The sequence below is a fragment of the Protopterus annectens genome, chromosome 6.part0 (assembly GCF_019279795.1).
Source record: "Protopterus annectens isolate FY-2018-M chromosome 6.part0, PAN1.0, whole genome shotgun sequence".
NCBI classification, from domain to species: Eukaryota; Metazoa; Chordata; order Ceratodontiformes; family Protopteridae; genus Protopterus; species Protopterus annectens.
The window spans coordinates 1,265,560,162-1,265,632,250 of NC_056737.1; positions in this window are offsets into that span (position 1 = coordinate 1,265,560,162).

Genomic DNA, 72,089 nt, shown 5'->3' on the forward strand with positions numbered 1-72,089 from the left:
CGGGCTGGGTGTGGCACTGTACAGGGTAGCAGTAAGCCATCATGCCGTCCTATCCTCCTCTTGGCGTGCCCTACCCTTGTATTTCATTTTCCTCCCAAGTTTCTAGTCAAATTTTCCTCATCACCAACTATCCTCCATCTCTCTGTCTGTGTCTCTTTTTTGTATTTCTCTCCTTGTTTGTGTCAGAACCTCTCCTTTCATTTTTTTGTCTATCTTTTGTGGTTTCTGTTCCCCTGTTGCCACCCTTATATCATGTTGTCTACCCACACCTTCTCCCATGCTACCATCGCCATCTACCATTTTTGAAAGTATAATAAAGTGGATATCTGTTCCTCAAAAATATACCTTTGCTTTCACACCCATACACCACCCCTCCATTCAGATTGCCCTTCTGCTTTGCTTTCCTACCCAAACACCACCCCTCGTTTCAGATTGCCCTTCTGCTTTGCTTTCCCACCCATACACCACCCCTCCTTTCAGATTGCCCTTCTGCTTTGCTTTCACACCCATACACCACCCCTCCTTTCAGATTGCCCTTCTGCTTTGCTTTCCCACCCATACACCACCCCTCCTTTCAGATTGCCCTTCTGCTTTGCTTTCCCACCCATACACCACCCCTCCTTTCAGATTGCCCTTCTGCTTTGCTTTCCCACCCATACACCACCCCTCCTTTCAGATTGCCCTTCTGCTTTGCTTTCCCACCCATACACCACCCCTCCTTTCAGATTGCCCTTCTGCTTTGCTTTCCCACCCATACACCACCCCTCCTTTCAGATTGCCCTTCTGCTTTGCTTTCACACCCATACACCACCCCTCCATTCAGATTGCCCTTCTGCTTTGCTTTCCCACCCATACACCACCCCTCCTTTCAGATTGCCCTTCTGCTTTGCTTTTCCACCCATACACCACCCCTCCTTTCAGATTGCCCTTCTGCTTTGCTTTCCCACCCATACACCACCCCTCCATTCAGATTGCCCTTCTGCTTTGCTTTCCCACCCATACACCACCCCTCCTTTCAGATTGCCCTTCTGCTTTGCTTTCACACCCATACACCACCCCTCCTTTCAGATTGCCCTTCTGCTTTGCTTTCCCACCCATACACCACCCCTCCTTTCAGATTGCCCTTCTGCTTTGCTTTCCCACCCATACACCACCCCTCCTTTCAGATTGCTCTTCTGCTTTGCTTTCCCACCCATACACCACCCCTCCTTTCAGATTGCCCTTCTGCTTTGCTTTCCCACCCATACACCACCCCTCCTTTCTGCTTTGCTTTCCCACCCATACACCACCCCTCATTTCAGATTGCCCTTCTGCTTTGCTTTCCCACCCATACACCACCCCTCATTTCAGATTGCCCTTCTGCTTTGCTTTCCCACCCATACACAACCCCTCCTTTCAGATTACCCATCTGTGCATTCCTCTGCTTGCTCTTTTCCTTTTCTGCCTGCCCTCTTTACCAGTTTTCTTCCTATTTATAATATAAACATAGTAGAGACTTTGCTGTGCAGGCCTTATATGGGCTCTGAGCTGTGCTCATAGCAGCACATCATTATACTTGCAAATGTGCATCATTGCAAGTACGCTGCATGCACACTACTGTGCATATGAGGTCACATGACTCACCATAGCATTGTCCCCATCATTGCATGACTTGTTCTGTTTTTTTTCGCCAGTGAAGAGCCTACTTAGTCAGATGCTTTTGTGCAGTACTGTTCCTACAACATAGTTAATCAGTACTGGGCAACTGAGATACTTCAGCTGTGCTGTTTGGCCCTTTTGTACCTGAATAAACATTTTTTTAATCCAAGCTGTAGTTTGTAGGGGAGATGTGAGGTGTCACTTACATCAGTACAGTTACTGTATGGAACAGGGATTAACATTATGTACTTAAACATTACAACAAAATAAATGGAAAGCAATCTGAATGATTACATGTATGTTTACCTGTGTAGATTTATATATCTTAGTTACAATTGTTGTTACAGGCATGGGAGAGTAGCCTAATGGTTAAGGTATTTTCCTTACAAGCACAAGGTACAGGGTTTGAGTCTCCCATGGGGTACTTGGCTAGGCTTAATATGGTTCACAAGGGCAGTTAGCTTAGTACTAACCTATAAACAACCAGACTGCAACCATTTATGCAAGTCTGCAGTAATGCTGTGAGTAGGAAATAGAAAGGCAAGAGAGAGAAATGGTATTGCAATTTGTACACTTTTTTGAATTAAAAAGAAACATTTTGCACTATTATTTCAAGTAGGAACTATCCTGAATTACTTTCTTGTGATTTGGTGATGTAGTCCATTGTTTAATTAGATATAAACTTGGGGCTTTATCATCATAATTGGTGTTGGTTTTATTTAAGGTTTGCAGAAGATTGAAGAATGTAATTGTTTTGATAGGTTATCCCAGTTTACATTGATGTGATGTTAGAGCAGTTTGATATGCAGTAGCTTATGAATGAATGCCATCTGTATGTATTTTACTTTATTTTTGTGTGACATCCAGTATACATTTTGCAGTCTAAGTCAGTGGTGTGAGTAGGATGACCTGTTTGTCTCTAATTTTGCTAACTTTTTTGCTGTAGTTTGTAGTGACTGGTTAAGTTTTTTTTGTTTGAGTTTCCATCATTTACATTCTGCACCATAACTTTGGTAATAATTATGCTTCAGTGATCTTTTTGATGTTGGCATCAGGATGCACTTTAGCCTGTACTGGGCTCCAATGCTCTTGAGGAGTTCTGTTATTACATTTCTAGTATGCCGTTTGAAGGTGAGGTTACTATAAATAATTATTCCAAGATATTTTCAGTGTTGTACAATTTCAGTCTCAGACATAGATCCGACAAGGGAGAAATTTATTGATTTGTTTGTATTTGTTAAGTGGGGTACAGCTGACCCACACAGACCCTTTTCAGACCGAGCCCAGGAGAACTGCCTGGTTAAGTGACTTGCTTAGAGTTACACTGTAGGTAAAAGGAGGTTGAGGCACTCAAACCATGGTTTACAGAAGCAGCTTTTTAACAATTTGTAGTCTTAATTCTCTGTAGCATTGTCGCCTCACAGCAAAAGGTTCTCCTGTTTGATTCTCTGCTGGAGCGCCTTCTGTGTGGAGTCTGCATGTCCTCCCCGCGGTCAAGTGGCGTTCAAAAGACATTTTGTGAATGGGTGTGCCTTCGTTGAAGGTTGGGCGTTGAGCTGGCACCTCGGCACCATAAAAATATACTGCCAATCATTAGCGGACTGGAGTTCCGCTGTGGCGACCCCTAACCAGGAAAAGCTGAAAGAAGAACAATTCTTTGTAATAACTTCCAGACAAATTGTTGCTTTAAGCTAATTTTTGTTGATTTTGTTGAAGTTGAAGAGTATTAACTTAATTTTCTTGGTGATTTTTATTGAATCTTGCTATAATGCATTAAGAGCTGACTGCATGCCTTCTCTGAGTGGACTGATACTGTCAGGAGAGTGGACGATTGTGGGGTCATCACCATACTATAGTATGTGTATGTATGGATATATATATCTGTAGATACATGATGGTGCATATGATTGATAAATATGTTAAAAAGAAAGGAAGCCAAGATTGAGCCTTGTGGTTCTCCAGTACTGGTGATAAAGCTATTGGAACACTGTGTCAACCAAATGATTGCTTTATATTGTTGAGTTATGACTTGAATCGGCCTAAAACAGTATTGTGGCATCCTAATTCTTTTTTTCAGATAAAATAACTTTATTAACAGGTAAATAATAAAAACAAAATAGTGCAAAAGAAAAAAAAACAAGCTTGTAAATACCATTCCTTACTTTTACAGCATTATTATTATTATTGCTGCTTTACCAGTGTAGTCTCCTTTACCCAAAGGTACTATTGCTCACTATTGTTCACATTTGTCTTGCTGACTGTAGTGATCTTAGGTGTAATATTGCACAATTACCCAAGTTGATATTGCTGTGCTGTCTGTTACTGTTAACTAGGTATATACATAAATATAATGTTGCATTTCTGCTTGTTATTGATTACTGCAGTGTTACGGCATTTAAAACTGTTACTCTTCAATACATGAATGCATTAGATGTGATATACTTTTATTACTTGTCTGGCTGATATAAAACACTGAAACTATTTTCTTTATACTTAATGCATTTGAAATTATTCCTTTAGATTATATGTAACTATAACTGCTACTGCACATAGATCCATTGGATTGGACTAGCTGTTGCCCATTGCTTTTTATGAGTTAGATAGAGACCACATTTGCATACTGTGCAAAGCTACTTAATTTAAATTTGCCAGTTGTGACTGATTCTCTTGTTGATCCAACATATTTTTGCCACTTCTGCATCTCTCTTCTTTTTTTCCACTTGTTAATGCCACAGAAGTCATAGCTTTTATTTTGTATTCTTTAGCCATTTCTCATATTATCACTTTTTTCCAGTTCAGTCAATTGTCCCCCCTTTGTTTTATAGCAAGAGTACGGTATTGACCTATCTTGCATTGTTATACTTCACTATATGTGCTGGTCAGTATGGAATCTCACTCAGCTTTTGCCCCTTCAGTAGCCAGCCTTATAGCAGTAGGTATTTTGCAGCAGTGTAGTAACTGCCTCCTGCTACTAAAACTCTTTATTGCTTTTTCACAATGAATCTATATGTGAGAGATATAATATTTACTTAACTTGGAGGCCACCTTTTCACCTCAGAACACACCTATATACACAGCACTGAGCACTTAAACTAAACCATCTAATACTGACGTTGTAACAAGAGCACTGTCAAAATCTCTCAGGCAAAGATCAAGATCAGACTTAAGTTCACAATGCAATGCACAAACCTTCACCCTACAGACCCACAGACAAAACGCATACATCTAAGAGTCACAAGGGTGCAGACTCCAAGTCCTTATGCCCAGTGAGACTGCATCTAAACATAGTAATGTTTTAATAATAGGTGAGTATATTGTCAGACCTACAGACACTACCCTCTCCAGTCTCCATAAGTATAGGGTGACAGACTGTATTCCTGGAGCCAGGATCCAGGACATAACAAGGACCCTTAGTTACCTTCATCCTGACAAATAGGATTATGATCTGACAGCGGTCCATGTGGGAGTGAATAATCTTACGTGCTCTACCCAGAGGACATGCAGAAGGATATTATTGGATTATCTGATTTCCAAACACAGGTCCAATAGATCCAAAGACGTCTTAATTTTCTTTTACTTGTATATCATCAGATCTATTATTAAATATAATGTACCTTTTGGTATGTGTTTATCAACACATAACTAAACTTGAGAGAACTCAGAGATTCTTAACTAAAAAAATCAGTAGTTTCAAAAATCTAAGTTACCAGAACAGGGTGGCAGGTCAGACTCTTATGAACTTCTCCATGGAGATCTGTATCTAGCCTTTCAAGCCATGAAAGATGCAATCATCCTTGATCAATTCTCACACAGAATAAACTGCCCAAGTACCTGATTAAAGAAACTAAACCTTTTTTTAACAGATAAATAAGACATATTGGCATGACATATTCATATCCCAATTTATCTCTCACCTCTAGAACAAACTTCTACTGGATGTCAAGCAGAGTACCACCCTTACCACTTTCACTATAATCCTAGATAACTGGATGGACAGCCTCAAGTTTTACCTTGGCCTCTCTTGTCGTATTCTGCATGATGCTGGAGAGGACTTAAGAACTTTTGAAAAGGGTTTTTTGGCTAGGATTACAATGGTCTGCAGACCCAACCTAAGAAAGGATTCTCCAGGATACATTTCATATGCAGAGCTGGTAGAGGCCCTTGTGTCTCTGGAGGTGGTGGGACTCCAGTGTAGCTCTACAGCAGGAATACAGGCTAAAGGCATTGTCAAATCTTCCTCTAATACCATTAATTACAATGGGAACTAAACCTAAATGTGATGCCCCACCACTGGACCAGTAATCAAGGAGCCTCAGTCCTCACCACTGGCACCAGTGGGGGACGTACATTGGGAGGATGACAAGGTACACACACAGTATTACCAGATGCAGCTCTCTGCATCAAGTGCAATTTCCCTTAAGAGCACACAGAGATCACAGTCAGTCTGGGGATGATTTTCCCTTTCTTCAGATCCTCAGTAAGACTCCACACTGGCACAGCTGTAGAGTTGAGATCTCAGCTGAGTGGCCAAGCCAAGACCTCCAGCACCCTTTCTGTCCAACCAGTGCTTTGTGTCTCTGCCCAAGTAGCTGACACACACACTCTTTATGGTTTGATTTACACACACACACACACACACACACACACACACACACACACACACACACACACACACACACACACACACACACACACACACACACACACACACACACACACACACACACACACACACACACACACACACACACACTCCTGGGAAAGGCTGGCACAGATTTACTAGCTATGCCCCCTTCTGCCCACACTATAAGGTAGTTATCACTGTCACCAGCCAGCTCCTTATCAGCTACTTTAAGGCCCTTAACAAAAGGGTGTCCAATCTTACTGTGTAATTTTACTATTAATACAAATGGTAGTTTGACCAAGAGTAAGGTTATTAGGAGTGGCCCGAAGTATCACCAAATAAATATGCAAGTACTCTCAGAACTTAAATATCTCTAGACAGATCAGCCACAATGAAAGGTTTAAATATATTTAATAATAAATATTTAAAGAACAAGAAAATACTCAATATATATTTACAGTGACAGCAGAGTTCAAAATCACAGGAAATATTTAAAACAACATTGGAGGACAGTCTTAAATAAATAAAGAAAAACATCTAAATTAAGCTTTGCTATATTCCTGACTATATCTCAGCAAATTATACTGTTCCCTAGACTGACTTACTCAGAGCAAGGCAAATGTGTGGTGAATGGGTCTTCTGGTCAGGTCCAAGACAGACTACAGAATGCTCTCTCTCTATCTCTCTCTCTCAGAGAGCTCTAAATTAATATCTCAAATATTACTGCTGGGATAGGTTGCAGAATAATCCAAGCAAGCAACAAAAGCAATTCCAAATAACGGACATGTAGAGTCAGTAGGCAAGTTTGTAAAAATCCTCAAGTAAAGCAGGTTTATTATAAATCCACAAAGCTTTTGGGAAGAATCCCTGCCTCAGTGTGTAAGACAATGTTAAAATCAATGACTCTCTTATATGTTCCAAAACATCACAGCCCAATCAAAGAGAAGATCCAATTTAAGCTAATTAAAATTAATTAAAATGTAAAGTGACTCTGCATATGAAATCCTATATACAACCACATTGAAAAGCATACATGCATGTTAAGACATTATAAAATGTTTTGCTTTTTCTTCAGTATAGACTTAATATTTACAGCTATATTTAGACCTGGTCTTGAGTCAGCATTTAAACGTGTAATCCACTCATATTCACAAATGTCTATTGCATTATTCAAATAACTGCCGCTTTTCTTCCTAAATATAACACCCATAACCCTAAAAAGGAAAGTGTGCTCTCCACTTACCTCCTTAATATGTCTAAATAGGGCATTTGTTTCCACTTTCCTTTGTATTTCAGACTTATGCTCAATAATCCTGTCTTTAAGCTTCCTATTGCTCTTACCTATATAAAAGGCAGGACATTTTGTACATCTTGCCAAAAATATAATATTCTTAGTGTTACAAGTAGCATGTCCACTGAGCACAAATTCCTTCCCAGTGACAGGATGTTTGAAAATGTAATCCCTCTCCAACTCTCTACAACATGTGCGATTGTAACAATGTAACAAGGGAAAGTACCTCTCTTACTACCTCTTTGCTGTACTGGATGACTTTTTAAATCTTTATAGCATAGGCGTTGTTTCAAATTCGGACAATTCCGGTATGCAAAAAATCATTTATCATCAATTATCTTTTTAATATCAGGCATAGTTATTACAATACCCCAGTTTTTTTCTATAATCTATCGTAACCCATAAGACCTTCTGTTGTATGTAGTAACGTTCCTCAAACCTTCATTATTCTTTTTATTATTACAGTTTTGACCAACTCTGTCTTTATGCTGAGCTGAGAAGTACAGTATAGCTTTATTTTCCCTTGTATCCATAACTTCATTTTTTATTTGCTGCAATAGCTCCATATCATATCCTTGTTCTAAAAACTCACCAGTCATATAATTTATCTGGTTATTATATTGTACACTGTCTGTGTTAAGATGACAGGCTCTTAACATTTGACTCTTCACTATGCCTTTAAATACATGAGGTACATGCATGCTATTACTATGTATATATCTATTTGCCTGTGCATCTTTTTTATATATCATAGTAATAATGCCATTACGTATTTTCTCTAACCTTATGTCTAAATAATTTATGTTCTTATATGAATAATCAGCTGTAAATGTCAAATAATCAGTGGTTTGATTTAAACAGTCAACAAACATCTCCAGTTTCACACTCATTCCATCTTATAATAAAAATATGTCATCAACAAAACACTGAAAAAACAGCACTTTGCCTTTGAAGACTTCAGGACATTGATAAACATAACTATCTTCCCATTCTGCCACAGTAATATTAGCATATGTGTGTGGTGAATGGCTCTTCTGGTTACGTACAAGACAGACTACAGAATGCTGTGTCTCTCAGAGAGGTCTTAAATTAATATCTCAAATATTACTGCTGGGATAGTTTGCATAATGGCATCATTTCCTGTCATCTGACTATATCCCTGGTAAACCCCCCACTGCTGAAAGCTAGCAGTATTAAGCATCCATCTATGAAAATACATAGACAAGGGCTTTTCCTCATATTTTTGGCAAATGGTGGAAGGCATAAAACAATAAAACACTTCCAAGACAATACAGAAATATCCTTAGTTTTAGACATTGTGTCTTCTTGCTCCACTGAAACTGAAAGGCAACATCTTTTTTATGGCCTAGTCATAAAGTAATTTAATTTCAGCTATTTTTCTGAAGTTTGGCCAGTTAACCTCCTGTATTCCAGTTTCCCCTATTAAAATATATACATTTAAACAGTTACAATAGTGTATGTACATTTCTGTTCTATTAAAGTAGGGTACACTGTGGATACATTTCAAACAGCACTTTGTAAACTACCTCTTCAGCACATGTCTGTACAAACTATCTTATATGACATACAGCTGTAATACATTTGTAAGACAAATATTTTATGTGAATCATGTTGATATCCACAAATGACATGATTATTTATAAAATTCCAAATAACTGTGCTGGCAGTACCTCCTTTTGTTACACTTCTATATAAATCATGTTAAAATTCACAAATGGCATATACTTATTTACACAATTCCAGCTAGCTGGTCTGGCAGTATCACCTTTCATCACACTGGCATACAACTTATGTGGAGAAAAAGGGCTAAAGTTAAATGTAGAAAACTTTAAGACTGTCACTTTTGGTAAATAACTCTCTCCATCAATGTACAATATAGCCAATAGCTCAGCCTCTCTCCAAAAAGATAATGCAGTCAGGGATCTTGGAACTTTGATTCATAATTCCTTCTCATTCTACTACCATGGAGCAACAATAATCAGAAAATTCTTTCATTTAGGACAACTAACATCTAACTGTATATATCATACAAGTCAATTGAAGTTATCATGCCTTTGTATGTAGCCCTAATTAGACTAATGCATTGAGTACAATGTCCTCAGTATCTACCATTCTACATGCATTAAGCAACTGAAGAGGTCCTAGAGGTTCTAACGAAGAACATGGTTGGCCTAAAGTGACTGAACTACCAGGAAAGATTTGAAGCACTATCTCTTTAACTGGTTTAATTTACTCTTGCGTGGTGATGCACCCCTTGTGTTCTGTGGCAGTAGACATCTCACTCTTCTGAATCTCCTATATTGTTGCAAGTCAAATAGTTTCAGTCATACCATATCTAGAGTCTTAAATCTCCACCAGTACATACAAATAATCCCATCTCTGGAACAGACTTCCCCTGCAAATTTAACAAAATTATATACTAGCATCATTAGCACTATAGTTAAATAATTGGATAAGTACCCATACATTTATTGCAGAATTACTTGCTTTGCCCATCTTGAGAAGGGGGCACAGCTTGAGGGTGGCTATTGACAAGGCATACATGGTCTTATGACTCAATTGTCTTGTATTTCCTATGATTCTATGATCATAATATACATAACGGGATGTTTCATATCACAGGCAGTCCTAGTAAAGCTTCAGAATAATGATGCAACATCAAACTACTGGCAGATTTTGCTCATGACCTGTTCTTCTTGCCTTTCAGTGCTAACTTTTTAGTTATATAGTAATATTCTGTATATGCTATGCCTTTTTCTACAAACTGATAAAAAAAAAAACAAAATGATGCATTCAGCATATCTTTCTCACCATCCCCACTTGGCTTATTTTCAGTCTTTCAGTATCACAACATTCATAGATTTCAATGCCAAATCCAGTATGGTGTCTCACAATATGGATTATTTGTGAAAATGAATATGCTGGATAGCTAGGTGCATTCCATATTAAGTACTGACATGAGGCTCTCAGTTTCATGTTATTACTATTCACAGCATTGTGAAACTCATCACTCAGTACTGGAACAACCTTTGTTGCAGCAGTTGTACAGTACAACATTTAATGCCTCTTCCAGCTATGTTTCATCAAATATCTAATGTGTTCCAGAGAAGAAAAACAAGTGTATTGCCCATAGACATGCAAGTTCAGCAACAGATAAGCACATAACGACTACAAGGCCTTCTTTGTTTGCTAATGACTTGATGAATAAGCTACAAGATCTGCTTATTTAGCAGCTTATGTGTTCTCCAATCAGTTGTTGCATGGATGAGTTTACTCTTGTCCAATGAATTCCTGAATTTAGTCCTTCGTTCCTGAAGTGAATACATCTTCAGTAGGCTTATCTCTGGTGAGTTACCAACCTAGGATGTTCAGAATGAATATTCCTATATTGGTTCTCTGTCTCTAGCTGCGTGTCTGTCTCTTTTTTGAAAGATAGTACTAATATTGATTCCTTTGAGAAAGAAAGCATACATTTCTTTAAGGTACTTAAACAAAACTATTATATCTCTGGCCCCCTTCCTTCCCTCAAGACTAAAATTGCCAAGTTCTTAGCCTGTCCTGATAGATGTTTGTATTATTTCACTAGTGAGGGCTTCAACATTGATCAGCAATCCATAAACATGTATAATGAGTTTCCAAACAATATTGCAGTGACTGTTTTGTTGAATGTTATCCCAAATAAAACACTATGTCTGACACAGTTTTTAAGTAAATAATAAAGAAAACAAGATTACTTTGTGGAGGTAAACTGTCTTTACTCCAGAATTACTATAATTAGTTTCAAGGTCACTGCAGCTCAGAGGAGAGGTAAAGCCCTGACTTCATTGACCTAAAGCCCTGACTTCAGTGACCTTATTTCAGAAAACTGTGATGATATTTGCACATTTTCAAACAGCTGACCACCACAGAACTGTTCATCTAGTGTTAGTAGTAGTTATACTCACAGAATAATCTATGACACAACTCTCCATACTCAACAGCGCATCAAGCGTACAAACCATCATACGAGTTAAGTGAGTGAAATGCACTGACTAACAGATGTACATGCAGAAAGTGGTAGGATTTTTTTCAATGTATTGTTTGCAGTCTAGCACTCAACCTCCTAATTAAACTATAAATTAACTTTACTTACTATTAGTTAACCATGAGAGCATGACAGTAGTGGAAGTTGTCTAATCTAATTTAAATATTTATTTGCATGATATCTGCTGTATCTTTCCAGATTTTTCAGTTTAACTTGTGAAAAATTATTTACTGTCATTTGCTTCTTCTGAGTAAGAAGATGGTACAGAACAAGTCTGTTAAATTTTTTGTTCAGTTTCACTTCTACTTGTCCTAAAGTCACTGGGGTAATCTGCTTAAGGATTACTATAATCTTGAAGTGCCATATTAGAACAATAATCCGTGAGGCTCCTGTGAGATGATTCTAAAGGCTCAGATCCTTTGCTACTAAAATGGCTTCAAAATCCATTGCCTTTAGCACAGTATAATCTGCAGAGAGGTTATAACAATGCCTGATGCTATCATTATACATGATTTTACTGTAAAACAATCAAACCTTATGTGTAGATGGAAAACGTTGCAGTAGAACATTATGTTAAAAATATCTGTATTCTTTTCTACAAACTCAATACATGAACATCATACTTTATTGTGCATATATTTAGTGAAAACAGGTCATCATGCACTTCTAGGAAGCTTTCTTTCAAAAATATTAAATTATGATTCTTGTACTTGTTTATTCTATGTAAAGACCATACCAATCCCCACTACACCTGGTCATCCATAACATTGACCATGAACTAAATGGAACTACCTGGCTAGCAAATTTCAAATAAATAAAATAACGAAAAACATCAGTATTCAGCACAAAACTGCACACATTTGTTTGACTAGTTCATTTATTTTGTGCGGTATATAACTGGTGGCCTCAAGCAGTACAGTGCTTTGACAATTAAAAAGTAAATAAGTCACAACTAAGGAACGTATTTCCAGATTGATTAATGAATCCCTACATTGAGTGTCTGTGCTTCTGAATGCTTAAAACGTGTTCAGTTCAGTAGACAAAGCACATATGGACAAATTAGTACTTTCATAGGAAATAATACTGCAGTCTCTAAAGTTATAGGAACAATATGAATCCAAAAGTACAGCTACACCAAGAAACTGTAAAATATTGTATTTTATTATATCCTGATATGTTCAACAGTGCTAATGCCCTGTTTCACTGAGTGCCTAATATGTTATACCTCAAGATGGCCTGATAGGGAGTGGCCATGGTATTTGCTTTCTTGTTAGTTACAGTTTTACCTCCCTAATGTAACTAATGTAACATCATGGGGGCACAAAGAACATTTTGAAGAGAATAGTATACAGTACATGGTGATAATATTTCTCCAGTGACTTAATTTAGAGTGCCTTAGCTTCCTTCCTTTTAGGCTATCCCTGGCAAGTATCTCTGTCTTTTGCAATGACTTTTCCTGATTTCTGTTAATAACTATCTGTTAAGAAGCACTTGTTATATTCAGTGATAGGCTTGAAACAGTAGTTTATTTAATGATTTTTTTTCAGACCCAGAACTATAATGCCAAGTCACAGTTTTAGATAATGCTGTCTGTGGAAGAGCCTTGCATATGGGTATCGTGTTTCATAAGGTGATGTTTCTTTCAAACAGGATTCAGTAAGTTTGATTTCTGAGCTAGTGACCATGAATGTTTTTCAAATCCAAAGTTTCTGTTAATTGTGTTCCACTTTATGGTAATTGGGTTGTTGGAACCAACTGTCAAGTCGAATCATTCAAATGACTGAATGTACAGCTGCAGAAACAAACTCATTTGGTTACTGATGTATCATTGAATTGCGATGGCAGAGAAAGGAGCAAGTCTTCTTCAAATGTTCTTAATATGACAGGTCAGGAGCTAAACTATGTGTTGAATGATTAGTTTTGAAGAACTGTGTTCAATACCTATGATGAAGATTGGTTGGTATAAAAATTGTCCTGAGTTTACAACATAAATACTGAACATCTGTCTGATTTTAAATGCCTTTTATTTTGTCCTAGGTTTAGAGAAAGAAGAAACACTCATGAGTAAGTTGTTCTGATTGTCAGACTTAAATTCATGGGTGCATCTGTTGCCATGATACAACACATACATTACAGAATGTACTGATTTGAAAAATAATCAGAAGTTCCCAACTTGCTTGAAGCTGAAGCATTGCATTACTGCAAAATTCAACTATTTCCTGTTGGTAAACAGAATTAATACTCTTATTTCTAGAAGGAATCAGGCATACTGTTGAATATATCAGTGATGCACTTGAGTGATAACAACCACCAAGACATGGGGCAAAAGCAGTGATTATGTGTGCCCAAACTTTCTCAGTGGCTCAACATGTTAATGAAATATGTTCTGACTAACAGCTAGCATAGTGTAGGGTTTGAATCCATATTAAGGATAGTTTACCATTACTCATTCATGTGAACCAGAGTTCATGCCTAATCCAATTCAAATGTAATTTGAGCAACTGGATGGGGAACTGGAAATTCTCCCCTAGTTTGGCACCTATGAATCTAATAGACAGAGGCAGTGTATAAGTGGCTCATCTCCCGAACCCCTGCTTACACTACCATTTCCAGTATTTGTCAGAAACTTGGGATTCATGGCTAGACTTCAAAGGCCCCAGTGGTCATTAGTCTAATACACACCAAGGAACCTGTGAACCTAATATGGAAATTTTTAAGTCAGTATTAAAAAATGAATGTTGGTAAGAGTAATCTGTAAACTCTTAGATGCTAGTGAAGATTAGCAACTGAAATAAAAAGGAAGTGATATGAAAATTAAAATAAAATTGAAATACAAATAAAATTCCTCTCCAAAGCAACAAGATTAATCACACACTTAATTATTACGTTCAGAAAAATTTTATTAGTATTTTGGATATTTTATTTTGCTTCAAGTGTTATTGTACTCGGCCTTTTTTGTTCAGTGAAAAATACAAAGGGAGACAGGTAGATTATAATGCTAGGAAGGCTGCAAATTTACAAAAACCAGAAATGAGACCTGTCCTTATAGCAAAGAAGGATGAAGCTGTGTCTACAACCTACATGACCCATATTCAATTAGTGGTATGTGTGCTGAAGCAGACCTGGTGCAAAGGACAGTAGACAAAGCCTTTGCCAACTCACCCATCTTGGGGAAAAGGAGGTAGCTCTGACTTACGACTTGGGTGACACCAAGCAAGAGCACTGGGTGTTACAACTGTGGAGCACAAAGCTGCAGGGCAAATGTAATGCACATAGCAACCCAGGAAGAAGAGTTGTGAAGGTACGTACACCTTCCTGAGGTCAGGCAGCTTTGTGGTTCTGAAAGGAACCAATGAGAGGAAGGGTGACCAGGGGAAGACTGCTAGCTAGTGCACTTTGTACTATCTGACTCGTAATGCTGGAGAATAAATGGAACAGTTAGGCTTCCCAGGCAAAAATTATTGGGTCTTACGTCTCTCACCTAGCCTGAGCACATCAGAATCTTGTCTCCATGGAAAAAAGTGTCAATTAGGTACTGGTGGAAGAGCCATCAGGTAGGATCCCATTGGGAACATAGGAATAATACTAGGAAAATAGTCTTGGGGACCATAAGATGCCTAGTCATATGCACCTTTAAGCAGACAAACTTAAAAGTTCTTGCTACCCTTTTCAAGTATTTATTACTGCTCACCTCCTAAATTGAGCAGGGCTTTACATAATAAGCCTGTGTATATGTGTGTCTATGCATCCAGTCATCAACGATTAGCCTTAAAGTTAGTCAAAGTAGTACTTTGACCTGTAGTGTCAACTTATTCCATAGGCTGGGAAAATGCTGTGTTAGAAACCTATCCTTCCAGTAACTCTATGGTTTGATCTAGATCTAGGTTTCTAGTGTGGCTGTTTGTAGAGGCATGGGTTTTGTGAAAAAATAGGAGGTCAAATACTATTGGGTCTTTCATGACTTGAAACGCTAGAGACAGTTTACCTTGAAGCAGCCAGTAGGCTACTAAGTATAGAGAGATTTGTGCTGATCTTCAGGGATAGTTGACAGAATTAAGACCTTTAGTTTTTGTGGTAAGAATTTTTGGGTCCTTTCCAGTTGAGCAATATGTTTATATTTGCACATACCAAAGGGAGCATTGTATTCAGTGACTGGACTGATAAGGGAAAAAAAAAGCTCAGTCTGGGACTGCAGGCCTTAAACTCCAGGACCTGTACTTTGGAGTGTAGTGTTCAAACCATTATGCCACAAAGCAGAAGGGTAAGGGCAGAAAAAAAGACAAATAAAGAAAATAAATGCGAAAAAACAAAGACTTCTGTTATGAAAGCAAGTGGAGAGGCAGTTAAATGCTAATGAAAATGAAAGGTTCACAAGCATGTCCTTATTTCGACACCTCTCACCTCAAAATAAAAAAAAATGTTTCGCCAAAATCACTTTCGGTAATACTCGGAGTAAATGCTTTTTGCAGGGGGCCATACCCCCTGTACCCTCATGTGGAAGCACACCACTCACACACCCCACAAACTCAGATATATGTACCTACTCTGAGTTCACACAGCAGTGGAGAAAAGGGAATTCTCTACTGTCGGTGAAAGTGCTTTCTCAAACATTTTTGCTGAAATGGCAGTCACTGAAACTGCTTCTAATAAAATGGATCAACCTACTTGAGGCTTTGGGAGCCTGTTAGTAAATAAGCACCCAAAGCCTCATGTAGAGTGATCCATTTTAGGCTTAGAAACAGGAAAGCAATGAAGTAAAATATAATAATGAAAAGAATTATGGAAGCAAAGCAGTAAGGTAGCTACAATACACAGTAAGATGAAGAATGTTTTATTTAGGAATAAACGAAGGATTCAGGTAGAATGGAACTCTCCACCTACTATATAAATCAACAGACCTTTCAAAGTAAAGTCATGGTTATGGAAAGACAGACAAGATGAGGTACTTGGAAGAAGTGCCTCTACCAGTGACCTTGATCAGACTTTAGAAAGTGGTGAAGAAGAAGGTGATCTATGTTTTTGGTTGTTTTTCAGTTAGGGTAAGTCAAGCTGATATGTGATAAAGTAAGGCAAAACCTATGGAAACTATTATGAGAAATGAAATACAAACATTAAGCAAATGTGTAGCAAATTGCTGGAAATGTGTGCATTCCTGCAAGAAGTGCCAAGGGGAATGTGAAAGCAAATGCATAAGAGAATTGATAATAAAGACAGAAAATGTATATGCCTTGCCAAAGTCTTCCTGCATATTTTTATGACTGAATCTGTGAAAGACAAAAAAAGGAAGACAGAACTTCGGCACCACTGAAATATGACATTAGAGAGACTTTCCTTATCTGAAGTCAGAATTGCCAGGAGTAAATTGTGGTTTGGGCAGTAGAAACTGGGGTCTCCTGGAAAGCTAATGTGAACTCAAAAAATGAAGCAAGTGTCTCAGTGACTACTTCCTGCTTACATGATAAACGATATGACCGATGTCTTGCTATTTGCAGCAATTGATGTGCTGTACTGACCACATTCGGTGACGTCAGATGGGGGGGGGTATGGTATGGTGGCATTAGCCCACCAGTTATGACTAGTGAAGACATACCATCTGACAAAAAACACAAACTTTTTACCTGCTTTGAAAACCAGTGAAGCACTTAGAGAGCACTGCCATATAGACAACAGCAGACCTATCAGCTTATTTCCTTACGGATGGGAGTTGAGATGGAGATGAAGGAAGACAATCACAGTGTTTAAATATTTGTCTTATTTGCTTAAAAACGTAATGGAATGACAGATTTTGAACCGATATACATTTTCTGAACAATAAGAAAAGTGAAACAATATCTCTGACATTTTTTGGCTGACTGTAATCCTTAGTGACAGTGCAAAATACTTGGGGACAGATGTGAAGAAGGATAGTTAAAGGCACAATACTGAATCATAACATACCCCTGAGCAATGTTACAATCAGGTCTAATGCTAGAGAAGCGCTTTACAAGTTTATTTTTTCCTGATATTAGAGCATAACCACTCTATGCACTGCAATAGGCTCCCTCATGGCAAACTCCTCGGCTTTCAGAAGGGCATACTAAAGGCATGCTACTGTATTTATTCTACTTCTTTCCACTAATAACATACTTGTCTGCAAGCACCTAGACAGTGGTGCAACAGGATGAAATGAGAAACATAAATCCCCTAGGACAATATCCTTCTACTTTTAGCCATGTCTTGAGATTTAGTGACCTGGTATTCTTAAAGTTTTATGATAACTAACCTGTCATGCTATATTTATTTTTATGGAATGTCCCTCCAAACTATACAGAATATATATATATATATATATATATATATATATATATATATATATATAGATGTGTGTGTGTGTGTGTGTGTGTGTATGTGTGTGCAACTGCTATGATATAACATATGCAGCAGTTAAAGCTAAGCAATCTAAACATTGTGTGTGTGTGTGTGTGTGTGTGTGTGTGTGTGTGTGTGTGTGTGTGTGTGTGTGCATGCTGTAGTAATCTCTGGTGGTTCCAGAAATGTATGCTGTGACAAATACTGCCATGTGTATCAACCTATGGAAAAAGAAATAGATAAAACAGTAACAATAGAAACCAGTAAGCCAAAGCAGCTATCGAAGAATGTAGTTGCTGCCCCCAATCACATAGGAATGCTGTTGTGTTGGTGGCACTTTGCATAACTTCTTAAAGTTATTTTGTTGTTTTGCACAACATTTGTATAACTTTCTTCTTCAGCTTGTGATGTACTGCAAAACTTTTGACAGCTCTTTCTTTGGCATGTTTTGTAAGCCTACTAGTTGTACTAACAGGCAAAAGTGAAACAGCTTGATTTTTTTAAATTTTTACTAAAAACAGATATCTCATCAGTACAGATAGCAAACCTATGAAAAATTCTAATGCCCCTCAACCAGCATGATACTTGCAACAAAATACCAAAATGACGATATAGAAACAGCTAACCCAAGGCATACATGATGTTGAACCTTATTGGTCATGTAACTCTTTCAGCATGAGTGGACTAGATCTATTTTATTCATCTTGTCATGATATTTTTTCTAGACCTCTTTCTAAATACATGTTCTTTTAAAACAAATTCAGCATCTATTCTTTATGTACCAAAAAATATTTACAAGCTTTATTCTGTTGTGTCTTCATATCCTGTTTCAGAATATAAATGCTCACTTTATTTATTCTTCCTAAAATTTTCCATTTAAACATGGTACTTCCTAAATAGTTGCAAAAATGAATTATAACTGTGTCCGTCAGGCAATAGCATGACGTCTGCATGTATGTGGGCAATTTTTTTTTGGCTACTACAAACATTGTGGTGCTTTTAATTCTGTTTTGTATATTACTATTTCAAAACCCAAATTACTCTATCTTTGTACCTCAGCTGTTTTGCATAAGTTAATAAGCTGTATGTTTTTTTTTTTTATCTTCTGTGTGTTTTTTGTTGAATGTCTGTCTCTTTTTGCCTATAGGAGCCCACTGTATATATATTCTGCCCAGCTGGAATTATACAGTTATCAAAATGCTATTAGTAAATAAATAAATGAATAACCACAATGGTGTTCCTTACATTTAGTACAGCACAGTGACCAGTCACCGAGTTACAGTTATGAAAGTTGTTTTGAGATCCAATGGCGTCTGCATTCATGTTCCGTAACACAGAGCAAACCATGGAGACATATCTAACTTCCTGTGACAAGTTTTGTTTACTCTGCTTATTTAGTGAGGAAAGTGGGGGAGGGTCTTCAGACTGTGCTCATGCACGTTGTTTTAGATTAATGACCTCATTAATACACATTGATGACCTCATTAATATAGTTTGTTTCTGGTAGTAGTGCATCTAAATTTCACAAATCAGAAATAAGATAACACATAATTACTATGTTTTATTGACTGTATTTTAAAACCAGTAAACACGCTTTAAGAAAAAAAGAAATAAGATAACACATTTTCAATGCCTACCCTGTGCAGCAGCAAAAACTACTTTGATTAATTTGATATTACTGTATGTATCACAGTTCATAGTCATGAAGGGAAAAGCATTGCCACCTCACAAGAGACTTCCAGTTTGATTCTTAGCGATGGTATCCTCTGTGCAGAGTCTAAACATGTCCCTGTCCTAATGGGGTGTCTCTGGGTACTCCAGTTTCTTTCTGTCTCTTAAAGACATATGGTAGTTGGCTGGAAATCTTTCAAACTGCATTGCTTGTAGACATGCATGTACCATCTGAGTGATTGAGTGAGTGAGTGAGTGAGTGAGTGAGTGAGTGAGTGAGTGAGTGAGTGAGTGGGGGAGTGTGTATTCAGCAATAGGTTAGTGCCTCTCAGAATAATCTTCAAACGTTGTGCCCATAGTCCTAGTGGGTCTGAAAAAAATAAAGTGGGTTGCCGTAAAATTAATAGAAATATGTATATTGCAGTACATGCAAAAGCAGAAGCCTTCATAGCTCTTCTTTGAGCTGATTCTACGTTGGTTTCCTTTTGTCATTGTTCTTATTTCTACAACTTGCAGTGCTGGAATTGCCTGTTTTACAACAGCTAAATGGATAATTACTTCAAAGAAGCCTTGTGAACTGCTGCATCCCAGGTTTTGTAAAGAACATATAGACCAGACTACTGCTTGATGCACATGATTACACATCTCTTAGTACTTCCAGCACAATACTATGTATTTTACAGCTATGTTTAGGGAATTTTATATCGTATGTCCTTAGGTTCTTAATGCCCATGCAATGCTTTATGATGTATTACTATGGTACTTAATCCCATGCACTGCTTTGTGATGTATTACTATGGTACATCATGCCCATGCAATGCTTTGTGATGTATTACTATGGAACATGCAATGCTTTGTGATGTATTACTATGGTACTTAATGCCCATGATGCACTGCTTTGTGATGTATTACTATGGTAGTTAATGCCCATGCAATGCTTTGTGATGTATTACTATGGTATTTTATGCCTATGCAATGCTTTGTGATGTATTACTATGGTACATGGAATGTTATGTGATGTATTACTGTGGTTCTTAATGCCCATGATGCACTGCTTTGTGATGCATTACTATGGTATTTAATGCCCATGCAATGCTTTTGATGTATTACTATGGTACTTCATGCCCATGGAATGCTTTCTGGTGTATTACTATGGTACTTAATTCCCATGCAATGCTTTGTGATGTATTACTATGGTACTTAATACCCATGCAATGCTTTGTGATGTATTACTATGGTTACTATGGTAAACTGCAGCTTTACTCCATCGCATATCACCTACTCAGAGGCGATCTCTGCCTAACACAAAAAGCTATGTCAAACCCAGAGCTTTTGGACATGCTCCACTTAAGGAAATCCCAATCCCTTTGAGCTACACTCTCTAGGGACCTAAACTTTGTCACCACAATAAACAGAACATGCTGGAGGATAGATTCCTGTCCCAGAGACTTCCTATACTCTGGAACAAACTACCTATCTATATCAAACAAAGCTCCTCATTAGCACTCTTCAAGAAAAATCTAGATGACTGGATGGGAAAATTCACCCGGGGATCACTTTTGTGGTTCTGCTCGACAGTGGCACAGGAAAATAATTTTCTTGGGTGGCGAAAGCCAGGGTACCTTTTGGCAAGGCTTATATAGGCCCTAGGGCCAATAGCCTAGTACTTACCTATGAACCTATGAACTTAATATGCATGCAATGCTTTGTGATGTATTACTATGGTGCTTCATGCCCATGCACTGCTTTGTGATGTATTACTATGGTACTTAATGCCCATGCACTGCTTTGTGATGTATTACTATGGTATTTAAAGCCCATGCAATGCTTTATGATGTATTATTATGGTACTTAATACCCATGATGCACTGCTTTGTGATGTATTACTTTGGTACTTAATGCTCATGCACTGCTTTGTCTTGTGCTACTATGGTACTTAATGCCCATGATGCACTGCTTTGTGATGTATTACTATGGTACTTAATGCCCATAATGCACTGATTTGTGATTTATTACTATGGTAGTGTCTTTCAGCAGGTATGTTATTCTGATTCCCCCTCAGCATTTCCTTAATTTGTCTGATCTGAGTTAATCTGTGTACTTCTGGAGATTCTGCACCAGGAATGGTGCTGTTCTTCTGAAAAAATGTATAGAGCATAGAAATAAGATAATGAATGCCCATCAGAACCACCATATGGCCATAGATTCCACAATCTTCATGTCTATTCCCTTGAGAACTGGATGGATAAAAACTTCAAAGTGACTTATACACACATAATCGAAGTGGAGGATATTCTTCCATCTGCTGTAAAATGAGCTCATCACATTTTTCCGCCCATGGTAATCCACCAGAACTGGAGAAGAAACAGAACATAAAACAGTATAATGCATTCTCTTGTAGGATTGTGGTCACGAACAGTTTTTTGCAAACTAAGATCAAGTTATTTCTTTTATGTTTTTTAAATATAATTATGATGCTTAACTGAGCATATAGAGGATGGTTCTACACATATCACAATTGTAGCAGTACAATAATGCCTGTACAAACATTGAAGATGATTTACTAGCAATAGTTGTATGCCATTTTATTTGACAAATCATGTCACTAAATAAAAATTAGAAGCTGAAAGTCAATTATGCCTCAGGTTAAGGCAAAATCAGAAGTACTAGGAAACTAATAACTTGAAATGAAATCTCTTCCTATATAATGCCGTCAAGAAATCCAACTTCACTTTTGATAAAGTGCCGAGATAGCAACTGCTATTATCAACATAAACATTTTGCTACATTTTAACATTTAAAAAGTGACAGTAAAATCAGGACAGCCATCTGAAAGTGTTCAGCTGTTCCACCCTCTGGTTAAAATCAAAATGGCAATATATTATGAACAGACAAGATAGTACAACACCGACTGTAATAACAGATGAAATTTCCAAATGTTACTAGTAAGTGGATTACTGAGACAACATAATGGCAGAGCAATGAAGTTAGCCAGAACAGTACTCAGAGGCTAACACGGAACTTAATACTCCAACTCCAAAGCTCACAGCAATCATGAACAATATTGTAGACATCACACACATGCAAAACAAAGATTAAAATCCTGGCTATCAGGTTGGAATTGCAAGCTCTCTGACAGAAATCAGGAAGCAGTGTGAGAAATAACACAGTTCAGTTCGCCATACACAATTAACAATTTTTGGCCTCCCTCTGTTGCCACCTTGGGTAAACAGGAGCTCAGCATTATCAGTCACTGAGACCACTGACTCATATAAATAATTGAGATGTGGTCTCCTCCATGTGAAATGACATCTGTCTACTAAAATCCAAAAGCCACAAGCAGCTATGCTACCAGTGGTGATTCTCAGTGTTCCTTGTCCTAGATGCATGGAGCACTACTAGAAACGTTCTGCTGCCACACTATGAATAAGGCCTTCCACCTCACATGCGTTACATCTTCAGAAGACATACTAGATCTTCAGAATTTGAATGGAATCTGTTATGTAAACCTGCTGGCTTCCATCAGTGAGCATCACCACAGCACCCTAAAAGTGACTGATTGCTCATTGTTAAAGCAATAGTTAAACAGTTGTTGTGGTGGTCTATATTTAAGCCTTGAGTTTGAGGAGCAGTGTCTGCATAATACCCTGAGGATTTTGTCATGAGATATTGACTATACCTTTAGAACCAGTTTCTACTGAGCTATGACTTTAACTAGAGCATAGTACAAACTCCAGTTTAATGACTATATGTTATCAATGTTGAGCCCCATAATGTGGGGTCAGTTGCTAAATCATACTTGGAATGTCACTGACATAAAATTTAAAATAATGCTAACTACTGTCAAATTTATCAAATTTTACTTAAGCACTAAAAAGGTATTACAGTTACTCAATATAGCAAAACTGTCATAAACCTTTATACATCTGTTTTTTCTGTTTAATTTGCATGTCCTTGTTATCAGCTATTTATACTCTCCTGTCCTCATTTTACTCCTCTAAGTCATTAACTTAGTCCTTTTGCACTGTTCACTTGTTCTGTTCTCTGCAACTCCCGCCACTATTTTTACAGTCATTATCAAACATCTTGGAATTCCTAAACCTAAATCCTACTTCCTTTTTCGTTCGTGCTCATACCACTTCTGTCTGTTCATTATGAAGTGTAGTGCATATTAACTTAGTTGGCCTGAGGTTCTCCTGCCGTGCTTTGGTATGTCCTAGTCTTCACCGTCACCCATGTTTGCTACATTTATCACTGCATTCTGTCACACTAATCTGTCCTGTATTGCTATTCTACATTCACTGGGCATATTTTGTACGTTTGCTTTTTGTCTGCCTTTAACATGATGAATGCCAGGCTTGCTGTATTAACTGCTGCTCTTATTTATGATTAAATCATGAATCAATAATGTTGTACCAAATATTAAAATAAGTTGTCTCTATAAAAATGCTGAAAATGAATTTTTTCAGCAGTTGCTTACTCTCTCCTGACATGTTTTCTTTATTGCCACTGAACTTTTTATATATTTCTACCTGTATGTTAATTTTTGTGCATGTATAAACTGTATGTACTAGCACTACCTTGTGACATTACAATAACTTCTATATGCCATAATATGTAGTTCCCAGCAAAGCCCATACTGTTTTTTTCATACATGTGGAGAGGAAATGAGTGGACAGGAAAGTAGGAAAGGGTGAAGAACAAGCAGCAGAACATGTAGAAGGACATAGGAAAGAAAAATGTGGGAGTGGGAAGGGTGAGAAAGGGTATGTGTTTTGGCCATGTGGCTATTTTTTTTTCAAGAAGGGTACATGGGGAAGGATATAAGGAAGGCAGGGGAAGAAAGGGTATAAGTTAGGGAGTAAACAAAAAATGCAGGCAAAGACAAATGAAGAGATGTTAATACAAAGTGGGGTCACAATGGACAGACACATACTGACAAAGGGAGTACAATTGGGGATTTAAAGGACTGGGCTTCAAAGAAGGGAGGTGACACACAAGGAAAGACAACATAATGATTGTGGATAGGGTGGGGCCCTGGCTCCCTTTCCCTTTGTTCTGGGGAGGGCCCAGGCAGAGGTCAGTCCCCAGTGTGATTAGCCTCTCCACTGGGTCCTGCCTTAGGTAATATACTGGGCAATGCCATAAAGTGCTGTAACTCTACTAACTGAATGAGGATGTTCTCCAGGTGGCCAAAAAAGGCAACAAGTGGTCAGTCCACTAGCTTCATTATCATCTCCTGCAATTCCTACCAGATAAGATAATGAGACCTACCAGTAGTATCACTGGAAGGTGAGACATATTCTCCTGAGGCCACCAGGGAGCCTTCCTGATCAACCTCCACAATATGACTGAGGTTATTTAGTGAAAAGCTAGGCCTGGAGACAGAAGGAAACCCCACAGGAGAAAGCAGAACAGGATGATGGAACAGGAACCACTGACATATCACAGACACGGATTTAGTTCACACCTTATAAAATAGAAACAGAAATGGTGAAAAATAAAACAACAAATGTCAAACAAAAATACAGAGGAGAGATAGCAAGAGAGAGAGAAAGAGAAACATAGAAAATAAACATTAAAAATCATGTCTGCATCTGACTAACAGGATGCAGGTAGCTACAGAACAGTTAAAATATTCTGTATAAACAACAATGTAAGGGAGCATGATGATGGCTAGGCATAGCATGGTATGCATTCCTAATGGAAGATGTTGGAACAAAGGTTCAGTCTTTAATATTATCAATGGCCCATGGAGTACTGTCTGACTCTAGTGTAATTAATGTGCTTCTGGACATCAAAGGCTATGGAAGTTATGAAGGTGTGCCCATGTGGCTATGTCTTTTGGGAGATGGGCATAGAAGGGCTATATAGATGTGACCACTGATACAGACTCTACATGCCAATATGTGCACCATTTCAATTCAATATAATAAAGGCAGAAAATACAGTGCCAATAGCATGGGCATCACTCAGTATATGGTGGGATGTACTATAGAAAAGAGAACTCATAAAGGTAGAATATTCCTTCTGCAAATTGTAAGTGGCCCATGCATGGGCATTCTGTGAGGTATTGCATTGAAACGTTGGGAAATCTATGCATTGTTTATTGTAGAACCATCAGGGCTATGGCTATGCACACAGCATGTTATTGGGCCAACAGTCTTAGATATGTGGCAGTGCTGCAATTGTTATGATATCAAGGTGTGCTGTGCCAGGTATGTTTTTGCCATCATGAAGGCATAGAAACCACTAACATATCCTGTGCATGTATCACTTCTCCTGCCAGCATGGAGAGAAAAGATTTGTCAACCAGTATTGTAGTGGTGCACCTTACAGCTGTTACAATTAACACAATATGGGGTACTTTACTGATACTGAGTACCTAGTTATAGTATGATAGTAGTCATGGAGATGCCTCCAAAAGAAGAGCTGCATCTCTTCTAACTGCTCAGGAGGTGAAAACTGTAAAGACAGGAAAGGAACTTAAATTATATGTCCTGTAAGGGATCTTACATTTATGATTAAATTATACTAAAATTTACTTGCTATGCATACTTGCTGGACATCTCAGGATGACTCTTGCTGTAGTGTTGCCTGCACTGCTCAGCAGAACAGTTGATGCCATTTGCAGCACATGCAGTTCTGGCAAGGCTAAGCCAAACATCTGTCCTATACTGGGGATCCTCAAAGAAGTCCTAAAGCAGGCACTTCTTATGGTCTGTGTGCTTATGTAAGGTACAGAAATATTTTAGATTGTTGAGAGTACCACTTAGAAGTCCTATCACACTTAATGTTTTCTGGAGCCATAACAATTTGACAGGTAACAGTCCAGAGGAATATGATAGCACATTTGTGCTGATATACATTGCTACTGGTGACATGTAAAGCCCAAACATCATATGCTTAGTGTGACATATCAAAATACCACCAAATTTTTGTGAATATATACATGGCATAGCGGGATGGTTAGGGGTGAAATACTATCAACTAATTGTCACAAAAGCGCAATACCCTCATTTGCTTCCATTTCTACCTTTTAGCTTCTCTATGGGCTATAATGAAAATATACATGTATCCACATGCCAAATGAGGTCTGTGGTCCAGCTGCTCATGTGTTATGTGCTTCGTAGGTCCTCATGATGAGCCTCATAGCTCAACCTTGGTCATGTGTGTATTGAGATAAAAATAGAATTCTGAGACATTTGTTATAAATAGCCTGAAATTGCATGATAAACTATGACAATCACTGTGCTCATGTTGTTACGGAATTTGCTACTTCAAAGTTTCATGGGTAGTTACTAGGCTTGTAGTCCAGGGGACCATTGAGAAGCCCAAATATCCAGTCGCCCCCAAATAATGAGTGGTTAAGTGACTTGCTCAAGGTCACACAGTAGGCAAATGGAGGATGAAGGAATCAAAACTGTATCACAACAATTACAATTCGCAGCATGAGCCCTCTGCACAAACTGCCAGAGATACTAGGCAATACAGCAATTACAATTCGCAGCATGAGCCCTCTGCACAAACTGCCAGAGATACTAGGCAATACAACAATTACAATTCGCAGCATGAGCCCTCTGCACAAACTGCCAGAGATACTAGGCAATACAACAATTACAATTCGCAGCATGAGCCCTCTGCACAAACTGCCAGAGATACTAGGCAATACAACAATTACAATTCGCAGCATGAGCCCTCTGCACAAACTGCCAGAGATACTAGGCAATCTGTCTGCAGACTATTACATATCTAGCCAATAATCAGACAGTGACCAAAGGTAAAAATCAAACCCTGTACCTTCTCTCTGTGAGGTAAACAGCTTAATCATTATGCCAGTCTTGGAGATTACTTTCAGTAGATGGCCATAGAGTGATTTGTATCGAATCCAGATCTCGCTTTTATTAACATTACACATGAGGTAGATGAACTGGAGATACTATCTGCAAATGTCAGGAATCTGCTTTAGTACATCAAAAGCAGATCTATGGAATTTATTGATTTATATGACCTTGTTGAAAGTAATTCCTGTGTCTAATAAACTAATTAGGGTATTAAAGTTGGACAAAGGAGGGAGGTTTGATTGTGATGGACGGAGTGGATTATAGTGATAGGATGTATTCCATACTTTTCACAGATATCTATGAGGAGGTTTCCAGAAATTAATTGAATATTGCTTATAGGAACAATAATTTAGTCCTTGACCAAATGGTATTAAATGACCAATTGACATCTCAGGAGCATCTATTTTTTGACCGTGACACAGCCAAGAATCCTGACTATATTTGGGATTCCCAAAGTGCATAAAAATATTCGAAATCCCCCCCTGCATCCTATTGTGGACATTTCAGGGTCTATCACCTTTGCTATTGCTAAGTTTTTAGACCATCATTTGAAAAATTCCCTGGTGGGTTATGATTATACTTACAGAGACTCATGGGATTTTAGTATCTAAAATTAGGTAAAAGGGTTACTCTAATGATTTACTCTTAGTTACGATTGATGTTTGTGACTTATTTTCTGTGATTCCACATGAAGAAGGGATGGATTTCTGTTTTGAATTTTTGTGTCAGAATGCTGCTTTTTCTACTAATAAGGCCAACACTATAAGAGAACTGATGGAACTAATTTTAGAAAACAATTTTTTGAACTTTGAAAATCAGCTATTTAGGCAAGTGAAGGGTGTAGCAATAAGGGCCGGATGTGCCCCTGTATTTGTTAACATTGTGTTGGTCCAGTGGGAGAAGTTGAATTTTTTTTCCTCTAGATTTAAGAACAGTCAGGTACTGTATGGGAGATTTTTGCAGGACATAGTTATTTTCTGGAAAGAGGGGGTGACCCAATTGATGGAATTATTTGAATACATTAGTACTGCAACTCACTATTTAAGATTCAGAATGAAATTTAATTTGGAGAAGATTAATTATTTAGTTGTGATGATTTATAAAGATAGGGTGAAAAAGAGATTAATTTCTACCCTGTTTCGTAAACCGACATATTCTAACACATTATTACATTCTGAGAGCTGTCACCTGCTTCACCAAAAGAAAGCCTTAGTTAAGGGACAATGTGTCTGACTAGCCAGAATCGTTTCAGACGAGGATATATTCTTAGATCAGTGTATGGTATTGAATGAGGTGCTGTCTAAAAGGGGTTGATGTGGTTAAACAGAAAAGGAGTCAAGGGAGATACAAACCACTCTTAGGGATTACAAATGGGATATATGAAGGGAGTTTAAACCATAGGAAGGAAGGAAATGAGTTGTGGAATAAGACTTGTATTATTCATTACAACCAGGACTTCTATCTCATTTGTAAAATTCTTAGTAGCAACTGAGACCTTTTTAGAACCGATTCAGTCTATTTACAAGTTGTTGGTGATAAAACAAAAATAGTTTATAGGAAGGAAAATAGTTTCAAACAGATGTTAGGGTGAACAGGGTGAATGTATAAGAAAGGGAAAATGTCTAAGGGTGGATCTTGTACCCAGTGTGGGAACATACTAGTGTGTAATAGTATTATAATTAAAGGGATTAAGGAAATTATCATCCCACATAAGTTATATTGTTTTTCCAAGGCAGTGGGCTATATTGCTAAATGTCAGTTATGTGATGGATTTTACACAGGAAAAACTAAAAGGGCTTTGAAAGATAGGATATATCAGCATATGTATCAAGTCAAGAAAATGGACTGTAAGAATGCCCTTTATAAACATATTTTGAAGAACAAAGATTACTTTTTTAAGTTTTGTGCCATTGACAATTGTGACCTTGGTCCTAGGGGGGACCCAATGATTATTTTTTTAGAATATTTAGAGTTTCAATGGATTTTGTGAACTAATGCCACATAACCCTCCAGTTTGAATGAATATGTTTCCCTGAGTAGTATTTTGAAATTAAAAGCTAACTTCTTCATGTAAAAGATGTTTTTTTATGGGAGTTTGGGATGATATAATGAATGGAGATAGGTTTATTAATTAATGGAAATCAACAAGTTTTTTACTTGTTAGGTTGTATTCATTTTATAAGATTTTTATACATTCATGTTTTCATTGTTGTGTTTTTAGCAATTTAACAACTTACATTATTTTTAGTAGAGTAGTTTAATAGTAATACAAAATGTATGTTATTTATAGAAAAGGGTTAAATTATACCTTGGTAGGTGATTAAGGTGCAGTTCTTAATTTGGATTGTGATTTTTTTTTATGCATAAATACTTTCTTTTTGGCTTGTAATAGTATTCTGATGAAGTTAACTATACTGGGACAAAATGTGTTATTAAAATTTTGTGTTTTGGTGTGTTACTGTGATCACCTTCATTTGTTTTTAGTTGTTTGGGTTTGCATTTTATTTTTTTGTCTTTATGGATGATAGATAACACAGCCTATGGTAACAATGGGTTTTGTTGCATGTTGCTGAAATGTGAGTGAGGGAAGAAAAACATGCCGGCAGCTCACAAAGACTGGAGGAGTAAAGAGAAGGTCTCCCAGGTAGTGAATGTCATAAACACTGCCAGTGTATGCTCCTAACTGATAAGAAGACAACCTACTGGAATTATGTCAGGCAGAACATTGTGCCTGACAGGATTAGTAAAATGATTGGTCATGCACACAACAAGGTGACCTGCCTGACAAAAGAGAGAAGGGCCATGAGTGTATGTGTGTATGGGGGATGGGGGTCTGCTTCAGAGTCACACTTAAATGACATGCAGGAGTTTCTGGAATCTCTGTGTTTGGGGCATGACAAGTTTAGCCTTACCAGTGGAGAACTCACTCTGGGTGCAGAAATTCACTATACACCTCTGTTGACAGTTGGTGATGCCCCAAGTGGGTATTACCTAACATGTATGACATGCCATATGATCTGTCTGACACAGACTAATGCACCAAAAGCATGTGCATATTTTGTTGCTGCAGGCACGTTGGAACTACACCAACAATATCAGTCTGCACAAGGTATGTTTACTATAAATTTTTATGCTGTAGCTTCAGTGTGATTCTAGTGCTTGAAAAGGGTGCATTAAAATGCTTGAGTATGTTTATGTGTTTTCACAAATGTTTCCTTGTCAGGGTTCCTACTGTGGGTATTGACATGCCTGATGCTGGTGACCTGTCTCAGCCCAAGGGTGATGGCTACCACATCCCACTTCAATCTGAGGTCATGGTGACAGTGTTACACATGGGTGATGTGATGGGCATATCTCCTCTCCCTTACATGGATTCCAACCCACTTCTCCATCCAAGAATGCCACATAAGGGCAGGAGTTGGCTGGCACATCAGCACTGGGGGGAATTCTCTTTCCTATGGCAGAGACATCCTTGATTACAGGCAGCTCCCTTGAATATGGAGAGGGCAGTTGGGGTCAGCATACTCGTGGCTGACAATGCCATGGGTGCTGCTCCCCCTAGCTGACTGTCTCTGTGGATACCACACAGTGCATGTGAAATGCCATCATAGAAGGGCAAGAAGATACCATTACAGCTTTAGCAGACCTGAACAGTGTGATATGTGGTCTATGTGATGACCTTGGAGACAGACTTGTCCATTTAAGCAAAAATTTGAAACTGCTAAACTGCTCTAGGGACTCTGTATGCTACAGATGCATCTATGCTGCTGACCATCATGGCCATCACCATTCTCATGGCTGGTCCTTTTCTACATCTAGTAGAGAAGACCACCATGGGAGGGTGAGAACCAAGTCTAGGTCCCGTAGTCCCACCATCTCTATGCCTACAACCAGTGCTGAGGACACTGCAGTACACTGTAGTTGCAGATGTGGACAGCGTGCTCATGTTAAAACCAGCCATAACATAGCATGCCACACTGTTCACACTCACCAAGCACTACATCCTCTATGCATAGATTATGCCTGTGACAATTCACAGAACAGGTACCCACAAGGATAGGGACATACACAGTTAGCACACTTATATTCTGAGAAAGACTCAGACTTGTCTATCAGACGCATCGACTTGGCGTTATTTGTTACTATCACTTCGGTTTTTCTTTTCCCAGCACAGTGTGGCATGTTCTGTTGTAGTTGTGCGCATGTACACTCACAGACACCCACCAGACCACTGACCTCTTCCCAAGTACACCGCACCACACCAGGGACCCTACTCCCTTTCTGACTACTCTTCATGGCTCACTCCAATCAACAGGCCAAGAGACACAAACTAATGACAGCAGTAGTTCACTCCATCACACACAATTCCTGTTGCTGACACCTGTCAGTGTGACCCTGCCCATCTGAACATATGATAGCAACTGTGCCGGGCCCTTAGTCCTCTGTTAATAGGGCAGAATGTGCCTGATACATAGTATGGCCAGTCTATGCATAGTGTAGCATAATCTGGTTGCACTATTGCATGCATCATTGTTACTGTTGTATGTTATTTCTACTCTGACCTATAGTTACGACCCAGAAGATGCCTTTTGCTAAGTGTCATAGTGTACAGTGCCTGGTTTTAGTTTACACAGTCATTCCCTGCAGCTAGGTCTTCCATTGGCTCTTAACAGGCACATCTACTGCACTGACTCTGGTACATCCTCATCCTGAATGTGAATGCCCTGGTATATTTGTTTGTGAACCAACATGTGTAATTCCAGGCAAGCTGGAAATATTTTGCTTTGTGTTTCTAAAGCATACTGCAAGCAACCACTGGAGACATCTACGTAGTGGAAGCAGCCCTTCATGAATCCATAATCAATTAAATGATTAATTTGATGCAGCATGTGTTACATGAAAGCATGTTTTTTGTTTTTGTTGTATCAAACAAAGATTTTTACTGAATTCAGGCTACTGTTATGCTTTATTTGATTTCACACAGTTGCAATTTTTAGTGGCCTGTTTATCTGTTAATTTATGCTTTATTTTTGCCATATTGTTTACCATCATTTGTATTTGCCATGTGACCCCCATTTTGAAAATGCTGTTCATTTCCATTTCATTATAGTCGCACTTGCAAAATAAATAGGCCATGAAATTTCATCCTAGCATAGTCACACTCTGTCTCTGAATCAGCCTTCATATCAGTAGTGTGGCTAGGATGGGACGAACAGGGCAATCACACCAGGCACTGCCTTGTCCAGGGCACTACTCACTGATGTAAAATAAAAAAAAATGTTTTTAGTCAAACAATTTTTTGTATTTCCCTTTAAGGGAAATGCCAACATGTACATCCTAAATGGATGTCTGAGATGGACCTACTTGCCTCCCACACATGCTTACATTATCTTGCTTTGGCATTGCCAGAAAAAGACCTGTGATTGACTGTGCAGGTAGAACATCAGTGCTGCAGTGCTGGAATAACAGTGTCTTGGGGTGTATCATTGATGTCCATAGCAAGCTGAGGTATGTAGTGCTTTCCTAATTGAAACTGCTCACTATGGGTGCATTTGGTCTGTGGGGAGAGACACTAGGGAAGAAAAAAATATCTGAAGTTAGTAGGATTAGCTACTAGTGCATTTTAATGCTTGTGTATAGATGCATAGACAAACCACTTAAAGCAGTCATTGGGGGAGCTGTTTCATTTTGGTGCTTGTGCATCCTTGGACAGACTATTGAAAGGGTTGTTGAGGAAATGTTTAATTTTGGTGCTTGTGCATACTTGGACAGGCTACTGAAGGGGTCATTGGGAGAACTGTTTCATTTTTGTGCTTGTGCATACTTGAACAGACTATTGAAGGGGTCATTGAAGGAATTGTTTTATTTTGGTACTTGTGTGCAGTTGGACAGACTTCTGAAAAGATTGCTGAGGTAACTATTTCATTTCGGTGTTTGTGCTTACTTGGCCAGACTACTGAAGGGGTGATTGAGGGAACTGTATCATTTTAATGCTTGTGCATACTTTGACACACTATTGAAGGGGTCTTTGGTGGAACTATTTCATTTTGATGTCTGTGCATACTTGGAGAAAGTACTGAAGAGGTCACTGGGGAGAGCTGTTTCATTTTGGTGCTTGTGCGTATTTGGGCAGACTACCAAAGAGGTTGTTGGGTGAACTGTTTCATTTTGGTGCTTGTGCATACTTGGACAGACTACTGAAGGGGTCATTGGAAGAACTGTTTCATTTTTTGCTTGTGCATACTTGGGCAGACTACTGAAGGGATTGTTGGGGGAACTGTTTCATTTTAGTGCTTGTGCACTCTTGGACAGTCTACTGAAGGGGTCACTTGGGGTAACATTTTCATTTTGGTGCTTGTGCATACTTGGAGGGGCGGCCGCGGTGGTGCAGCTGTTAGCGATGCCACCTCACAGCAAGAGGTTCTCTGGTTTGATCTTCGGCTGGGGTGCCTTCTATGCGGAGTCTGCATGTCCTCGCTGTGGTCGCGTGGGTTTCCTCTGGGTGCTCCGGTTTCCTCCCACATCCCAAAGACATGCTGTAGGTGGATTGGACACTCCAAACTGGCCTTAGGTGTGTGTGTGTGTGTGTGTGTGTGTGTGTGTGTGTGTGTGTGTGTGTGTGTGTGTGTGTGTGTGTGTGTGTGCCTTCTGTGGAAGGTTGGGTGCCAGGCTGGCAACTCAACATTGTAAAACTCCACTGCCAATCATAAGCAGACAGTTGATCTGCTGTGGTGACCCCTAACTGGCAAAAGCCGAAAGAAGAAGAAGCTTGTGCATACTTGGACAACCTGCTGAAGAGCTCATTGTGGGGAACTGTTTCATTTTGGTGCTTGTGCATAGTTGGACATACTACTGAAGGGGCCATTGGGGGAATTGTTTCATTTTGGTGCTTGTGAATACTTGGGCAAACTACTGAAGGGGCTATTGGGGGAATTGTTTCATTTTGGTGCATGTGCATATTTGAATACTCTACTGAAGGGATCACTGGGGGAACTATTTCTCTTTTTGCTTGTGCATACTTGGACAGACTACCGAAGAACTCATTTGGGGAACTGTTTCATTTTGGTGCTTGTGCATACAGAGATAGACTTCTGAAGTAGTTGTTGGGAGAAGCATTTCACTTTTGTGCTTGTGAATACCTGGACAGACTACTGAAGAGGCCATTGTGGGAACTGCTTCTTTTTTTGCTTGTGCATACTTGGACACACTACTGAAGGGGTCGTTGAGGGAAATGTTTCATTTTCGTGGTTGTGAATATTTGGACAGACTATTGAAAGGGTCATTGGTTGGGAAATCATTCATTTTTTTTTTTTGCTTGTGTATACATGGACAAACTACTGAGGGGACCTTTGTGGGAAATTATTAATTTTGATGCCATTTGAGTGCTTGTGTATACAGTACATGGACAAACTGAAAGTGATCATTAGGAGAAGTTATTCATTTTGATGTCACTTTAATGCTTATATATACATGGGCAAATTACTGAAGGGGTTGCCATGACATTAAGAGAAAGAAAAGAAAGCAAACCATGCAGCTACACTGCTTGATAAGCAGCAATGCAGCAAAGCCAAGCATGATTTTAATGTATATTCATTTTGATTTTAAAACAAAAATATAGTAAATTCATCCACTATGACTCACTGAAAATTAAACCCCCTGATGATCCGGCTATCTGGAATTTAACTGTTTTTTGCAGGGTGGGCAGGGTCCCTTGCATCCCCAATGTGAGAGTGAGCCACCCACACTCTCAAAATTTATATTACTAGTCTCTTCTTGGTCATTGAAGAAAAGTAAAATATATCTCTGCCTCTCATGAAAGCAGTGTGATGAGAACATAGCTATCAACTTTTTAGCACAAGAAATCTGGACAAAGCCTAAAATAATGGGGTTAAAGGCCCAAAAAACAGAGATATGTTTTAAATATTGCTCTTATAAAGTTTAAACTTAGAAAGTTGCTTGATTATCAGGATTTGTACTAGTATACATTTTCTGAAGGAAATGAAGTCTGAAACAAACGTATGTCATCATTTAATGAGTTCAGTCCCCACTGATTTGCCAGAAAAGCACAAGTTTTATGAGGTGAATATTTGGATGTTCTGCAAAAAGTCTGGAGTGTTGAGAGGTGTGGTTAATGGCCAGGGCTGGGTATTCAGCACATGTTGTTTAGTATTCTGAAGCTCTGTTTGTTGGCTAAGTGAACCAAGGAGAAAAATAAAACAAAAATAAGGCCTCACTGTTCTCTGTATTTTAATAGGCTTCTTGAGGTCTCCATTAGAGTACCTTGAAATATTCATGATTACTGCAGGTTTGCAAAATAACAAATTATGCATCCAAAGTGTTATACTGTATGTCTTAAGCCAGACATTGGTGTAGAGCTTTGGAAACCTTTTTTTCCGTTGGCATTTAAATAAAAAAAGGATAGTTATATGTAGTGCAGTATACAAATAGTTATTGTATTTTATTATTACTGGGCTTTCATAAAATGTGTTTTAATTAATATGAAGCTAATTTTAGCTCAGACACTTCCTTTATTGATGACTAGTATGAGAACTGGATATATACCTATCATAATTTGTTTTGTGCTCTAAGAAAAGAATTGTGTGTGTATGAGTGTGTGTGCATGTGCGCGTGTGTGCTCGCGCATGTGTGTGTGTGTGTGTGTGTGTGTGTGTGTGTGTGTGTGTGTGTGTGTGTGTGTGTGTGTGTGTGTGTGTATTTGTGTCTAAATACAAAAGTTAGGGCTAGGATATCTACCTCTGTGGAACATTTTAAGTCTAGCCAAATTTCTCATCCCAAAGGTAAGAATTAAGCCCTGTGCATAGGATCATAGGAAGTTACTAGGCTAGTAGCCATGAGGACCTTATAAGCCTAGCCAAGAATTTAGCCAATGTTTAGACAAGTCAGCAGCCTATGCCCCTGTCCAGCAGGAACATGGGTGGAATCCCAAGGGTGTATTTTCTGTTTCCCATCCAGTTATCCAGGTTGTTCTTAAAAAGCGGTAAAGAGGTACTCTGCTTGATGTGGAGAGGGAGTCTATTCCACAGATGGGGAGTCTCTGGGACACAAATCTGGCCCACCAACAAATCCTATTGATGTTACAGACCAGGTTGAGGCTGCACGTGAGGGTTACTTGAGTGGAGTTTGACTTGTGGATATGCAGCAGTCGCATCAAGGTGGTATCCAAGAGTGCCTTGTATGGCAGACAGAGGTCACCTCTGAGGAGTCTGTATGAAACTGAGTAGAGGGATAGGGCTTTTAGCCTATCTGTGTATGGTAGATGTTTGAGGCCCTGGATTCTTCTGGTGAGGGACCTCTGTGGTCTCTCTAGCTGTTCCATGTGCTTTGCGAGGTACATGCCAAAAGGGGCATTGTACTCAATAATGGGCCTTATAAGGGAAGAATATAGGGATTTTATGACCTCCTTGTCCCTGGATGAGAGACTCTTACTTATGAGGTGGGCCATGTAGAAAGCTCTTTTCATACAGTGGAAGCAACATGGTGGTCAAAAGTCAGGTTGCTATCAACCTGGGTGCCAAAATCCCTCACGACTGATTTTGTGCTTAGGGCATTGCTATTAATATGATAATTTGTGGGGACATCACTCTCCCCAAAGGGGATGATGATAAATTTTTTGGTATTCAGCTTGATGCCATGTTTCTGACACCAATCATTTGTTTGGGTGAGACCCTCTTGGAGGATGTCCACATCACTAGGGGAATTGATGACAGCACCCAGCTTGCAGTCATCTTCAAACTTGGTTAGCTATAGCCCACTGGTTTTGGCCTGCACCTCAGAAAAGTAAATCACAAATAACAGAGGCCCCAACACCGAACCCTGGAGTACGCCACTCATTATAGGTCTACTGCTTGAGGTGGCTTCCCCTATTTTGACTAGGTGGGTTCTATCAGTGAACCAGTTTGCTCCCATCTGGTAACATACAGGCTGATGCCTAGTTGAGAGAGTTTACCTATTATGCCCAAGTGGGGAATAGTGTCGAAGGCTTTGGCCAGGTCAAAGTAGGCAGTGTGCACCATCTTCCCCTCATCCATGACTTAAGTGATTGTCTCAAAGAAGCCAACAAAATTTAACAGACGTGACCTCCCTTTGATGAAGCCAATCTGTGTGGGATCGAGTGTTTGGACGTTGCCAGTGTCCTTGTTAATGAGGTTCATGATAATCTGTTCCATGGCCTTGCAGATCAGGCTAGTTAGGCTGATGGGTCTATAATTTCCTGGATCGGTGGATGCTCCACCTTTTTGCAAAGGGATGACAGTGGCTGTCCTCCACTCAGTTGGGATGAAGCCGGTACTCAGGCTTTGGTTGAATAGGGCGCCTAATGGTGCTGCAAGTTCCTGCCTGAGTTCATGTAGGATGCAGCTTGTGATGTTATCGGGTTCCATGGAGGCTATATGTTTTGCCTTTGAGAGAGCAGTGATGACCTGTTCCCTAGAAATAAAGGGAGGGGGCAGGTACTGGGGATGTCATGATTTACTGATGGGGGGACAGAAGGGTGAGGTTTTCACTGATGGCATGGTATTTGTATATGTGGTGTCCTTGACCACCAGTTCTGAACTGATCTGGGTGCTTCTTTTGAGGTTGAGGACATATGTGAAGAAGGCCTTATGATTGTCTCTAGTAGATGTGGCCAATTTGGACTTGAAGTTTGCTTTGGAGGATTTCACTAGTGCTCTTATTTGCTTGTTCAGACTAAGGAGAGATTGTGTCCAGTTGGACACCTGCTCCTTCTTGGTGCTGGACAGCAATTTTTTTCCTTTTGTTATATAATTTATTTATTGCAGATGTCCACCAGACAGGTTTACTCTTCCTTGTGGATGATGATTTAGTACTGTTGGATATTCCTGATTATAAATGCTTATATAGTGCTTTGGTGTAGTTTTGGATATTGGTGCCAGTTCCTACAGAGGGGGAGGGGGCTGTGAAGCTGTTAATACCATCCCTCAGGAGGCTGTAATCAGCTTTGGAGAATTATTTGTTTGACCCTAGCTAGAGGAGGATCGGAGGAATGGTGAATTCAAAAGTGACCGGCTTATGGTCGGATCTTACTAGGGAGGATGATACTGTAGGTATGCTGCAGTGGTTACTCATGTTGATTAATACCAAGTCCAAGATATTATCACCTCTTGTGGAGATGACTAGCTGTTCCAAGGTGTTTGCATTGACAAAATCAAGGAATTTCTGGGCATTTGTGTTCTGGCATGAGTAGTTCTTCCATTTATATTTGGGTAGGTAAAGTCACCCAGGATCAGGGTAAAAGGTAGAATCTTGATAGATTTGAAGAGGTCCAGATAGGTGGATTGGGCATCTTGAGTAAGATTTGGGGGCTGGTAGCTAGATATGATTTGAATAGGGGTCGTGTCAATGGTTAACTGCACCTGAAGTGTCTCTTGTGCATCATACTGTTTAACCAGCTTGGAGGTGTGTATATCTTTAATATATATTAAAACTCCATCTCCTTTGGCTTTACTGGCCACAGTGTGGGGTCTGAATGTATGATAGGATGAATAACTAGGTAAGGCTGGGGTGCTCTCCACAGCTTTGAGTCAGGTTTCTGTAACTGCTCAGATGTCAGCATTTTCCAGGGTTAAGAATGCTTGCAATGAGTGCAGTTTCATGTTTAAACTCCTAGAGTTTAGCAGCATGACCTTTAATTTGCATTTTGTTGAAATTTTTATGTTGGTAGGTTTAATCTAATCGCTTTTCCTAAAAAAGGCACTATGGGGGAGGCTTTGCCAGAAGCCTGAAGCCCAAGTGATACAGATGCAGGGCATCTCTGGAAAAGCATTCTGGTCTGTTGATCATATCTTCTCAAGCTTTCAGGTACCGGATCCCCCTGGAATGACACCAGAAACTAAGCCAGTTGTTAAAGTCAATCATTTTCTGTTTGTACTGAGGCATCATTTTAGGTGACAGTAGAATGCTTCTAGAGGCTAGGGATATACCTGCCTGAGACACATATTCAGCAAGCTCAATCCTATCTCACTTTATATAGTCCAGGGAGGTATGACTCAAGTCATTCACACCAACATAGACTATGAAAAAGTCATAACAGTACCTGTTGTTGAGAGACTTGACTGCGTATGTGATATGGTGGATTCTGGTCTCCTTTGTCTGGGTATGTTTTTATTGAGGACCACCGCATATGTGGGTGTGTGCAGAGTCAGAGTGGGTGGTGTTTGTGGTGTAGTGATTGTGTTGACAGCCTTCTCAGTGCCAGATATCCTAGTTTGTGAGGAAGAGAGCATAGACTCTAGGTTCCTAATGTAATTGCATCTCTCACAAATTGCATTCCTAGTTGGTAATAGTAGATAATTGTCCATGTACATGAGGCAGTTGCTGCACTGTCTCAGGATGCCCATATCATCCAGACTGACAGAAGAAACTGTAGGAAATTGTCCATCCATATTTGTCAAAATCTAAGGGAGAAAGGTCAGGGAGAGCTAAGGGGTAGGCCTAAAGCCCAAGTGCTTAAACCAAAACTAAGAGGCTTAGAATAACACTTACAATTTAAACAGGCTATAAACAAGTAGTAATAAATGCAACAGAAAAGATGCAATTGAACACTTTAGAGCACAAGCAGCAAGTAGCAGAAAGAGCAAGATGAAGTAATACAGTAGAAGGAGGAAACACAAATACAGTAAAAGCAGCTGAATAAAGTGTTTTTTTTTTAATAAAGTGGAAAGGGATAGAGAAGGAACAGAAGATAATTCAAGGATAAGGAACTAAGGAGTTTGTCCTTCCCAATGATGTCTGTATTAGGTAGAATGAGCTAATGAGATGGGACTGGTAGGATTGTCCCAGATCAGATTTACAGTTGGGGCGGGCAACTGCAAAAGCCACCAACTTTAAGAACACAACAGCAGTTGGGCGGGAAGGTGGCAGAAAAACAAAATTCAGCCAGAGGTCATCAAATATATAAATGGAGACAGAGATAAGTAAATAATTCAGTGAAGCAAATAAATAAAAACAGTGCAGTACTGTTAAGAAACACTGAACAGTTAGGTAAAGTGCAAAAAATATACTCATATCAGCTCTATATTTCAAGATTGTTTAAGGATTACTCTCAGTCAGGAACAATGGAGCTTCTAGCAAGATAAGCAGAAATTCATACAAAGGTAGTACCAGCAGGATAAAAGACCCTTTCAAAGCCAAGCACTGAGGCAATCAGATAACAGAAAAGCTGTTTGACCAGTGTTTTCACCCTGGAATGAGTTCACCGCAAACTCCCTGCTGCCCCAGAGAACTGTAAAAGACCCCCTGTGTGGAACCAGTTTGTTCAAGCTAAAGTACTGTGCCAAATGCCTTAGAACAGAATATGCCCAGTATGACTCTTACTGTCAGAAGCAATTTAATCCAAGGGACCATTTTATCCAATAATTTTTGATTTCTTCTGTTGCTTACCTGTTTAAACTTTGCATTTATCTTTATTTATTTTTTAGGTTTAGTTGTCACTTTATAACTGAAATAAGGCACTCAGAGGTGCAGCCTATATTGTTTAGCAGAGCACACCCCTGTTGCTAAACACACTGTGTAAGTGTCTGGTATTCTATTTATGCCACTTGGATTTGCTGTTAGCAGAGAATAAACTACACATTGGTTTAATTTCTTCAAGTCTTTCGGGTTTCTAATACCATGACAGGAATGGACCCCATTCCTAAATTGAAGTGCTGTGTAGATACTGTTCACTGAACTGGCAGTGTCTGCTAAAACATGGGTTGAACTTGACTAGGCTTGTAAGGGCCCTAGGGCCATTAGCCTAGTAACCTCCTATGATCCTATGAACATTGTATTACAAGGAACTATTAGTATGATGTAAACGTCAGGTACAAATAGTGTCACAATGCACACTGAACTTTTTTGTGCAATATACAAGATAGATATATTTTGAAGGACCAGGATGTATATTTTAGCTGCTTCTCCCTTGGATCATGATTTTCTTGTCTGTGCCACAGCCACAGTTAGTTCATGTTTTTCTGTGTTGCTGTTCATATTTATTAAGCTACTGATAGTATAATTTATTTTGTTGTTGTTGGCATTTGGACTGTACCTGCAAATAGATGTAGATTGTGCTGAATTCTGCTTTATTTTTAATATATGTGTGGTTTCTTTAAATTGCTGAAGCTGTGTTGTGTTTGGTTATGCATTACATGATAGTTAAATGATTAATTCTGAAAAATGCATCAAACTTTCAATAAAACTTCAAGTTTGGATATGCTTTTGAGCCTTCTGGTCTATATTTTTGTGAACAGATGTTGGCAAAGCATTTCTTACAATACCTGTAGGGTGGGAGAAGGGAGGCAAATGACGGTCTCACCCTGGGCTCCAAATGGCCAGCTAGTCTTCACCTTTGTGTGGCCGCTTGTAATGTTATTTTACCCATAGCAGTGTGCTATGTGTTTATGAACCCTGGAGGAATCTTTTATCATCTTGGTTGCTAACACATTCTAATGGTGCAAACAAACACAAATGTTTATTAATAAACTGATTCTCAAATTATTATTTTGAGTACTATGCATTGAAACAGCAAACTTAATATATATGACTCAGTAATGTTATAGGGTTGCTTTTCCCCCCATTTTCTACTAATTTTCCTCCCTGATGCTTTCTTGGGGTACTGTGTTTAATGTTTTCCTTAAGGTCTAGAAAAACTAAATCTGAGATTGGCTATAAATGAGCATTCTGTAAGATACATTCTTTACTAATGAACTCTAATAGGGTCGATATTTAATACTGATTATTAATCAATACTGTTGTCATGGGGCACTATGTTTAATGTTTTTTTAAAGTCCAGAAAGATGATGTCAACTGGTAAGTCATTGTCAATTACAGCTACAACATTTGTATAAAATAAAAACAACTGGCCTGTGTGTTGTTTTTGGATTGGTTGGGAGTTAATTGATGTTTTTATAAATTTAACCTGTGTTCTTCTTATTTCATTAATGGTCTGATGAAGCTGTGTTGAAAGTGCTTACCTTATATTAAAGGAATTTTATGAGCACCTACCTGGACTGTGTTTTATTCTGTTGTTTTTTTTTTTTTTTGCTTTATGTATTTGTATAAAATAGTTTAAATTGGTTGAACATAAACTTTTTTTAAACTCATGTTGGTGAGGATCATTATGTCCAATAACAAATATGAAGACTAACTTAAGGAGGAGCATTTCCATAACATAACTTTACTCATTATGCTTATTAAACTTATAGGATAATTGCTTAAGGGACTGAATATTTTTCTGTCTTCATATACTGGAATCAGAATAGCAGTTTTGTGGAGATCTGGTACATAGCCTGATTGTAAAAAGTAGTTAGTCTGGTTAAGGCTGGAATAAAAGCTTCATTAAGGTTTTTCAGCAGTATTCCAAGGATGCCATCAAGACCACGAGTAGCACTAGACTTAGCTTCCCCTATGACTTCGCTGACTACTTCAGATATTATTTCAGGACTGAAATCTAGAGCAGGATGAATATGAGCTGCAACTATAACCAGTTGGCTTTTACAAGTGTCACCAAAAACAAATTTAAAATGAAAACAACAATACCATCACCACTGGCTACATTCCCATTAAACCTAAGTAGAGTAATATTGCCATGAAGGACTGACTTTTTTATTGTCAGCTGTGCAAACTACCAATGTGCTCTTAAAATGTGACTTCCTGGAACAGATTTCCCTACTGAGATTTTAGGTTCCTATTAGATGAACAAATGATCAAAATGTTGAGTACAACATGCTCGACACACTTTGATCGATCGTTCATCTAATCGAACACTGAAAAAGACGAAAACTGGAGTTCAGAAAAGTTTTAGTTGGCCATGGTGGTGAGTGTAGCTTGTGACATAAGGACACTACACTGTCTGGAATGGCTAGGTAAGTGAATTCCATACTTGTGTGTGTATGTTGCAATTCCCAGGTAATTGCCCTTTCCCCAATGTAGAGCGATCTCAGAGTTGGTATATATAGTTAGGGGGGTGGGGGTGAAGCCCCCCACTTTCTTTTAAAAGTAGAAGAGTGTGTTTAAGTTTGAAAGTTGTTGAATTATGTGAGAATGTATGGGTTTATATGTATTAGTTGTATGTGTGTGCGTTGCATGCTAGTGTAGGGAAGGTGAGGGACAAACAAAACTTTTCAGAACTCAGGTTTTCATTATTTTAAGGGTTCGATTAGATGAACGTTCGATCAAAGTGTATCAAGCATGTTGTATTCAACATTTTGATTGTTTGTTCATCTAATATAGACCCGAGATTTCAGGGGCTCAGTTGCAGACTTAACTTGTTTGCATCATTTGGAAAATGTTGGTATATACTCAAGTAATGTATTTTCTAGTTGTGTAATTTCTATATCCCAGAGTTCCACCATGAAGATTTATTATTGGATTTGTGGTAAACATTCTTACTTGGACATAAGACTCACCCCGGGATTCATGGAGCTTGCGCCAGGTGCAGGCGTAGCTTCGGCATTCTAACACCAAATATGGCCGCCGAGCGATTCAGGTACAAGCTGTTTCCATGTACTCAACCTGCGTACGCTACGCCAGCACAACTCCCGAGCCTTGCATGCTAATTACCCCACATGCACCAGTGTAGCATGCAAATGAAGGTATGTAGCGATTCAGGAAGTGGTGCAGGCGTAGTGTAAGCATGCAGAAATGTAAACTGCAGAAAACAGTTTACATTTTTGCAAACATAAAATCGGAGCCATAACAGCCGACCAAACACATGTATTATATTGTTAATATATGCCAATGGCTAAATATATAGCCATTGGCATAAAAAACATGTACAAAATATAAAATTAACATTTAATATATATAGTCGCACTATCGCGACATGGAAGCGCAGCGGTGCACAAAGGGGATTGCAAGGAATATATAAAAATATAGAATAAAACTGCAATGAAACACATATCACAATTTTCCCATAATAGTCAATGGCAGGCATGCTACACCATACTATGGCGCAAGTGTTGCTAAGGGGCAGTGACAGTGTTATGTGCGGTAGCTAGGAATTAGTAGGCAATGCCATGCAAATGAGAGGAGTAATAGTGAATCGCAGATTCCCCACTGGTGTTAGGATGCCCCTCACAGGGTGGTGTTATAACACCGAGGTGTGCCCTTGAGATAAAGATGACATCAAGAGAGGGGTGTGTCACCATTGCTGTAAGCACATTGGAGCATTGCTAAATTGGTTTGCCGCTAGCTAGGCAAAGCTGCAGGATAGGGGTGTGTCAAATTGGCCATAGCTATGCTTAGCTGAGAGTACACAAGGTAACCGAGTATGCATGTGAACGGAGATGAAAACGCACGTAAACCCGGTAAACGGGTATGCGTGGTGCGCACTGCAGCTGAAACAGGAAGGATATAGGAAAGAAATAAGGAAATGTTGCAGCAGTGAAATTGGAGTACAAATGACTAATTAACACCTAGGAGCATACAGTGGGGCATTGACAGCAGCTAACAAGGCTGCAAGCAGCTACCTGCAGAACAGAAAAGGGGAGGGGCTGTACTGCAAAGAAAACAGTAAAGTGTCAAAGCAGAACAAAGCTGATTTGCAGTATATTAACTACAAGGCACATTTTGCCATGACTGGGTAGGGAAAGTACAAAACAAGAAAGATGGCAGGTGGATGCATGCCTGATAATGGGAGGGGATCCAGGTCTAAAAGTGAATTAAAGGACAACAGATTAATCAAGGTAGGCAAGTAGATCTCCACAGTAAAGGCCCCACACTTGCAGTACTCATTGCAAAACCCATAATTAAGACATGCTGCAGCTGGAATAGCTCATACACACCCACTGACATCAGCAGTATCCATAGCACAATACTATAAAGTGTGAAAGCACCTAACACACATGTGTGTATTCTCATACACTCTGCACCCGTGGTGTATACAGATGGGGAACTTTTATTATGTACATGTTAGGGGCTGCCATAGCTTTGATCCACCAGCATGTGTTGGAGACTGAAGGTGGTGTGGAGGATGATGTACACAACCATCTTAGGCACCAGAGGAGGAGGAGGAGAGTTTTCAGACCCATAGTACCGCTACATGATCTGGAGATAGTAGAGCATTACAGGGTGGACAGGGACATCCTACAGCAACTTGTGGAGCTGTGCCGGCCATGCCTCAGAGCCAGAACAAACAGAGGGGAACCCATCCCAGTGGATACGAAGGTATGTGTAAGCCTGAGAATACTAGCTACAGGTACCTTTCAAAGACCAACTGGGGATATCATGGGGATCTCACAGGCATCAGCATCCAGGGTACTACACCAGTTCCTGGATGCCATGTTACCACATGCCAATGAGCACATATACTTCCCCCAAATGCAGGAGGAGTTGGCCAGCAATATGCGTCTCTTCCACCATGTGGCAGAATACCTGGGGGTACTGGGTGCAATAGACTGCACACACATACACATCAAGTCACCACCTGGTGAGCAGGGTAGGCGCTACATAAACCGCAATGGATACCCCTCCATCAACTGCCGGGTCATGTGCAATGCCCAGGGCATTATCATGGATGTATGTGCTGGCAGCCCTGGAAGCTATCACGACTCCCACATCTGGCATGTCTCACAGCTGTATCAGTTATTTGCCAGGGGGGACATCCCAAATGGACACCTGGTGGGGGATGCTGGCTATGCACTGGAACCGTGGATGATGACTCCCATCAGAAATGCACACACACCCATGTAGGAATACCATAATGAGGCACACGCACAAACCAGAATCATCATAGAGCATGTGTTTGGGATGCTGAAATCACGGTTCCATTGCTTGGACATATCTGGTGGAGCCTTGCAGTACTCTCCAGGCACATGTGCCCACATCTTCATAGTGTGTGCCATGCTACACAATATGGTCCTGAGGAAACAGCTGCAGCAGCGGCAGAATGGTGAAGGCCCTCACAGCCCACCACCATTGCCAAGGGCCCCACAGGCACAGAGGTACGCAGACCATGAACACCCTGAGCCAGCCCCAGTAGGCAGACGGAGGCATGCCCAGTATGCCCATGTCTTGGCAAAGAGGGAACATATAGCACACACACTGACAGTGTAGGCACCTAGGGACTGACACCTTTCTCCACCTGCACACACAGTAAAAATGGATGGCACACACACACAAGACTACCTGTAAATTGTCATGTATAGGCAGTCTACTGTGTGCATCCAATATAGGCAGCCCTCAACTATTGCACACACAACTGCCATTGGCACAAGGTAAGTCAACACCTGAACAGTAAATTAAGCTATCAGCATATGCAGATACTGTATGTATAGATTTATATGTAGGTACTTGGCCAACTGCCAGAGGCCATTCATAAGCCCAGCCAAAATGTGTCAGCTTTTGCCACCTCATTGATTCATTAACTGTCCCTCTGTGGAGTAGAGCCAATAGCAGGATCCCTGGGGTGCATCTACTGTTCCCCATCCACTCTTCAAGGTTTCTCTTGCAGAGTGTTAATGAGGGGCTCTGTATAATGTAGTTAGGGATGTTGTTCCAAAGTATGGGGAGTGTCTGTGACAGGAAGCTGTCCTTCCAGCATCTTCCAGTTATTGTTGTGGCAAGGTTCAGCTCACTACAGTGTGTGGCTCACTGTGACATGGATTCCCATAGGTGGAGCATATCGATCAAGCCTGAGTTTGACATGGCTGTGTTGGCCAGCGGAGATCATCTCTGGGTAAATGAGATGCCACTGAGTAAAGCAGGAGTTTATTCAGTCTGGCTGCATAGGCCATATGTTGGAGGCCAGTATTCCCCTTGGTGAGGTACATTCATGGACCTCCCAGCTGTTGGAAGTGTCTTCTGAGGTACATCCCACATGGGTTATTATACCCTATGATGGGACTGATGAGTGATGAGTAAAGGGGCACTATAACCCTAGTATATCTAGATGGGAATCCTTTAGTAATCAGATGGCCTACATAGAAGGATGTCCTAACTACTGTGGAGGTATGATTGTCAAAGTGGAGATCACTATCTACCTTAGTCCCCAGATACTCCATTACCTCATCCATATTAATGTGGCTGCCACTTATGTGTTAATATGTGGGTGCCAATTCCACAATGGAATGACCGTGCAGTTAGTGGTACTTGGCTGGAGGCCGTGACATTGACACCCTGTGACATTCTCTGTGAGGCCCCTTGAGGGATGTCTGTGTCAGCTGGAGTATCAATCATGGCTCCCAGTTCGCAGTCATTGCCAAACATGGTCTGCCTTAGTCCACCTGTGTTTGCCTGTACCTCTGAGATGTATATGCCAAACAGTAGGGCTCCCAGGACTGAGTCCTATGGGACACCAGTCATGACTGGTCAAGAGTTGGACCTGGAGACCGTTAGTTGTAGCATGTGGGTTCTGTGTGTAAGCCCGTTGGCATCCCAACCTGTGATGTATGGGTGTATGTACTGGCTGCTGTGTTTATCAATAATATCTGAGTGGAGCATGGTGTCAAAAGCCTTGGCAAGGTCCAGGTGGTATGTGTGAACCACCTCCCCCATCATCTAACATCTTGGTGACTGTATGTAAGACATCAAACAGGTTCAGTAGGCATGAACTGCACTCAGTCAAGCTGACCTGGGTTGGGTCATGTCTTCGGAGGTTACCAAAGTCTTTGTTAATGAGTGCCATGAGGATGCGAACCATACCATTGCAGACCAGGATAGTCAGGCTTATGGAGTGGTAGTTACCATGGTCAGTTGTGATTCCACCTTGATGGAGTGGAATAACCGTTGCCACACACCATTGTATTTGCATGTAGCCTGTGGAGAGGCTGAGGTAGGAAAGGTTAATTAGGTGGGGGGTCAGGTTGTCTTGTACAGTTTGAAAGATTCAGTCTGGGACAACATCTGCCTCCACTGACGCTGTGTTCTGCTGTTAGAGAGGGCCATTTCCACCTGTGTGTCTCTGATGTGTGGGATACTGTACCTTTCGCGTAGTGTTGTGGGCTCTTTAGGGGGTGAAGTATGCACTGAATGTATCTGCAAGGATGTTGGCGATATCAGTAGGGTCAGCATATTTTGTGCTATATTTCACCAACACAGTGCAATTCTGTGTGTCACCACGTAAATCCTTGACATAGCCAAAGAAGGCTTTGTGGTTATCTTTTGAATTCTTGCGTATTCTCCTGCAGATGTTAGCCTTGGATGATGTCATGAGGGACCTATGTATCATACTAATAGTGGCCACGGATGTCTGCCCTTCATGGGATTTGCTGTTTGTCTGGAACACTGTCCTACTTCTGTAGTATAGCCTGTTTATTGCAGAGGTCCACCAGACTGGTGTCCTTGTCTAGGAGGAGTGAGTCTTGGTTTACCAGTGATGGCACAATCCATACATCTGTGTAGATGCATATAGACTGCATTTGTAAATCTGTCTGTATCTTGAGCAGTGTTTCCCCTTTGTGTGTGGGCTGGGAAACCCCCCACCCCTGTCACTAGTAGTGTAAATTTAGCTGTAGGAAAGGTATACACTGTGGTATCCATGGATGGGGGAGATGCTTGGGTGTGGAAGCAGTGAATAGTTCATGGTCAGATCTAACCAGTGACCGGTTAACCTCCATTGTGGTGCACCTGTTGCCCATGTTGGTGATGACCACTTCTAGTAGTTTCCACCCCACATTAGGGAGGTTACCACCTGATACAGGGCATATGAGGTGATAAATTCCAGGAAGTGCTGGGCCTGGAAGTGAGTACCAGAGTAAGTTTCCCAGTTAATGGTATGATAGTTGACATTGACCAACACCAGGGTGTGCGTTAGGACTGTCATGTTCTTCACTGTCTCCAGGTAGGTGGAGTGGTGGTCCTGGGTCATGGAAGGTGATATGTAGCAGACCACAGTTTACATTGCAGTTGTGGCTGATATTAGCTGCACATGGATGATCTCAGAGGTATCATGCTGCCCCACTAACCTGGAGGTGTAGGTATCTCTGATGAATATGGATACAGCCCCTCCATGTCTGTGTCAGTCCATGTTCTGTGGCTGAAATGTGTGGTTTGGGTTGTAGTCTGGTAGTGCTGGTGTGCTCTCAGGAGCCTTAAGAGAGATTTCAATTACTGCACAGATGTTGATGTCGTCCATCCTGTGGAGTGCTGTGAGTGCAGGCATGTTGTGATCACAACCCCTGGTGTTAAGTAGCATAACCCTCATTGAATCTGCTATTATGCTGTTTACAGAGCTGGTATTCACCTTCAAGACTCTCCTAAACAAGGCATCATGGGGGTGCCAATAGCCTTGGCCAGTATTCCAAAGCCTAAGGCTAATACATAGGCTGGTATGGTATTGTTGCATGCATGTTCCCCATCTGTGCTTGTTTTTCATCTCTTCTGTAGGTAACCTACTGGTAAGCAATAGAAAGCCTTAAACTTATACAAGTCTTCTAGCTTCCAAGATAGGCTTTTGGAGTGACTAAGTTTCAGTGTTCTGTATGTTCTTGCTGTACTTAACTGTTTCCTGACTACATGGTGATTTCTCACTGTATATTGTGATCTGAAGGTCTGTTTATTCACATATTATGGCTGTGATGGCCTGAACTTTGGAGGTTCACCGATAGCCTCTACTTATCTGCCCAAGGGCAATTAGAAGCATAGCTACAGTGTGTTGGCTTTCCCCGCACCATTGATGAAGTAACTGAGCCTCTATCAAGCATAGCCAATGAAGCAATTCCAGGCAGAGTTGCTGGAAGCTGTTGAAGACTGGGGTTGTGGAGGGTGATAGGGGCACATAGTGATCTAAAGAGGGCATGTTAATGTAACAACTCAACACCATTCAATTCCCCCAACAGGTCTCGCAGCTATCTAACTGGACAGGCTCTCCCACCCCCTGGCTGTATGGTCCTGGACACATGATCCCAGGGGTGTATATTCTGTTACCCATTCACACAACAAAGTTTCCCTTGAAGTGTGTCAGTGAGGGGCTATGCCTAATGTAGTTAGGAATGTAATGTATTGTCTCACAGTACATTTGTTATATGTTGTTATTTTAAGAGTACGTGAAGCTCAGTGAGTTCGGGGGCCTCCGCCATTTGCTTAGCCTAGCTTACACATAGAAATCATCTAAATAGGAAATAGGCGGAAACAACGTTAATGTCAACAGTGTAATGGTTACAGCATCTGCACAGTATCTGTGCATTCGAGGTTCCAATTCTGATAAAGACAGGGATGTTTATCATGTTCAAAAGTATACCTTAACCACAGCTTGCATATATAGGTAGTAACCATCTGTATAATAAACATTCGAAACGCCCATATAAACCCATGTGTGCTGGAGAGTACAGTCAACAGAGAATGTAATGTTATGTCAGCACACAGTGAGATGTTACTTCACTGACATGTATATATCCTGAGTAGTTAGCGGATGTGGCCGTGTTTGCGCGTACAGGTTATACTTTACAAAGTTTGTTTAACTATGTTTAACAGCTGCTATAACGTCACTCAAACACTTTTAAACATGCTTGAAACTGCTTAAATGAGCCGTATTCTGGAGTAAAAAACATTTACAAAGCATTGCAGGTATTGAACCCTAGACCATGCACACTATAGTCATGGGACTTACCACTAAGCCATCCGAGGTGCATACATACTTCACAGTCTTGAGACTACACCTTATACCATATGCATTTCACTGTAATGATCACAAATGGGAAAGTCACGTGGGGTGGAGCCTAGATGGTAACAGCTTTTTTCTTGAGCTCCATATCAGTTACTAAGAAACAGGAAAATTATTATTTAAAATTCTATTACCAGCTCCTTAAAGTTATACAATCTATTTGGGAATCTATAATCTACTAGATTCTCAACTTTGGAGCCTTTTCTTAAAAGATTTCCTGTCAAAACTAAGGATTATACAACTAAACAGAGATGAGCAACTCAAAATCTTCACATGCTGATTCCACATTAAAGAAGGAGATCCAGTCTATATCTACCACTTTCCAGGAACTGTTTTTAAAAATGGATAGATTTACTGACAATCTTGCAACTTTAAAGTTGAACTGTCAACAACAAACTGATGTTCTGAAGGAAGTCCTCCGGCAGCAACAATCCAAAATTCTGAACATTGAAACTTCACTGAATGACATAGATAAAAGGCTTAAGGAAGATGAATCCCACTGTGAGATCATACTGCAACAAAATAACTGGCTGATAAATAAAGTAGACAACATTGAAAACAGAGAGAGGAGAACAAATATTAGAATCTTTGGTCTCCTTGAAAAAACAGAAGGAGAAGATATTATTTCCTTTCTAAATTCCTGGCTGCCTGAATTCTATAGACTTAAAAGAAGGTATGTCCTACGGGATCGAGAGAGCACATAGAGCCATAGGAAAACCTATTTCTTCTTCCCCAAATGCTTCTCCAAGATCTATTGTGAAGTTCCTATCCTTAGATAAAGAACTTATTCTGAGAACAGCTTGGAGGAAAAGTCCCTTATCTTTTAAAGGAAACCAAATAAGACTAGACAATGATTATTCCACAAGAGTCCTGGAAATTACCACTGGTAAGGTTTTTAAAGCAAAATAAAATTAAAGCGTAATTAGTCTATCCAGCCAAAATCAAAATCTACCACCAGAATGAGATGAGATCTTTCAACAATATAGAAGAAGCTGTTTCTTTTATCCAAAACAATAACATCATTACAATCCCAGAAGGTATGGACTGGACACCATCTATGACCCTTAAAAGATCATCGGAGAAAAACAACTGCATGGATGTAAGAAAGAAGAAATTGAAAACTGGAGCCAAAATTATTGGACTTCCTAATTCTCTCAAAGATCAAATTAAGTCATAAAAGTTTATGGAAACCTAGACCTAAAGAAGTATGTATCATCACTTTATTTGTCTTGCATATGTCTTTATAAAACTTGCAATCTAAAATTAATAATGCTATACTATTGTTAGATACAACTGCTAGTGATACCTAGGGTGTATAGCTAGTTGAACCCTACACACATATGTTCATTTATTTATTGAATTGTCTTTAGATACAGCTGCTAGTGATACCTAGGGTGTATAGCTAGTTGAATCATGCACACATATGTTCATTTATTTATTGAATTGTCATTCCTTCCTTCCATTGCTTTAAGGGAAGAAGAGGGAAGTGGTGTAGGGAGAGTTTTGAAACAGGTAACGTTAGAATTGTCCATTTAATTAGCAATCTGAAATAGATAATTTCAGAATCTGATTTTATATATACAATGCAAAGGACTCTTGTTATATGTTTATTCATTTATTTTTCCTTTATGTGAAGTCATTTCAAGCATTCTGTCACTGTATGACTTCAACATATTATAATATTCATTCCCAACTCTATTTCCAGCTTAGCGTTTTAACATTCCAAACTGTCATTTCTTTGTTTCGTGAGGAAAGTAACCTCGAGCACTGCACTGAATTCAAAATTTGCTTCTCCCCTTTTTTTTTCACTCAAGTATTCTCGTGGCTGCCTGTAAACTGAGCTTTGTTTAACATTAAGGAGCTCGTCTGAGTTGCCTTTGCGTACTATGTTAGAAATCTGTGGCTGTACGAGTGTTGCTGACGTGTAGCGGAGATCTAATTTGCCTATCTTGCTGAAGTTACTTGAAACATAACGCAAATAAGACTTCAAACTAAATGTTAGAAATTATTAGAGTTGTTAATATGATCCAAGTAAAATTAGTTAGAAACTGATCTCTCTGGTAACCAGGGCGGGACTATGTAGATAGCGATGACATCACTGCTACATTACAAGTCTCCTTGAGTGTTTGGGAAATTAACAGATCAAAAATTAATAGATTTGGCTTTACATAATATGTCACTAATAATTAAATACATTATTACTCTAGTGTACACACAAGCAACTGTATACATATAAAAAAAATGAAAGTATTCTGATAATAATGGATAGGAAAAGATAATAAAAAGAAAAAAAAAGGAATCTTTCTGTTGAATGGAAGAATGCTTACAGCTGTCATCGTTTGTAAATTCTGGCTGTTAATGACAAATGGAGCTTGGAGATGGGCAAATGCTTCACTCCATTGGGACTTGCCAGTCCCTCTCTAGCTTGTTTCTTGAGTGGTTTGGACTAATTGTATGAAAGTGGGGCACAGAAGACTACCTTGTAGGAAAAAGTTTAGATTATGGATTTCCTAGAAATCTTCATCATTCAAATAGCCTCTGGTAAAGTGCTATTACTCTTGAGTAACATGGATGAGGAAATGCTATAGCACACTGTGCTGTGTATGCTAACATATTCTTTATTGAGGAAATAACCGAATGTCACTCGACCATGGAGGGGACATGCAGGCTTCGCACAGGGGGTGCTCCGGCTGAGAGTTGAGCGGTAGAGCCTCTTACTGTGAGGCAACAACGGTATAGTCTACAATGGTATAGTAAAATCCTAGATCAATAAATCAAAAAAGTTAACATGACAAACTAAAGTAGTTATGACAACTGTGAAAAATGAGCCATGAACATCAGATAAGGTAATCTTCATTGAGTATATCCATCTGTGCTAATTAAGAAAATGCCTGAATCAGCTTATGCTTATTTTTGCATCTAAGTACAGTATTGCTTTTGACTATATCATAATCTCCTTTAATACAGAACTCCACCATTCACAACCCAACTGTAACATGAGCATAACACCAGAACAGATGCTGTTCCATCCTGAGGATGCCACATAGATAATACAACTGATATATTGTGAAATCCTGTGAATTTGTACACATATTAAGCATGTCTGGTACCCTGATCACTGCTTTGCACAAATGAATCCATGAGGAGGAAAGAAAATCAGGCATTTGTTATTAATTCATACCTATTAAGGGGTTCTAGGGCAAGTATAAGTTATAGATATGAGCCCATACATTGTACATCATAGCTGACAGTAACTAATATATGTTTAAACAGGTTCTGATGACTCATAGAAATCTTAAAAGCTCTGTACTAAGACCTCAGTTTGTGATCAAAAGCTGTCATAATAATCTGGTGACAAGTTAGTAGAATATAGTATAAATATTTAGTTACAATTGGCTCTAACACATCTAAACTGTTCTTGTTTAAAATCTCCCAGTGGGTAAAACAGTAAGGACAGTAATAGGGAGCGTATAAAATCATTTTCTAGTATCATCATTTCACATTTGGACTCAGGCTCTTAAAGTTTTGATTTGGGATATCTGCTTCATTTGGAACAACTATGCTGTACCTTACAGTGTAGCTATTGAGGAAATATACAATATAACTGTTATAGGGGCTGGCCCATAAGGCACAAATATCCAAGATATTAATAAATTTCTGCTTAACCATACTTAGTGATGTTACAATTAATCTCCATCCTGCAGTTGGTATATAAAGAAGTTAAGCTAATTTCAAAATGTTAAGCTCTAGAGGATAGTTAGATATGTGATTTTAGAACTCTTTGAACATTTATTTAAATAAGAGTTAGATGAAAATGAGTCTATCTTATTATGTACACACAATAATGTCTTCAATACAGACTCTAATATACTTATCAGTATATGAGATGTGATACGAGAGATTGTCTGATAACTACAATAACAAATAATTGGACAACACGTTAAGAAGGGGAATTTTCCTTTAATTCCATTCTCAAACTTTTCTTTCAAACACAAAGGCTCTCTTGGTTATTGACAAAATTAATACAGATAATGTAAATCAACATATATGTATGTAATGATATGTAGACATAAATATGTGCTCATATATATATATATATATATATATATAAGGGTACATAAGAATATGAACAGGTATATATATATATATATATATATATATATATATATATATATATATATATATATATGGGTCTATCTGAGTTCATCGACACTTTAAAATACCGACAATGGATTAACCGACACGAGAATGTCGAAAGTCACGTCACCGACGCCAGAAGATCGACGAGGCAGAAGACCGACGGAGGAAGACACCGACGCTGAGAAGCTGTGATGGGGTAAGGGTGCGAGTAAGGTAAGTGCGCGATGCTGGTGTTTAGTAGGGGTAGGGGTGGGATAAGTGAGTTAGGGTTAGGCGGGTTAGGTGAGTGTCAGTAAGGTAAGTGTGCAATGTTGGTGTTTTGTAGGGTAGGGGTGGGATAAGTGAGTTAGGGTTAGGGCGGGTTAGGTGAGTGTGCGAGTAAGGTAAGTGTGCAATGTTGGTGTTTTGTAGGGGTAGGGGTGGGATAAGTGAGTTAGGGTTAGGGGTTGGGTGAGTGTGCGATAGTGACGGACCTTAGGGTAAGGGTTTGGGTCAGGGTTGTGGTTAGTTGTGTATGCATGGGTTAGTGTTTGTTTGTAAGGATTTTGGTGTGCTTGTGTTGTGTGTGTGAGTGTTGGATAGGGGATGTGTTTTGTTTGTTGGTATGTTGTGTCGGGTGTATGCGATGTCGTGTTTGTGAACTGTCGATCTTCTGGCGTCGGTTAAATGAGTTTCGTTGTTTTGGTGTCGGTTAATTCGTTTTCGGTATTTTAAAATGTCGATGAACTCAGATAGATCCATATATATATATATATATATATATATGTATAAAAGAAACAACTACTATGATGAAAACAAAGTTTATACACAAACACAGTGCTATTGCAATTAACTAAGTCACCAAGTCTGACCTGAGTAAAAGGCTGAAGATTAACTATGTAGTAACGGGGACTCACTGTGCAGTGCTCAGATGTTCAGCTCAATACATAAGGAATGTAATGACAATGCTAAGGATTATATAGCAAATGTTTATTTTTATTAAAAAAAGGTTGAAAGAGAAATAGAAAGAGGAAATAAATAAATAAAGAGGAAAGAAGTAAATATACATGTACAAAAAAAAAAAGAAGAGCTTTTCTTGAATGAGTAATGACTCTGCATTTAAATATGTTCGAAATTGTTGACTATACCAAGTTTTACCTTACAATAGTGAAGACTATTCAATTGTTGATGAAATATTAAGACATGCTTCTTTATATTAAACCTTGCATAATTTATTAGAAAGTAAATTTATATTTATTAATTATTGTTGGAGTCTTTCCATGGTTATATGAACTTACTGAGTTTGTGATAGATAGGAATTGCTTGAGCAGTATCTCCTCTGTCAACCATCGTCATCTGTAAATATACATGCCATTTCCATTTATCCTGCTTATGATTATACTATTGTAATATTGTTACTAACTAGTAGCAGTAGGGAAATATGTGAAATTACTATATAGAGGAGTGACAATCACATAACACCTCATAGTGAGAGAAATGCTTTAGCAATTAGTTACATATAATATATGTTACTATAAATACTTTAAATGCTGATATACTACTGTATTGTTTTATCCTGGTTAACACTGTTACGTTTACCTATCTTTAAATTATTGGAAATTTTACGTATTCAGATGCTCTTTGAGACCTTAATTGATAAATATCACCTATACATGCTCATTATCAAATTGTAAATTCTTTGCTTCTATAATAATTCATAGAGAAGTGAGGATATGTATTTTCATCAAACAAAGGCTTATTAGGGAAATTTAGTTGTACTATATATAATCAAACTATATATTATATCAATATATTGTTGTTCGCTCATATCAATTAATCTATAGAATTTCATAAAATACATACTCTGGAGCCTCAAGTTGGGCAAACTTATTCCAAAAAATTGGAAGTGATGGTTAATCTGACTGGGTGTTTTCTCCTGTCAGATTAGGTTTGTTTTACATTCCATGTCAGTTAATGGATTTACTGATTGTTAAACGTTTAGCTTTAAATATTTTTTTTCTTTTTTAGGCCTCAGTCTGATATGAAATTGTATTTTATATTGGGAATCAGCACCTTGCCGCTAAATATAACCTTTCCAAGAAGGGTACGCAAATCCTAAATATTATGACTACTTTGTTATCACACCTATTACACTCTAAAGCATTGAATAAATTAGATGGATTTGATTTTTCTTTCCTTAAACCTTAATGGATTAAATAATCCAGGGAAAAGACAACATGTTAAAATACTTGAAATTAAATAAAGCACGAGTAATATTTTTACAAGAAACCCACTTCAAAATAAATGATAGTTTTAGCTGGAACCTGAACGAATACCTAAAACTATCCAACTCCTCATACACCAAAAAGACCAGAGGTGTTCTAACACTATGAAGGAAAAGCATTATTTCTCCTCAAATTGTGTATAATTATGAAGATAAGGAAGGACTTTTATCAATTATAATAATAAAATTTAGTAATAGAATTTGGACACTGGTCAATGTCTATTGGTTTCCAGGAATTGGGGTAACAACAATAAAAAACACTTAGAACTCATCACTAACAATTCTAAGGGTAGTTTGATTTTAGGAGGTGACTTTAATTGTTTGCTGAATGACTCAGAAACTACTAACAAGAGACCTTTTCATATTACTTCTATAGGGAAAAATCTTAAAAAATGGGTAGATAACATACAGTTATTTTATTTATTTTATCTTAGAAATGATAATTCATTAGAATTTTCCCACTGTGATTTTAGATACAGGACTCAAACCAGAATTGATAAAGTATTTATATCCCAAGATCTAAAAACAAAAATATCATGCTTTACAATAGTCCCATGCCCTATGTCTGATCACAATGCACTTACTTTTAATCTTCAAACAGCTTTTAAAAAATTATCTTTCACTAAAAGAATACCAGCATATATTACTAAATTGAAACAGTTCAAACCTTGGCTTGTTACAGAGATAGAATTTTTCTTAGATACAAATTTAATCAGTGAAGTAAATGTAGTAATACTTTGGGATTCATTGAAAGCCTATTTATATGGCAAAATTATCGCATGGTTTAATAATAAAATGAAGGAATGGGAGTCGGAACTATCTAATATACAAAAACAAATTGTATCAATTAATAAAGATAATACTAGAACCATTCCATACAAGAAAAAATAAACTGAATCCTTAAACAAAAAATCTAACAACATTTTAACTCATAAAACCAACTTGGCCCTAGAAAAATTTAAATTAAATTCTTTCTCTGTATCTCCAAAATATATGCGTAATTTAACAATGAGAGTGAAAAGAAATTCCATTGAAAATAATATTGTGAGTATACTCCATGAAGGGAGAAATAATAAAAAAGTTTCTGATATTGGTGATATCTTGGATGCCTTTAAGTATCACTTCTCGGAACAGTACAAAAACAAAGACATTCAACATGAATTCTCAGAGCATAGCTTGAACTTCCCGGAATTTAAGAATCTACCAGAGACTTTGATTAATGAGATTCAGAAACAAATCTCTCTAAAGGAAATTAATGGGAAAATTCAAGAAAGCAAAAATAATAAATCACCGGGTATAGATGGTATTATTAACGAAATATATAAGCTTCTGCCACCCTCTGCTATATCACTCTTACACAAAGCCCTAAATGAATCTTATTTACAAGGTACAATTCCACTCTCATGGAGATACTCACTAGTTACTCCCATATTAAAAGAAAATAAAGACTCCCATTTATGCAAATCATATAAACCAATTTCTTTGATTAACAATGAATACTAGTTAACAGATTTCAGAAATCATTAACCCATCTCATCTCAGAAGACCAAATGGGATTTATTTATAATAGACATACCCGAGATAATATCCAAAGAATTATAACTACTATATATATCCTAAATAGAGACAAACAAGAGGCTCTTATAATCACTCTTGATATTGAGAAGGCCTTTGACTCATTAAACTGGAATTATCTTTTTAAAATCCTAGAATTATATAAATTCCCCACTCAATTCATTACTTTTATAAAAAAATATATAGCATAACAACTTAGCAAATGTAAAATTAAGCCCATTTACATCAGAATCAATTAAAATTACTAAAGGTAGCAAACAGGGATGCCCAATATCTCCGATTTTATTTGTTTTAGCAATAGAACCCCTTTCTTTGGCAGTTCAGTCAGATCCTAACATTATAGGCCTAAATATAAATAATCAATTTAAATCCAAGATAATGTTATTTGCAGATGATATCTTGCTTACTTTAATAAGTTCCAAAGAATCCTTACAAGAATTAGATATGCTAGTCAAAAATTTTACTATATTTCTGGTCTTAAAATTAGCAGCTCCAAATCTAATCATATGCTCTTAAATAAAAAAAAATTCTAATGATAACACTAATTCAACTACTAATGAAATAATTGGGAAACAGGTTTCTTCTTTGAAGTATCTAGGGATTGACCTATGTGAAAATATAGACCTAACTTTAAACACAAACTATAAAAACATTATAAACTCACTAAAAACTCTCACAGAGAAATGGAATAAATTACATCTAAAATTTGAAGATAGATTACAATTAATTAAAATGATCTTATTGCCAAAAATAAATTACATAGCTCTTTCTATTTCTGCATTACCCAGTAAAAAACTTTTAAAAGAAATAAACAAAATTTTATTAAAATTTTTATGGTACCCCAAAAAGCATAGAATAGCTCTAACCAATCATATCAGACCATGGGAGTTTGCAGGAATAAATTTTCCAGATTTAGAATCCTATATCAGCGCCTCTAATGTAAAAAAAATATTAAATTGGATAGATCCCAAATATTATTCTGCTTGGAAAACGCTACATATAAGTATTATCCTAAATGAAAATAAACTAATAAAAAATTACAATGAAGAAAATTAAGTAACAAACTTTGGTATGTACTTTGTATTAATATACTGTATAATACTATTAAATTTACTAACTTAGATTACTTAAATCATATCTATATGTCCTTTAGAAGTTTTGTAAATAACAATATTGACATTAAAATATGGATTCAGCTTTTATTCCACTTTAAAGCTACAAAAAAGGTTTTTGATAATATTAGTCTAGATACACTCATCTATTGGGAAAGGAAAAAGTTTACATGCTGGTTTCTCTGCACAAAGAATTTAGTTACCATAGATACAGAGATTCTGATAAAAAAATATGACCTACAATCATTAGACTGGCTAGTTCTCAATAGCCTGCTTCCATTCACTCAAGATTTGTGCAGAACAGGACAGAGTTCTTCCTTTAACTCTCCACCTAAATGCATAACTCTTATGAATGAAATACTTCATGGTGAATTTAATTAGAAAATTTTATTTTCAAAAATTTATAAAATTATTATTACTTATAAGACTACTCCTAATCAGAGGTTTTGGGATTTTGCTACTAAAGACTGCACATTGTCTCTAACTTCTACGAATAAATCAAATATTTTACATTCTCTTAAATTAACCTCTAACTTACAAATGTGGAAATTTTTGCATCGAGGTTTATACATGCCTAGTAACATTGCTAAATTTAACTCCTCATAGCAGGTTATGTGTTGGAGATGCTCTTTAAAATGCAAGGCCGATTAGTCTCACATCTTTTATGATTGTTCACACATTAAGGCATTTTGGAATGATATTGAAATTTTTCTCCAAGCCATCTTTACTGATTCCTTTATATTATCAAAACTGTTATTTTTTCTGAATGTAAATGAATCTATTGTATTGAATAACAAAAATAAGTATCTTCTTTGGACAATCCTAGCAGCAGCCAAAAAATGTATTACAAGAAGATGAAAGTCACCCTCCATTCCAACCTTACAGGATTTCAAGACCCTCTTGGTCGAAGTAGCGCTGATGGAAATAAAAGTTAAAGAGGCAAGAATATATCCCAGAAAATGGACTAACAACCCCTGGACAAAAGTTTTATCCCTTATTCAGTCATTGAATTTAGATTTATCTCCATCAAATTAGTCACTTTGAAAGTATGAATGAATGAATATTGTACCCTTCTTTATATCTATAACATTTCATACAGTGCCTGAGGCCTTTGTAAAATCTGTACATAGTTTTATCATAATTTGTTGTTTAAATGATTGTTACTGAAAAATCAATAAAAAACTTTGGAATAAAAAAACAAATGGGACAGTCACTTTGTGTACATATGTACAGAACATTATAATGTAATTTAGTTTGTGAACCAACACATTCCAGTCTACATATGTATTACTGTTACAAATTAATACGAGATATATATATATATATATATATATATATATATATATATATATATATACATGTCAATGATGTCTGCATATATATATATATATATATATATATATATATATATATATATATATATATATATATATATATGTTATACAGTTACATCAATAGCCATATATATAAACATCTATGAACACACTTCATGACACAGAAGCACTCCAAAGGAATTGGAGTGTACACAAAACACATGCAGCTGTGGTATTATAACAATTAATATTAACGTAATTCACCATAGAAGGGGTGGTTGTTGTGTATGTGAAGGTTGGGGTGGGGGAAGAATGATGGGTAATGCAATCATGCATTAAGGAGGACCTGGGCCAGATGTCCAATAAGTGAACTGGAGGGGTATACATGGAGTATGGGGACAATATAAAAAGGGCGCAAAACAAGAACCTTTCTCATTCATAATACACCCTGTCATATCACATTGCAACACCTAATTTCACAAACATATGAACACTAACATGTATCAGACATATGTACGCCAACTGACTGTCACATTTGTTTTCAGTAGTGAGGAATGTCTGTAGTACAATGTATATTCTAAACACCATAACATTTATACATATCGCAGATGCCTTAGTGGTAAAGTCAGTGGCTGTGGTGTTCATGGTCCCGGGTTCAAGACCTGCAAGGGCTGTTAGGTTATTCTGAGGGCCAGAATAAGGGCTGTTGGATGCAGATAAATTAAAGCACTCTTAAGCAGTTTTAAGTGGGTTTGCATGATGGTAAGCGGCGCTGAAACACAGTAAAAAGAGAAGCGCTTCACTGGTTTAACCTTTGTTAATGTCGCACCGACCACGGGCAAACCTGCTTACAACTGCATAAATGTGCGTTATTCACACTTTCCCTACCAGTGCCTACTCTGAGTGGTAAAATAATAACACCTTCCAGGAGTAGAACCCGCAACCATGTACACCATCCTCAGAGTAACCTAACACTAAGCTACCTGGGATGTACCTATCCCAGTTGTGTATGCAGACAGGTACACAAAAGGGAGGAATGTGTTGAAATTGGACAACCCGCCATGCACCCAATTAAAGGTGTATGCTCATATATATATATATATATATATATATATATATATATATATATATATATATATATATATAGAGAGAGAGAGAGAGAGATAGAGACATGTCGATATATACAGGTCTACATATATATGTAGATATATAGATAGGTTAAAAACATCTACACATCTATGGAGGTACAGATAAATGTATGCAATAATATATATATATATATATATATATATATATATATATATATATATATATATATATATATATATATATATATATATATATATATATATATATATATATATATATATATATATATATATATACACACACACACACATATATATATATATATATATATATATATAGATATACACACACACACACACACACACACACACACACACACACACACACACACACACACACACATACATTCATGTCTGTAGACAGCATCTGAAGTGTTCATATCTGAGTATAACATGGACCATAGCAATCACACATTCCACCCCCCCCCCCAAACAATATGAGCATATACACTATTACAAATATGTTCTATGGACACAGTCACCAACACAACTGAAATGAATGCAAATATCCATGACAGAAATACACAGACAGTTTTCATTTTGCAAAACTTTATTACATTCCAATGTATTGCCAAAAGGATTCAAGGACTAACAGTACCTGCATGCTATACAGGAAGCATTTAACAGTGCCTTAATGAATCAGCCTGCAATTACCATAGTATTAGTCCACTAAGGGATAGGTGTTCACATAGGGAAAGAACACCCACACACATATAGACATTGTATAAAAGGGGTTCCTACACACCTGCATGTGCTATGTACACCCACCAACATCTACCCCACAACCAAAATAATTACATCAATACATACTGTCATACCATAACCAATTATTCAACTACTGTACAACATCTGCTGAAACCCTAACATACCTGGACACAGACACACTAACATGGCCCTATGTGAAATAGTTGCTGTTATACAATTGAATAGCTGCTGATGTAACAAGGTTTGTATGAACTAATCCCGTTTCAGAGGGTTGAAAGGTTCGCACACCAGGAAGTGTTACCAAGTACTGATTATCAACACAGCATGATACACAGTAACACCAAATTAAATATGTCTGGTAAGCACACTGTAAACCCCCTAACATTATATGCATAGCTATGCAGCCTTGAGCTGGTCAAACAACCTGGCCAGACTGAAACAAATGCAGAAGTATTAAGTACAGACAAACACTGCACAAGTAGCAATGTTCAGAAATATAACAGCAGTACTCACATTTAGAACAAATCCTCTAGGCATTACACACAATATATTACTATTCATCTCCATACAGCTGTTGCAATAGATTCCAAACAACACTTTCACGCTGTCTTCCTCACAAGTAAGGCAAAGGGACAACGCCCAAGTGGAGTACTCGATTATATTCCACTGTAGCCATTGTATTGGCTAAGGCAGTATCAGCGAAGCTGATGTGCATGTAATTAGCTACTTAGGAACACCAATTGGTTATCGGGATAGCACATGTTACTGATCTGTAACTATAAAAGGTTGCCTTGTCACACATTCAAACCATCTGTATCTACCTGTAGGACAGTACAAAACACTGAAAGACAAACCGAAAATTAGTATTATACTAGTCAATAACACCTCCGATTACTAAGAAGGTATGTATAACATGTAGTACGTCTGGGTATGTAGTACCTGTTCTGTAAGAATTACAGTGTAATCAATGCATATAGTGGAAATAGCTATCCTGTAGCGATGTATTGTTGAGCAGTAGTAATGCTTGTAGTATTCTATGTGTGTACTGCTGTAGGTCACACAGCAAACTCCGCATACACAACAAGGGATGATATGGGCTTGGAACCCACCAATTTGCTTCCAGCCACTGTCAGTGTCAGCATTGGTCCAACAAGTATGTGCTATAACAGGGGATAGTATATGTCGATATATTGTAACAGTCAACATATGTATGGGTGCATAAGTAAGATGAAAATGTTAAAGGTGGGCTTACCGAGCAAGTATGGTGTGCATTGTGTGATATTGTGCCAATAACTGTGTAATGTACAGTATTTTAGGCAGATCTGTATTCTATTCTACATAGCAGTTCTGTTATGCTATGCAAACAGTAGTTATGTCTGTTGGCAATTATAATACTCAATAACAGGATACATATCATTTGTATTCATCTGACAGTTTAGCAGCATGATAGCAAAGATAATTGGAAAAGCCAGGTAACTATCCATGCACATAACACATGTAATATCCACCCCTCTAGTATCGTTTGCAAGCAATAACAGCTGTGCATGTGTACATGTTATGCAAATGTGTAGTGACCCTTGTTACAGGGCTGGGCCAAATGGCTATGTGCACACCTACATAGAGTGGATCTTGAGAGTAGAGACACACTGGTTGAACTACCAGGTTTGTGTAGCCCAACCTCTCATTGCCAACCTGACAGTCGCTTGCACATACACTGTATGTAAGGAAGTGCACAGCACTGGTAATGAAACAGGTTGCATATCATCTTTAACTCCAGTGTAACATCTGCAGTAGGAGTGTAAGATGTAGGAGACAGCTGCCCATGTGTAATAGCTGCTTCATAGGTGATGATTCACACTATCTGATTTTATCCTGATCATGTTGATAGTGGCATCAGAGTCTATTGATACATGACTCTGTTTGGAGAGTGGGTGTCTGTTCCCAACAGAGCTCATGGTCCTGGTGGATATGTGAGTATATACCCAGACAAGGAAACAGACCTGTAGACACTTGCATCATCTGTAATCAACTAACAGGATGTGATGTGCTCCTCAGAGGAGGATTGCTGCTAAAGGTAGCTACAATGTTTCTGTAATAGCCAGTGTTGTCACATCCATAACACAAATATTTACATGTGAGCATCACTGTCTGAAACATCTTCATAAGCAATACGTAAACTAAATATAGTACTTGCTACTTGTAGTACTGAATGCTTATACAGGCATGTCCACTAGTCAGCTACTGGTGTTTACTAATGTCAGCTTTGTGTATGTGGCCATCATGGGGGAATGTAATCTCTATGCCATGTACACTGCCAAACCCACCTAACACCATGCCCCACACATTGCTTGGTATGCAGCTACAGGGGTATGCTGGAAGGCAGCCCAGTCTACAGCCATGAATGGAATGGACAGTCATGAGGTGTAGGTTAACACATGCAGCTCATCAACACAACCAACACTTACCCTTACCAGAACACAGTAAGGACACCCACACACACTACCAGAAATCACACAAATTTACAGATGCTTCTAAGTATCTGGCCAAACAAGTGACCTCCCAAGCTGGAAGAGAGACACCGAAATACACAAACTGTATGACATAGTTTGCATTATTGTGCCACACCTCAGAGCACGTGGCAGGAATCATGCCCAACAGTACACATTTGTGAATGCAAATGCTAGCATTATGTTACACACCAACCTATACGAGGGCATACATACTGTCAGCTGCCTGTCTGCCATGATTAGCCACATACACATACACTCAGACCACCTTTTGAACTATACACATGGCTCTGGCATATTCCATGTTGTTGTGCAGGACCTGTGATGAAGTAGCCTGGACTGCATGGAAATACATGTAGGAACTGTCAGGTTTAGTAGCCCATGCAGGTATGTCCCAAGGCCTGGGTAGCATTCTGCCATTGGCCAGAATAATACTGCAGTACAGGGACAAAAGGATTGTATTCCACAATTGTCTAGTGTAGTGGTGCAATTCAAAGGGTATCCAGTATCTGTTTACCTGGGATAACATGGTTGACAGACCATGATGCTTTGCCAGACAGGGCCTGCACCTGTCACCCCTGGGAATCTGGATACTGCCTAGGGCTCATGCTTCCCCTATAGTGCCTTCATCATGCACAGTTCAAGTGAAGGTCCACTGCTGTTACAAGGAAAGCCAAGCAATAAACTGCGGGTCTTGCTACACAATGATACATGTCAGAAACACTATACGGACACACATATGTCAATCCCTAACATGGAGAACATATCTATGCAGTGGCTGAGACATGTTTCAGTGCTACAGAGAGCACACTTGCATGAACATGTTATAACACATACCTCACCTCTTGCCCATTTTCCTTTATTGGAACACACGGGCCGCAGGTGTGTCCATATTCCTGAAGGATATGTACACACCCACGCTAGTTGCACTTGCATAACTTCAGCTGCATTATGCTGAGCAACTACCTTTGTGCCAAAGTGGAATTCAAATTGCACCTTGAGACAGATCACCCACCAGGCTGTGAATTTCCCAACTGTCATAATGTGCTGTAATGGGGAAGATTAGGTCTGAGACAGAACCATAATAATGGCTACTCTCAACTATTCCATTATGAACTGGGAAGACTCCTCATGTACCAACACCTGCGCTCAATGCATGTTGGATTCCATCAACCCCACTGACCTGGATCACAGTAGTCACACAAACAGGGCTAACAGTATGTCTCCAATGCCAATGTTATGTTTCCTAAGAGCAGAGTGGAGAGTGTCATGGCACCCATGCAGATGGACAATGCATGTGAAAATGCTGAATCCCACATAAATGAACCTTAAGCAGTCACATATGTGCAGTGATTGTGCCATTGAAACAGAACCAGGATTCAACCCAACACAAACAAGAAGGCAATGTGGTGGTACCATGCTTTAAACTGTACCACAAAGGTAGTAACTGTTGCAAGAGTGAACACACATGAGTGTAGATGATTCCTGATCAGCCTTAGTAAGATGCAGATACACCATATAAAACCACACAAAGCTACTGTGAAATTAATCAGCCACATATTATGAGGCCAAGCACAGAGCAAGCTATGACTGTGTCATTAATCATAATGGCAACGACAAGACCTGCCGTGCTGCACAGCACTATGGCATGGTAAGTACTGCACCTACAGAAATTGCACCCGTTCATCCAAATAGGGTCGTGGAAAACCTAAACCCACTCCCACCTCCCCCCAACTGGTACACTTAGTAATATATCCATGTACACTGTAGGGCTCCTGTAATAATGATTATGCAGGTACAAGCTGGACTCTCTAAAGCCATACATACAGCTTTCATGGGAACTGTCAACATCCCAGGGTGTATCCTACACAACTGTAAGAACATTCAGCTATCCACATACACATCATGTTCAATCATAGCTCCATGTCAGCTGTGTATACACCGAATGGTGCACAGCAACAGTTATCACACCCCACAAAGGGGGGAACGCCATTGATAATGGGAAATAGTGCACAACTACCCTGCTGAGTCTGGTCTGTAAGGCCATGAACCGTGATCAACGTATTTGATGTACTCAGTACATATGTAGATGACAGTAGGGTTGATTCACACTGCATATCATGACCTTGCCAGGTTGTAGGACACCATCACCCATACTGTGTTCCAGCTACACTCAATAAACTAGGTGTATATTCCTATGTCACAGGAGTGGTTGGCAACTGGACTGCTGGCAGAATCAACACTACAGAAGGTGTCTGACTAATACACACACATCAAACCTGTGTCAGCCACAGTAATGCAGGGTTCATTCCTGGTACTCCCCCTCTTTGCTATCCATACCACAAAGACTAACACAGAAGGCATCGGCCTATTGATGTTTGCAAATGACTATGAACTAGGAGCAATAGTTGACTCAATGTGTACTGCGTTCAACATACAGCAGGGCCTTAGTGTGTCAGATGTGTGGTGTGTGATGTATGGACACAATCTGACAGCTAAGTATTGCATTGTCATCCCCTATGTTACAAACCCTATACACATAAACTACCACCTAGGCAGCGGTCAACATAATGGCAACTGTGTTTATGGGATGCAGCTGAACAGTACTCCTTCCTTTGATAGTTACTTCACCATACCAGACAGGTAGTCTCATGTGGCACCCCTAATCATGACAGGGTGCCATCCAGGAATATAGAGATAATTGCTCACCCATACTCAACACCCATGTGACCCATAATAGATCACATATTTCCTTTAAGGGTTATTGCCTATGTGTAGATGGCCTACACTGCCCTTCCCAATCCCTAGCTGCACTATGTAGCATGCAGCCTACCCTGAATAAACCCTGTCCAACCCAGAGGTGTTGGACATGCTACACTTAACACATCCTGATCCCAAATAACACATACTTCATGGAAATCCACCTTTCTAGTACAAGGATCACAACATGTCTGACAGATCTCTGTCCCATACACTTAACATACTCTTGCCATACTATGCATCCCTGTCCAGGGAAGCTACACATCACCCCTCTCTGTGACATGGTATGATGATCGTATGCCAAATATATCAGTAACCCTGTGGATCAGTTTGGTGGCACTGCTTGAACTGGCCACTGAAACTTACCTGTCTGTTGCCTACAGCTAGGTAACCTGTCTGCCTAGGCTCATAAATGGCCCAGGGCATATAGCCTACTAGATCACTATGACCATACATGTTATAGTTGATATCCAACACTGCAAATACCATCAGGCTAGCTATTGTCCCATGTGTTACACATGTGCAACACAGGCAATACATGGCAGGATGCTACACAGCTGTGCAGTGCCTTGTAGATGTATATGGCAAAACACATACATGCTTGCAAGTATGCAGGGTCACAGGTCATGTCCCTAACGGCAATGTATGACTATATATGTGACATATACACAGCATTAAGGTCGATTGCATTAATGTGAACACATCCAGGCATGTGCTGATAGGTAAAGACACCAGTACAGGCAAACAGACATACCCACGTCAAGACAACATCCACATGGTGTATGAGCAATGTCATCACATGACACACACATATATGGCGATAACATCACATCACCAGTAAGTGTCAAATGTGTGTGACTTATACATGCCGGTGGTGTTAGTGTCATGTAGATTTGCAAAGACGTATTTGTAATCTTAATAAATGTGATACACATGTATGTTCAGCTGTACTTCTGTACTTCTCTGTGAGTTACTGTGACCTGTCTCCATCATTATGTCTTCCAGGTATGCCACGTAGCAGACTGCCGGTGTACAGCCACTTGGAGGATGAGGTCCTCATCCCATACCTCCTCAACAACCATACAACACTCTTCAGCCATGTACCATAGAATGCACAGCAGTGGGATACCCTGTTGGAGGAACTCTGCAGGCAGGTAAATGATGTTGGTGGTCACAATCACACCTATCAGCAGGTGCACCAATGCTGCACTGACCTCATAAGATGGGTGAAACAGCATGCTAATGCAATCGCCAGGGAACAAGGTGCAACAGGTGGGGCGACCACTCACCCAGCCCTCACTCACACATACTGAGGAGCGACTGGCCAACCTGGGGGCACCTGCAGATCTCCATCCACAAGCTTTAGCTGGTATTGTGGAGCCTGGAGTTGCCTGGTAAGTCACTACTGCACATATAACACAACTATATTTCACATAGTTACATGTGTTACTGTACAATATGTAATGTAACATCATATGCAAGGCATTTATGCACACATGCCACATACTATAGTCTGCTACTCTATGTATGCACAGATGTGCATACTCCATAGTATAGTGTATTGTACTGGCTTATGTGATAACATGGACGTTGCACCCTGTAGCTATCACACAGGTGTGGATAATGATCTTACTGCTGTGACACTCCTGTTTAGGTACTTCGGGCATTTTGCAGCAACAGCAGCCTGTATCAGGTGAGATTGTTATTATTTACCAGGCTTGATAATGCACAGAACATATTAATTGCATGCTATCTGCCATAATGCACATACTCATAATGTATGGTGGTCCTATTAATGGACACTGGTCAGACCTGCAATGCATCACAGTGTTTACCCATGTGAAACAATTGAACACTATAGGAAACACCTACATTAAACCTTCCAAACTGTCACTGCCAGATGTGTGGACAACAGTGAATACAATGGTGGAGGTGTGTTTCACTGTAGGGACAGGTACTACATATCAGCATTACACATGTTGGGAATATGAACAGTACTGTAAAGAGAGCATATGTGTGCACACACTCTTAATGTGATGGAGCTGGAGTATGACCGGCCTACAGGATACACCCTTGTGGATTATACCCTTGCTATGAATGCCACACAATGTCATGTGCTATCTGACATGTCCATGACATGTAGTGGGCTGACTGCAACACTGCTCAACTATCCTGCAAAGCATGCCTCACATCCCATACATACCACCCTTTGTCTGCATAACCCTGTCCTCAGTGGAGCATATGACATCTATGGGTGTATGTCATATGGGATAACACTTACATGTGAAATAAGATGGCCATCACAACCATTGGACAGAACATGTGTAGACATGGCCATGGAGGATGGCCAGAGACATGAAGCAACAGACACAGTAGAAGTGATGTACATGTGTGGACACCCTGTTGTACATTGGCTCGACACAATACAACTATGGACTTTGTGTAATGGTGATATTGCAGATGTGAAACATTAAACATTATACAGGCCATGCACAGCTTGTGTAGGCATAATATGAAACCACCACATAACATGTCTTGAACATCTTCAGTGTGTCACGACATGAATGCATTTGCCTATACAGTATCCAAATACATACATTTGTTGCACAACATACACATACAACCACATCAGGCCACAGATACAGTACATTCACCGTGCTGGTGTCAGACATCACTGTCATGCCTGCTCCTCGTGTGTGTGATGTACACAGATGGCATGTGGGACATATAGTACTGCTAAGTTAGCCATGTGTGGGCATAGTTGCCAGGCATCAGTAATATGGTTGCAGATATGCAGGGGTGTCATCGCTATACCCTTCTGTGACCTGTGTCACACATTCCACATTAGGGTTTAGTGTGTATACACCTCAGTGACATGGATCAAATTCCACAATAGATATGTATTGTATGTGAACATAGTCATGACTATGAACTGTGTTAGTAGCTCACACTGTATAGCAATTGTGAAGCCACGTGATGTCCTGCAATGGCTATGCACATCTGCTCAATGTGCAGTATGTCCCTGCATATTTGTAGGGTGGACAGACAACATTGCATCAGCTAAAGACCCATGTTAGTATAACACGTCCCTGCATTGGGACACCATTACCATACTGTAGATTGGAAAGGACACCATTGTGTTACACATGTATGCATGTCATACTACATGTGATTGGCAAGGTCATACGCCACACAGCAGGCCAGTGTACTGTAAACCTCTGCTGGTCTGTGGCACCATTGCAAAATAGCGATAGCCATGTCAAACATGTGTGTACAGCCACATGCACAATGTCTAGACTCAGCTCAGGGGTAGGCGGAATAATGTTGAACAGACATGCACTGCTTTGAGGGAGATATTCAAGCTAGGGCTCAGGCAAACATAGTATGCAGTCGACATACCCTACTGCTCATGTCCTCACATATAGGGGTGGCGGCCAACACAAAGCATCAGTGGCAGATGTACAAAGGTCAGAGATGGTCTGTTAACA